The sequence below is a fragment of the Ambystoma mexicanum genome, chromosome 1q (assembly GCF_040938575.1).
Source record: "Ambystoma mexicanum isolate Mex_15411 chromosome 1q, UKY_AmexF1_1, whole genome shotgun sequence".
Taxonomy (NCBI): Eukaryota; Metazoa; Chordata; class Amphibia; order Caudata; family Ambystomatidae; genus Ambystoma; species Ambystoma mexicanum.
The window spans coordinates 1,201,818,000-1,201,890,088 of NC_090922.1; positions in this window are offsets into that span (position 1 = coordinate 1,201,818,000).

The window sequence follows — 72,089 nt, forward strand, 5'->3', positions numbered from 1 at the left end:
AGCCTCCATAACCTCCTGCTGCAGGTATCCCTCTCCACATGGGACACCCCAGCCCCCATCACCCATAAAGCCTCCCTGAAGCATCCCTCTCCACATGGGCCACCCCATCCCCCATCTCCCCAGCATGCAGGTAGCCCCCACCACATGGGACACCCCAGCCCCCATCACTCATGACACCACCCTGCAGGCAGCCCTCTCCACATGGGACACCCCAGCCCCCCTCACCCATGATGCCACCCTGCAGGCAACCCTCACCACATGGGACATCCCAGCCCCCCTCACCCATGATGTCACCATGCAGGCAGCCCCCTTCACATGGGACACCCCAGCACCCATCACCCCACCCTGCAGGCAGCCCCCACTACATGGGACACCCCAGGCCCCATCAGCCATGACACCACCCTGCAGGCAACCCCCACCACATGGGACACCTCAGCCACCATCACCCCACCCTGCAGGCAGCCCTCTCCCCATTGGACACCTCAGCCCCATCACCCCACCCTGCAGGCAGCCCTCTCCACATGGGACACACCAGGATCCCCTCACCCATGACGCCACCCTGCAGGCAGCCCCCTCCAGACCGTACATCACCTCCATGCTGGACCCTAACATAGTGACACCTGATCACTACATCGAAGTTGTGTCATGCACCTTGACTGCAGTGTTTTGACACTACCCTGAACATCCACGGCCAAATGTATCCTGCAAACACAAACAAATGCATACACCTGGGCAACATCCTTGAGTGTGGCAGCTGCTGAAACACAAATGCTGTCTGCAACCATATCCCAACATACACATCAGACAGGTTAATGGTAAAGTGAGGCCCTGCTGGCCATGTGAGAATGTCATGTCAACAATCCCATTGACAAATAGTCACACAGTGTCAGTAAAAAAGCAGCCTCAATGTGTGCCACATGAACAGACACCGCCCTGGCGTGTCACAGCCTGAGCCTCAATAAGCTGCCATTACCAGAGCAGATATCCTAATATACACATCAATGTTTTTCCCATGTGTGCAGGACATGACATGAAATCACATCAAATGTCATGGCATTCAAAATCCACCTATACACAAATGTCTGAAAGTGCAACTAGTCCAGGGAAGGGGAACAGGCTGAAGAACGAGACAACGTTCTTGGTAGGCCAGGTGACATTGAGATAGGGCCAGTGCATGGGAAGTGGGGAAGGAGAAAAGTACAGGGAGAAGGGGTCGTGGGCAGTGCAGTCCATGGGAAGGACATCATAACAAATACAACAACTAAGAAAATAATTAAACTGCTGCCAGCTGCAGGCAAGTGCAATGTAAAGTGCCCACACCAGGTGTGAAGTGCAGCTAGGGGGCTGTTGGTACACATGAAAACAGTCCAAGTGCGGGGGATGCCAGGGAGGTGTGCAAGTGGCGGGTATGGGCCCTTGGTCATAGGATAGCCAGGTGACCAGTGATGAATCAGACAGGAGTTCTGCAGGGTAGAGGAGGACATAAAGCACAAGCAAAGAGGAATGACTTAAGTTCAGGTTGTGGGCATGGCAATCAGACAGTGCGTCCGTGTAAAAACAAAGTAATGGCAATATTGCATGCCAATGCAAGATGCAGATCAACACCAGAGCCAATGATCACTGCACAAAGACATGCTGGTGAAGGGCAAAGCACGACATGTATGTTACAAAGCATTAAGCAAATCATGCACATATCGTGAACATGTACCACTCCCACTGTCACCCCACCCACTCCCTTCACAAACACATTGAGGGCCAATACACAGTGATGCTGCACATGTGAAAGCAAATGGCACTGAGCGTGCACACACAAACTCCCCCTTCACACTCATCCACTGGTCAGCCACTGTATATTCAGCATGCAAATGGATAGCAAACATGACACATGCATGCAAGTAAGTACACACATGACCAACGATGGTCACTACCAGGGACACCGAACAGACTAACAAAGCGGCACACTGAAAAAAAAAAGGCGAGAAACAATGGCTGAGTAATGAAAATAAATTATAATGTACAGCTGTATTGTGAACATACACACTAGAAATGAAATTGGAAAATAAGTACATGAATAAATGAAAAATCTGTAAAATGTCCATGTCCATAGAAAATATTTACAATAGCAGCAAAATGAAAAAGAAAAAAACCATTACCGCATGGTGTCCAAAAAAGTAGAAAATCCCAGTAAGATATGTACAAAAAAAACATGGAGTAATGTCCAAACTGCACTCACTCCAAATCATAATATGAACAAAAGCAAAACCACACATTCACAACTATGTACAAAAAATGGAATATAGTCCAAAAACTCCAAATCATAAAAAAAATAAAGGAAACCTATTTCTAAAGAACTATTTGCAAAGGCAGCGGGCTAATTCTTCTCACCATGCTCCCTCAATGTTTCGGCCAGGGCATCATCGAACACTGCGTCCAATTCCCGTAGTCGGGCCTCCGCTCTCTCCTTGAGGGCTTGCAGGGACTCCAACATGGTCCTCTCCATCCCCTTCCAACCCCCCTGCAAGTCTCCTCGAGAACCTCAGCCTGCCTCTGTGCCCGGAGCAGTGTAATCTCCAACCCTGGCTATGTTGAGTCATCCTCCTGGGCCCGCTGCCTCTCTGCCCCGATTTGCTGCCCCAACCACTCCGACACGGAAGACATTCTTTGCCAAAGGTCCACATTGGCATCCTGCCTGACGCCATGTATCTGCCTCTCTGAGATGGTATGCCCTGAGTCTTGTAGCCTCCTGCTATGAGCCTGCTGCTGCCAAATTGCCCGGCCCCTGCTCCTTAAGGACAGCCTCCGAGATGATGACAACACCCAGGGCCATTGTGCACGTGCCCTGCTACTTGGTGCCTGCTCTCCCTTCATTGCCACAGCTCCTGTAGTCGGCTGGAACAGCGTGGTGACCACCTGGGCTGATCCTATGTCGACTCCTGACTCTGGCAGAGATGTGATCTCCACCATACGGGCTACCGGTGGTTGGACAGGTACACAGGGGGCCCTGGTGGTATTTGTGCCGGAAGGCACCAGGGAGGACGACTGTTGCACAGAGGAGGAAGACGAGGAGGGGGTCACATAAGTGGGCAGCCCACGCACCCAACTCGAGACCAGGAACTGAGCTAGACAGTTGATGAGACGCAAGAACTCATTGTGATGATGTGCAAGCCCACGATTGGAAGCCTGCACATCATCACCAATGGTGCCTGTACGCCTCATGATACCAGCTAGCACTGGTTCCACCCTGTCTCGAATGGTGAGATCCGCAGTCATTGGTATTTCCGTTTGCGTGGAAACATCAACCACCTACGGATGGGTCCGGCCTGGGGCATGCCCACAGACGCATATTGGTGCAAATGTATCCGCCCCACACGCTTCTGGGTCCAGTCTCCAACTGAAAAAGTTTGGCAACTGTTTGTTCAACCAGGACACAAATAGGTTGGTGTCTAGGAGACCCCCAAAGGACTGAAATCAGTGCAAACACCTCTCTGTGAAGCATCCAGTTGATGGAGTTGTGCCAGTAGCGAGAGTTTCAGTCCACCACCATGCACACCCATGAGATACTCTGTTGCCACAGAAATCATCTGATCGAGACGATAATGCCAGGACGCATTCCTCAGTTCCAATAGCATTCGCGACTGTGTGTCCCCCCTAGGTGGTAGATGTATCGAACCGCGGATATGTTGTCCATTCTGAGCCCGATGCAACACTCCGCCTTGTCCTTGGTAAAGGCTTTTATCACAAAAGAGCCTGGATGCAGTTCTAAGCAATTGATGTGAAGGGCAAGCTCTTCCCCTGACCATCTACCACCTGTCTCCAGATGGCCGCATCTTGCTCCCCAGCCTGCTCTGCTGGCGTCAGACTCTATGAAGAGTTCTGATACGTCTCTGAAGATCACACGCTCGTTCCAGCTTCCATGTTCCAAAGCCACCACGCTATCTCAAGACTCCCTTCTTGATGCAGGGGCACTAACTGATGTTACCCCAGATCCTCTTGCAGGTGGTGAATTTTTAATCACTGCAAGGCTCTGTAATGAAGAGGGCCCGGGAAGATGGCTTGGATATAGGCTGCCAGGAGTCTGACAATCCTCGCTAGAGCTCGAAGAGACATCAAGGGCTTTGCTAACGCTCCCCTCAACTCCTTTATTGCTCTCATGTTCGGAGGCGGCAGCTCCACAGTCACTCTCGTTGTGTCTACTACAAACCCCAGAAATTCTAAGCGTTGCATGGGGACCAGAGCAAATTTCTATTGATTTATCAGAAAACCTAGAGATGATAGGAGCTGGGATGCCTCCTGCATCTGGTTGGAAAGCATTTGCTTGTCACTCGCTAGCATAAGAATATCGTCTAAGTAAACAATCAGGCGGATACCTCTTTCTCTCATGGCTGCCGCCACTGGGCTCATGACCTTTGTGAAAGCCCAGGGCTCTGAGGCCAGACCGAATGGAAGGCATTTGAATTGCCATATCTGTTCGTCCCATGGGAATCCGAGGTACTTGCAGTGATCCCTGGCAATTGGGATCTTCAGATGGGCATCTTTCAGATCCAACCTCACACGCCAGTCTCCTTTCCGGAGAAAGTCTCTGAGGAGGTTCACTCCTTACATCTTGAAGTGCCTGTAGACCAGTCACCCATTGAGTTCTTTTTGGTTAATAACTGGTCTCACTTTGTCCTTCCTGTGTACCAGGAACATGCTGTTTATGAAGGCCGTTGCTGCTTTTTTGCAGTCTTCTATTGTGCCCTTTCTCGCCAATTGGCTTAGCTCTTTTTCTAGAAGTTTGCACTCCTTGCGTGCTTGCATGAAATGCTTTGGTCTGATGCACTGCACTGCCACGTCACAAACTATAGCTGAAAATCAGCTACCATCTGTAGTAGCCATGAATGGCTTGAAAGCATTCACCAATTTTGTAGGTATAACAGTGTCCTGCCCCCCGCACCCCTAGTTCTGGTGTCACTGCCACTTTACCAGGTAGCTCTGGTCTGGGACACTCTAATGGCGTCCGAAGTCTCACCTCCTTCTCAATAGGTATGCGGAGCCTTTGGGTCATATACAACGCCACTCTATGCAACAGTAGCCAGTCATTTGATCTTGGGTGCACAATTGACTCAGGGTCAAACATGTCCATTAATTCCTCTTAGGGCTCCTCCAAATGCTTCTCTTTGCATGTCCTCTTCCCCCTCTTTGATTTCTGGGAGGAAATCGAGTCTGACACTACAGACTGTGTGAGGAGTCTTCATCCCCTATATTCTGCGCCTCCGTGGAAGGGTGTAGGAGGCTCGGCATGGTCGACTGCATCATAAAGGTGTCCCTCAGCTTCTCAAATGTGTCAACAGCTTCAGGAGGCTTTCTATTTCCTTCTTTGTTAGGACCCGGTGGAGCTGGGTCTGTTCTCTCCCCTTATTAGTTTCCCTGATGGTAGGCTGTTCAGAGGACGTGCTGGTGTCAACATCAGGGCCTTTTTCTCAAGGTCATCCCTAATCAAATACCAGCCTATCCTGGAGCAGGCACACCCGTTGGGACACTGTGTTAACTAGGGAGCATCCCAATACTTTTTAAAAACTAAGTGTTAAATCTGTCTCCTCCTCAGAGGACATTTGGTCCTGGCACCCAACACTCCCATCATGTGAGTTCAACTCACTACTGGCTAGTTACTGGGCAGCTGAATAGCGCGTTCTCTGGGAGGGGGCTGGATGTAGTACCCTTTGTAGGGTAGTACCCTCTGTTCGCAGTCTCAGCTGGCTGTTGAGTGTTCACTTCCTGGAGCTGAAGCAGTACTTGTAGTATGTACCAGGGCTGCGCAGTGCTATATTGTGTCGGTGGAGCCCTTCAATGCCCTCTTCTCCAAGCTGGAGCTTCTTTATCCGGCTACATACTTGACAACCCTACAGATTTAGGCAGTAGGCTACTGCTTTTGAAGCAGCCCTACTGCCTACAGATTACAGTGACTGATCCTACTGATTTTTACAGTGGCAAGTAATTTATGACACTCTAAAGCAGGGTGCAGGACAAAGCATGCAACACATTAATTAGTCTGTCTGTACAGTGGGCTGGTAGGTGATTACTTTGATTGGGCTCGGACCAATCCACTGACCTGACAGCTACGTGACTGTCCTGCAATCTGGCCGGGACAACCCTTAGATGAACCACCAGCAAAGGCAAGTGGCAGAGTGTAACACCTTCACACAACATCTGCCTATCAGACTAAGGTGGGTATCAGTCATCATGTCATTCAGTGTTCAACTTGCAATAAATATGTACTGCCTGGGCTGCTGCTACAGAGCATTGGCAAATGTTGCCCACCAGCTTTGTGTAATTACCTTCTGTGAAGTTAGGGAATTGAATTTGGTGTTAAGTTACCATTCAGAATGATACGTTTTTTAACATCTTTCCATATTGTGCTGTTTGATTAGTTATCTATTTTGCGACAGGAATTGAGAAAACTACCAAAGGAAAACAACGAGGTCTCTGTCCTGAAAAAGAAGCTATCAGACAAAAATACAGGAATTGGAGTAAGTCGCATAAAGCCACTCTTCTGCAGAACGATTCAGAAGCAATGATGTCCAAAATGTCGAACAAAAAGTCATCAGACTTTTGGAGAATTATTAACAACAAATTCGCTCCACAAGATTCCCTGCAAGCAAATCAAATCTCTGAAACCACATGGGTTTCCTTCTTCACTGACATGTTCATTGAAGAGGGTTGTGTGGAGGCTCACCATCCCTTGAAATTGGCTCACTGGGATCTAAAGTTTGAGCGACAGGACATACTGAGCTCAATCAAACAAGTTAATGCTTCCAGGGCTCCAGGTCCTGACGGACTCACAAACTTCACCATTAAGCGTAATGCAGAATTGTGGGCAGACTTCTGCACTACCCTGTTCGACAGAATACTGAGTAAATGTGCTTCCCCGACATCATGGAAAAGCGCGATTGTAGTACCGATCTTCAAGAACGGCAATAGGGCTGATCCGAAAAATTATAGACCTATTGCTCTTCTTGACGTTCTGGGTAAAATGTATGCGACTCAACTACAACAAATGCTTTTAAGGTGGGCCAGTGAATGTAATCATGTGGATCCAAGACAAGCCGGATTCGTAAAGGTTGTGGGATCTTCTCTTATTGAATCTCTTCAAGTTGGAAGCTATAAGAACAAACACAAAAATACATCTAGCATTGATAGACTTCTCGCACGCATTTGATAGTGTTGATCGTGGAATCCTCTGGAACAAACTAACTGCATGGAACTGTCCCCCGAGCCTCCTGGAAGCAACTAGAGAACTCCACACCAACACAAACATCAGAATTCGGCTGGACCAAAGGGGGACTCTTTCCAAGCCGATAGAGACATTTAAGGGTGTGAAACAGGGCTGCCCCCTGGCAGCGATCATCTTTAACCTGTTTTTATCTGATGTTGGTGAAGCCTTTAACAAAATATCTTCTTTTCCACCAAAGGTGAATGGTACCCACGTGAGTTGGCTACTGTATGCAGACGACTTGATACTCCTAGATATGACATCTATCGGTTTGCAACGCAAACTTGATGCCCTAGAAGTCTACGTACAAAAGAATGGCCTGCACATTAATAAACAAAAGTGCGAGATTCTGACCTTGCAAAATCTACGGACGATAAAGAACAACCAAAAGAAACAAGTCTGGATTCTGGAAAAAACAAAGCTGAACATCTGAAGAGACACAAGATACCTGGGCATGAGATTAAGCTCGAATCTAAATGACTCCCCGTGGGCAGAACTAGCTAAATCCAAATGCCGGCAACTGGCTTGTCAAGCATCCATAATAAACAGACAGTATGGGAAATTTTCCCTAAAACCGACCATAGCATTTTACCAACAAAAAGCTGTTCCAGCAATAATCTATGGGGCGGAAAATGCTCTTGGTTGTTCGTCTGATCTTTGGAATACCTTTGAAAATATTTTCTGGGTGAAAGTGTTAAATCTCCCAAGAGGAACGGCTACTGTCTGTATTCGGTATGAATTGGGACTAATCTCGATGCACGCAAGAGTGAGTTGGAACTTATTATGTCAGTTCAGAAAAACAAAATTGTCACCAATGGTACTGCAGTTTTCGATACTAAAAACAAGCACAACGTCAGACTGTTGTGCTCTCTCGATGTGGAATAGGTACTGTATGGAAGTGTTGGAATTGAACAACATTAAGTTATCAACGCTGATAGAAAATCCAGATTTAGCAAAAAAAAAACTATGGAGCTCAGACTGGTATCAAACATGCAAACAAATACGGAAATCAAGATCACTTGCGGAAGTACCGAGTGAGGCACAAGCATGGGGGATTCTACAAGACTACCTGGTTCAATTTCCGGACCAAAAATCGAGATCGCTATACATGCAGTTCAGACTGAACGTTTTAAACACTAAAGATCGTTTAAGTTTACGTACAGTAAACAACACTGATCAGATCTGCCGGTTCTGTGTATCTTGCAATGAGACGCTCAAACATTTAGTTCTTTTTTGTCCAAATCTACATACACTGAGATCCCGTATTCTTGGCCCTGTCATTTTGAAACAGCAGACCCTCTGTGCGAATGACTGGTGGTCTTTAATGTTCAATGGAGCCAATCGTAAACTCATGTTCTCATTGATAACATTTCTCGAGGAACTAAAAAAACGTCTGCTAGAACATAAACTTGAGTAGGAAAAAGTCATCCATAAACATGATGCGAAGGATTGCAGTCTGGTCCTACCATGGAGTCAGTGGACACATGACGCGGCACGGAATGACTCTCGATGACCTTGGTGGAAACTTGAGATGTGAAGGAGTGATAATTATGTGAATGAGTGTGGTTCAGTTTTTTAAAGGTTTAAATAAACCATAAAAACAGAAGTTATCTATTTTAGGTGGCAACAATGTATATTTAGTATTTTCCTGTGATGTCATTGTTATGGGAATTATTATTTTTGAAACTTCAAAAATCCTACATCTTTTGGTCACAGAATGTTGGCAAGTATGCGGCTATTCTGGGCTTTGTTGCACTGCCGTGTAATCACTAGACACGAGCAGAGTGAGTATGTTGCCGCTTTCCGTGCCGTGCTGTGTATAAAACTCAGTGTTCTCGGCCCGGGCCCTTAGCGCTGTTACAGCAGGGCAGTAGGCTGTAGGATCTTACAAGCTTGCGAAGAACAGAGTCTGCATGCTGGGACGTTCTCTGCTCTTATCACTCGGAGAAAGCTTCCATGCTGCAGAAAAAGGCGCTTTTCACTGTGTGTGTGTCTACATTGCAAGCGCCAGCGAGTGCAATGAAGCTGTAAAAGTCTTTGCTAGCCCCTGAGATGCTGGAACGACGAGATCGCCGCTCCAGCTTATTATATGGAAAGAAAATAACTCACGCCTCGTATTGCGCCATGCCTAATTATATAAATCCAATATGTTGAAACTGACAACAATGCATTACATACTTTGTGCAGACCTAACATTCCATTTAACTACATACATTTATGTTACATTGAAGTAAGCACTTAACATCGTAACGTTATTCGTCAATGAGTGGAGCTAACGCATATGCTACTTATCTCTTGTAAGAGCAGAAGAGGAAAGGTCCTGGGCAGGAAGTAGCTCATGGAGGCCAGAGACTAGATATGAGCATGGGAGTACCAGAGACACTGGGGTTCATGGGATGTGTAGTTTTCGATGTTTTTGTGTTTGAAGTTTAAAAAAATTAAAAAATTTAAATTAAAAGAAATATGAAGATTTAAATCTGCTGGAAGAGTAAAAATAAAGGATGTTGAAGCATAATGCTTGCCTCCGATGTTGACATAGAATTATTAGATGCTATGGACAAGCCTAAGTTCATGGCTACAGCAGCACCATCTGTTCCCATAATGTCTGCCAATATTGATGTTATTTTTTTATTTAAATTTTATTTTGTCATTTTAGAGCGTACCAAACCCGGAGGCATGAGGGCGCTGGTTACAGTAAGCACAACTTTGTAAATCATATAACAGTAGTACAGACATAGAGATCATGGCAGTTGAGAATTTAGGACCCATGATGATTCATTGTACAGTAATAGGGCTGGTAGTGTGTTATAAGTCCAATGAAAATAGCCACGTTTTGAGGCATTTAAGGAAGGTCCAGATGATGTTTACTATCTTAGTGGAAGAGGAAGGGCATTCCAGTGTTTTGCAGCCACTACCGGGAAGCTGCGACCCCCTGCTCTTTGCAATTTGAATCTCGGGGTTGAGAAGAGGTGCCAATGGGAAGCCCGGGTGGGTCTATTAGATTGTGATTTAGTAGATTTTCTTGACAGGTATCTAGGAGCAGTGTTTGACAGGCATTTGTGAGTTAGTCTGAGCCTTTTGAACAGGATACACTCACGAATGGGCAACCAGTGAACACTTCTTCTAGCCAGCTATATATAGTCTTCTTTTGGGATATTCAAGGCTGCTGTTAGTGCATTATGTTGGGTGATCTGTAGTTTTTTAATGTTACAGATGGTAGTTCATGCAAAGAAGGCATTACAATAGTCTAATCTAGGTACAATGAAGGCTCTTCCAATTGTAATGCAACTGTCCATGTAAGGAAGGGTATGCAGGTGTTGATGAGTTTAGTAGTGTAGGCCCCAGAGGATAGCAGTATCATTTACATGGCTAGTTAGCAAAAGGGATGAGTCCAGATGTACCCCTAGGGTTTTAACTTCTTAGGAGACTGGGATGGTGTTACTGTCCATCATCAAAGACTTGTATGCTTGGTCGAGTTTGTTTCAGAGTGTTTGTGAACCAAAAAGGATCAGCTCAGTCTTATTATCGTTTAGGCATAGTGAGTGTAGAGCCATCCAGGCCTGAATGGTTTGTTTGATTTTGCCTAGTGAGTTGGAGTCAATGTCGCAGGTGCTTGAGATGGGTAGTAGGATTTGGATATCGTTTGCATAGTTAGTATAGGAGATACCCATGGTATCGGGGAGGTCAAAGAGAGGCTTTGTGAAGATATTGTATAGCGTAGGAGAGACCAAGGCGCCTTGAGGAACTCTGCAGGTGACTGGAGCTGGAGGGGTTGATGCGGAAGAGAAGAAGACCGTGATTGTTCTATTAGATAGAAAGGACACAGTCCAGGCTGTTGCTTTAGATGAGAAATGGGCTGCTGAGGAAAGGTGTTGGCAGAGAATTTTGTGATCCACCAAATCAAAGGCAGCTGGGAGGTTGAGCAAAAGGAGGAGAGCAAGTTTGACGTTGTCTTTGAACTTTTCCATTTGAAATTTCTAGGAGTGCTGATTCCGTTCCATGACCTGGATGTAATCCGGATTGGCGCAATCCAAGAAAATATTGGGCCTCATGGGTTTGGCGGTAGCTGTGCCTGCAAACACGGCACGGCTGTCGCCAGAATCATTTTTTTTTCTGGCTCACCTCCTTCTCGGAAAAAAGAACTCCCCATCCCATCAAGTCCCATTGGACTCGATGGGAATGCGGGGACGGTAGCACCGGCACCACTCGTAATGGTGCCGGTGCTACCGTCAAAGTCTGCGGGCGGGTGCCGTTCCGCCCACCATGTCAGACCTGGCAGGAGGGCATCCAGCGCGCAAACTTGTACTCTGCCGGTCCGGTTACACTGGTGCTGGTAAGCCTACCTGCACTGTTGTTACCAGACCGGCAGGGTTGTAATGTCTTCAAGATACTTTTGGATCTGTAAATATGCTGCTCTGACAGTATTTTAAGTAAGAATAGGACAGTCGTAATGGGGCGGTAGTTGGTGGGGATGTTTGGGTCCAACGTGGGCTTCTTGAGGAGCAGAAGCAACCAGGTGTCTTTTAGGTTGGCAGGCATGCTACTGGTGGAGAACAAGGTGTTAAGGAGCAATGCAGTGAATGGGGCCATCTCTGCCGCACATTCTTTGATGACCAAGGCTGAGCAGATGTCCCCTCGACATTTGGATGGCTTCAGGCTTTTGATAATTTTAGATACTTGTGAGTCTGAGACCATGGTAAACTCGAACAGGTGAGTATGGTGGGTGGGCGGTGAAGGTATGTGTCTGGTGGCACTTCGGTAGGCCTTTTTTTTATTTGGCTAGGATTTTTATTTTCGTGATGACATTTTTTCCAATAAAGAGTTATGTATGTTGGAGCACCAAGTGAGGTATTTAAGGCAGCTGGCTGGAGGGGGAATTGGTGATTCGAGTTCCCATAGTATGGCAATGAGCTCTTGTGTGCCTGAGTTTGCTTTTTCTATTTGCTCGTTGATGTTAAAAATGTGATAGATGGAGTGCTTAAAAGCTGTAAATAAAGCCTTCTATAAATTGAAATCCAGTTGTCACAGCTTGCTAATGACAGTGTGCAGCCAGAGGGAAGAAACATAGCTAGGGCCCTGTGCCTGTGTTGAGGTGTAACCTGTGGATAGGCGGCTTGCCGCTGTCCTAGTTTTTCTGAATACCACTTGGATATGTCCTAATTCTTGCAAGGGCATGCCCCTAACTCTCTGTCTGTCTGCTCCTCTGCCTTTGACACAGTCAACCATGCCACCCTCATAAATTGTCTCTGTGATGCCTTAGGCATCACAGACTGGGCACTGGCCTGGCTGACATCCTTCCTCTCTGACCGACCTTCCCAAGTACAAATTGGTCCTTTTCTCTCCTCCACCCCAACCTTTACGTGCGGCATCCCTCAGGGCTCTACCCTATCGCTGTGGCTACCTTGCCCCTCTTGCCCTCCTGATCTCCACCTTCTCTCCTCATTCCAGTGTTATGCTGATGATGTTTTGGTAAATTGCAGGGGGTTGGCGGAAATGAGAACAACGTTTCTGGGTGACTGTATAACAAAAAGGCATTGCAAGGAGGTGGATAGATTTTGGACGCGCCTCATGGGTGGCGAAGCTTTCTCTAAGATTTATGCAATGATACAGTTTCTGAAGACAATGTATCAAACATAAATAGGATCTAACTACCATCACCAGTCATCAAACATTAACAGCAGTGAAATACAATCACCATATTTGAGCCTTTGTCGGTTCGACTTGCTTTTCTTTCAGATGGGGGGGTGGGATGGGGTCTCGGGACAGTTGGGATGAACCAATGTGAGACATATTGTGGAGTGTTTTATTTCCTAAAAGGATTTGATAAAAGTTTGTAATAAACTATGTAATCAATAAAAGAAATTAACATATCATCAAACCTATTAACAAGATTATAATGTAAGCGAAGAGCATGTTGCGTTCTGCTGCTAAGGTACACTACACTACAAGCCTCAAGTCTCTATGCAAACAGGGAATCCACTTGTACTTGCGTCTAGAGAGGAAATAGCCTCAAAGTAAACAGCGCCTTCTGAGGTTGACAGGATCTGCTTCCTTGGACCAGGCTGTGTCTCTCTCCTCTGCTCTCCTCTCCCCATCCCCTCTGGCTTCAAAGCGCAGGCATGTCTGCTGGCCTCTCATGTGTATGTGTCTTGTGCTGGGCCATATATTTATATATATATCTGTTACAGTAAAATGGCTGCCCTGCATGTGTGGACATTGTAATATCTGCCTGTTCAACAGTAAATTGATGACGTGTCACTTTTCTTTATCAGAGGCAGAATATTTGTAACATTAAAGAACCACGTTCTTGTGCAAGCTATGTCAGTAGGCTTTCTATATCACAGGTGAAATCTTCTTAACTTTTACCAAGCACGTCTCAGTGCAAACTATGTGACACTGGCTTGTCCGTTTAGAAGGTGACCACTGCAAATCTTCTGGTAAATGGTGACTTCCTGTGTTGGTTTTATCAGCCAACATTCAGCAGTGTGCAGCCAAAACTGCCAACTGAACTCTTGTGGTTGGCTGAGACTGGAAGTACACCATTTCCTTTTTCTTAGCTAAGCTGGCAAACATACAAACAGTTGCAGCTGAGGCACTGTCCATCACGTATTTGGTTATTTTAACAATGTACAGGTTGTATGGGATATTATCTTAAATGATTCTGAGTTTCTGATGCATGTCACAAGAGTGAGCGAAATTGTAGCTCCTTTGGGATGGTGAACTATTTACCGTCGCTCATAGGGACATGGTGGTGATACAAACACATTGCTTGTTCCTCCTGAAAGTCATAACTGAATTTCGCTTGAACACGAAAGTCTGGTAACCAACTTTTCCCCCCAATCAAGTATCTGAGGCAGAAAGGGTCCTTCATTGCCTGGACTAACGTAGTGCCCTGAAGTTTTAACTAGACAGAGCAAAAGAATTCAGGTTATTGAAGTGACTGTTTGTTACCTTTGGGGGATCGAGCAAAGGTGGTCAGGCCTTCAAGGCTTCAATTGCCAGGTGTGGGTGTCTTGTATCTCATAAAGTTATTTGTATTTCGCTGGCACTACTGCTTGCATACAAACTCTAGAGCAGATGCTCTGTTTGGTCAGGCTGCCTGCGACCGATTGCCATTTGGCAAGGGTATAGAATCCCTGGCTTTTTATATTTTTATTAGTTTAATAAAGTGATGAGCGTAATTCCTTCTCTGAAAGGGAAATCTGCTGATCAGAGTCCCTTTCATAAGCTCCATTTCAAAAACACACTGTGTGCCTGTGCCCTGCTGGCTTTGTATTCTGACCTGTGGCACCTGCTCTACCAGTGGCACAGAGCAGGTTCAGAGGACACACATGCCCATTTGACAGCTACAGTGACAGCCAAGTCTCTCCAGTGCAGGGGTTGCATTTGAAACATGCACCCTGTACCAAAACTCTGAAATTGTAGTTTTACTGTCTTGCTGGCAGATACATCTTTAGATATAAGTCATACCTGAATCATGGTATAGAGAATGGTATTTCTCATAATTGTTACAGCCATAGCAATTTCATATCACGCATTTGTCAGCCCCGTGAGCCCATCTCAGCTGTGAAAGGAGCATTTGTACTCTCCCCAGACCGGCTGGACCTTGCTATTGCTAGCAGGGCTGTAGCCTTGGGGATTGCTTTTCTTTGTTCCTTTGTGAGTGCAGGTAACACCCTCCACAGAGAGACAGCGCAGGGACTCCACAGGAGGCTGTCCTGGGCACAGGAATCAAAGGGCACACCCATTCACAATAGGAGTAGCCTCACACCAGGGTGAAGCATGTCTCATGTCTAAAGGCCTTTGAGTCTATTGAGCAGGGTAGGGGGGGTTTACTGTAGTCAGAGGGAGCTATTCACAGCTGGAGGAAGGTTCCACCATCTTGTTTCTCTCTTCCTTTGTCTCTCCTTTCTTTCCCAACCACTTCCTTTAGCACAAAGCACTTTGGGTGTGACAAGGTCCACTTGTTCTAACAGGCACTGGGCCTCTAAGCAGGATAGCATTAGTCTAATCACCTGTGACTTCTGTCTTCAAAAGAAGGCAACTTGCAATCCTTCTTTAATTCACTATTTTAAAAAAACCTGGGGAAATATTTATTGGAACTTTGTTAGGAGAGATGATATTTACAAAGTCCTCCACCACTGAGGGGAAGGCTGAGTGCCAAAGGCACAGGCAATCTCTGTCCCCTAACCATCCCTAGGGACTATTGGGGGTGAAATGCTGTTGAGACAAGATCAGTCTCTCTGCCAGTCACTACAGTGCCCAGGACCTCTCCATGTTGAGGGACACCTGCAGTTGTGGGCCAGTCTCCCCTGTGTGTGGGAGCATGAAAACAAGGACTGAAACGTATCCTTGAGTACCTCGTTCGGGACTCATAGCAACCGAGAGTCATGGCATCCTGGATCCCTGTTTTTGCCATTGAAGCGAGTCGAACCATGATTCAAGCTCATTAGCCTGCATCGGACTATCAGGACCGTCTGGAACTGCCTTTGGCACTCAACCGCTCTTTAAACCGCTGAACTGCGCATTCAAACCTGTTTGGCACTGCATAGTTCTAGCCCAAGGCACTGTTGCCCTGGTGTAATAATTAAGGATGCCCCGCTCTCACAGGAGGTAAGTTCTTTAGCCTTTATTGTCATTACCAAGTAAGCTAGTGCGTGAAACACTGGCGTCCCATCCAGCCAGTTTCATCCTTCTCATTCTCCTCCCAACGGCTCCCTCAGAACCCTCATATGACATACACCTCTCAACATTCCAACAGCTCATTGCAAGTACACATCACAACACTTCTCCCCCGTAAGAACCGAAAAATAGAGTGATGCTTAACAAAATCAACTGATAACTCCATTTAAAGAAAACTCCTCATAACACCTCATAACACTCTTCCCCCCGTTGGCAATAACACTAAAACCAAATGAAACACCTAAAACCAGTGTGGGAAAACATTACACAACCAACCACCTGCCAACAACGTGTGGCCACCACGCTATCAAGGTACACCAAACCCATTACAAGCACATAAGCAACACCCTAAAGAGTTACTCCGCACAAGGTAAGCCAACCGGACACAAATCAAAATCCATACCAATAAGAAACCTCCGTATAACCAACTGAAATACCCCGGAAAAAAGGCCCTATAACAAGTTTACAAAATATCTGCTCAACTCCATACTAGTTCCACAATCAACACAAGCCAACCAGGTACCAACCTACGAGAACGAAAAATAATAAAACGAACATCCACCGTCCTGAGCTGTCCCTCAGGACTGGACCTGCCACGTCCACTACTCAGTCAAATGACAATTTACCCAGTCAAATGACAACTTACCTAACCTTCCGAACCCTCAGTGCACTAACATCCTTATGCCGCGAGCTGCCCCCCGGAACCTCGAGCCTGCCACGCCCAAGCACAGACCAGCCCTGACCAGGGCAACAACATGCACAACCATCTGATAAGATACCTAGTCCAACCACCTAGGGACACAATAACATGGTGAACTAACAACTGATCTAACCATCAACTACAACACGTGACCCTAGACACCAATAGCAACCAACCTAACCACATGTGGTCTTAAACCACAGTCACCACATCACACGTGACCCCAAGTCACTGCCAGCAAAACTACCTGTGACCCCTAGTCACTGCCACCACAACTACACCAAACCTACTTGTGACTCCAGGTCACTGCCACAACACCACATCTGACCCCAAGTCACTGCCACCAAACCTACATGTGACCCCTAGTCACTGCCACCACAATTACACCAAACCTGAATGTGGCCCCAGGTCACTGCCACCTCAACTACACGTGACCCCTAGTCACTGCCTGCACAACTGCACGTGTCAAACATAACCCCTGAAAAACACACAGGACCCGGCCGGAACCCTATTGCGCCCCTGTGGAATAGAGCACTCATCACCTAATGCTGAGTGCCTACGCATTAAGGAGATAAAATACCCACGATATAGAACTGTGCACTCAAATGCGCTCACCAATACTCACGCACATACATACCCACACTAAAATTATATAAGGGCACACAAACATGCTTATTTGCAGGACTGAACAACACTGGCGAACCAGCACACAATCCCGGCATTTAAGGAAACCCTTTCCCTCACATATGCCACACAAGGCAAGATTAATACTCACTTTAAGAAAACGAGAAAACGAGGATATACCCACCCTTAAATCCGTCCCCTTGAGGCACTGTCCAAACCTTCTTGAAAACAAAGGTTAATGAGAGTCCACCACCACCCTCAAGTCCGCCCAAAATAGGCACTAAAATCAAGTTGTACATTTCCCATAAAATGTCTTGCAAGAAAGCTACCTGCAAAAAAATACAGTTACAACAATTTCGTTTTCCATAACCTGCAAAGGAAATTAATAGCATGCTATTATAAAAAACGTTGCAGGCACAACGAAACACTACACTGCTCTGACCACACCTCACGGGCCACAACATAAACATGAGTACCACTCATACCAAAGGCCCAAACCATGCACACCGAGGCCACAAAACATATACACATCAAACATACTGGCCTCATCCGCTTACACAAAAATCAGTCCTCTGACAGGACGAGATTGTTCATCCTGATATAAAAACTACAAAGTTCAGGATCAAACTCCTTAAGGGCGCCAAACAGAACAGCACAACGATGGCAGAACGCCCTATCCCAAATGATTTCTTCCAGACAGACTGCACATGAAGTTAGACGTGGCCTCTTAGCCTGGATCTGCGACCCCTGCTAGTTGATCTTCTGCTTTTTCCTCTTGAGAAGTTTGTAACCATCGGGTACACAAAAACGTACCCTACACTGACTTTCTGAAGATTGTGCAGTACTTACAAGTTCTCCTGTAATAGGACCCGACTCTAATAACTTTCCGTCGTCGTCCGGGCCTCCCATTCTTGACACATCTGCACAACAATCAGCAATGGAACCAAACGCAGATGTGCTGCATTCCACTTCCGTGTCACGATCCATTGCCTTGCGTCTTACACAGCACGGCACGCTGCGTTCACTTCCAGACACCTGTAGCTCCCCCCCAACGGCAGCCGGGGTCATCAGTGCATTCGTCGGCCCTGAGGGAGCAACATATGATCAGGGGGACTCCAAACGCAAGTTCCGCACACCGAAGCCACGGATCCAATCGAGCGCTGCAACAAACGGAGCAACCACCCACACTCCTTGAGGGCATGACCTGCTCCAGTTCCCCAAACAGAAAAGTCCACCTGCAGGTCACCACTGACACTGGCCCCACTGGCCCAGGCGCTGTCAGGCCCGCTATGGTGCCGCCCTATCCTCCAATTCCGACACCGGCCCCAGGCTAGATCAGGCCCTCTGTGGCGCAACACCGTTCCTAACATGAAACAAGGTCCTGGCAAGGTCGCCCCGCGGAACACTCATGATGCCGGCCCCAGGCACAATCAGGCCCGCTACGGCGCCACTCTGCCTTGCCACAGGGGACACTGCCCGCTCTCCTGACTTCCGATCTTGTCACAGGGCAGGGTCTTCGATCCAACCCCTTGCCCCCCTGCTCCTGACGCTGGCCCCGGACAGCAACCAGTCCGCTACAGCACCCATCCAACTGGCTTTTGCAATGCCAGCCCTCACTTCAGCCTAAGGGCTGCCGGAAGGGACGATCCCTGGAAGGCAATGTCTTCACGCTTTCTGACGCCCCTTCCACGGCGGTAATCCCATCCTCGTCACCAGTGTAATAATTAAGGATATCACGCTCTCACAGGAGGTAAGTTCTTTAGCCTTTATTGTCATTACCAAGTAAGCTAGTGCGTGAAACACCGCCGTCCCATCCAGCCAGTTTCATCCTTCTCATTCTCCTCCCAACGGCTCCTTATGAACCCTCATACAACATTCACCTCTCAACATTCCAACAGCTCATTGCAAGTACACATCACAACACCTGGCTCGGACTTGAAGCTCATCATTGCACCCACTGACTTCAAACTACCTTTTTGAACCACCAGCATCCTTGTTCATCGACAGTCAACCAGACCCTGGGGGATTCTTTGAACATCGATCTTCGAACGCTGCACCAGAGGCTCTCATTGCTGTCAAATTGACTGTCAAACCGACCCTGGTGGTCCTCACTATCTGCACTTCTATGAGTATTACTTTTGAATTGCATGAGCACCAGTTTGATCTCTGTTTGACATCCGCTTCCCATCTATAACAACACGACTGCTGTACCTGAACCGCTGAACTCCAAGTTCAAACCTATTCGCTGCAGCATCGCGCTAGCTGAGCGCGTCCTTGCCTCAGCTCGAAACACAATTGCATCAGTCACCTTCAAACCGCTGCTCAACCCACAAGCATATTCACTGTCAATTCTCATCACCAGTCGAACCGACCCGAGTGGATCATCGAGCCACAACCCTCGAACGCTGCATGAAGCTGCTCGAACTGGACTATGCATCCAGAATTAGTTGTCAACCCGACCCTGGTGCCCCTCTTACGATCTGCAACCCCTCAAACGCTTCATCAAACCGATCCAGTAAAAACAGTGGATCCAGTCACCAGCATCTCAGAAGTCAAACATGCTGTCAAACCGACTCTGAAGGTCTCACGATCCACCCTTCTTCAAGAATCACGTTCAAAACGCTGCAAGCCTGTTCCTACCCTGGTCCTCACTGCATCCTTTCCACAGCAATGCGACTGCTGAATTTTAACCTCATTAGACTGCACAAACAGCACCAAGAAGCCTGGTGCAATGCTGTTGAATCATCAAGAACCGCAGAAGGTATTGGTGACTGCTAACTGACCTGTTGGACCACCTTTGGCCCTAGACACTGGTTAGGTCACCTTTAATCCCTTTTTGCACAAGAACATATCCTTTTGCAGATATGGTGGATTTTGCTTGCCTTGCAACCCGAGACCCAGAGTGCTCCATCTTTCTATCTGTACATATTCTATGTTCATTTCTCAGGAGTAGGTCTTGTGCAGTGTTTTTCCATGTAGTTATTTTTGCAGATGGTGGCCCTCACTACAACACCGGCGGTAACCAATGGCGCTATTAGCACCATGGTTGCTGCCGGTATTTTAACGAGTCCGCCATGGTGCAATGGGGAATTACCACCCCATTCCAAGGTTGGCGGGGCGGTAATTCCCCATGCACCATTGGCCCTTCCCCATTCCCATTTTTGCCCCATAGGGCTCAATGGGAATGGGGAAGGCGTTAATTACGGTACCGCAAATTGCGGTACCGTAATTACCTTCGAGGTCCCTTTGCGGGTCCCTACTTTAACGGCTGGTCCAGACCAGCCGTTAAGGTCAGGAGCCACAAAGGGACCTCGTAATTAGGCGCTAAGGGGTTAACGGCGCTGCAGCCTTTTACGGCACCGTTAACCCCTTAGCGCCAGGGTCGTAATGAAGCCCGGTGTGTTTAATTGTAGTATGTATATATTAGTGTTTAATTGAAATATATATATATATATATACATTACAAAAAAACTTTGTTGTTATGGTTAAGTTGCCCTACGAAAAACCTGTGCACTTCACTAAAAAGAAATGTTCGCCCTCCCCATTGTGGTTCAGATTAAAAACGAAAAATAAATTTCCAAATACTGAATGGGGGAAAACTTTGCGCACGGCTACAGATCAAACCGCTGGACGGATTTGCACCAAATTTGAGGCAGTGGCAGGGGCTTGAAAAATCCCTGAAATTCGAAAAATCCCTGAAATTCGCCAGTTATGGCAGACTGAGCCCCCTTACTTGCCATCAGCACTATTTGGGAAAAAAAACGTTTTGGGCCCCAACCTACAACTTTGCCCCCCCTGGACCAAACATCACCGAACTTTTCAAAAAAATTCAGAGTGGGGGAGCGAAGTTATAAGCCGCCCAAAAAGTGCTCTTCCTATGGAAACAGCAACTTAACCATAACTACACAGCCACTACCATGACTGTGTAATATATATATATATATATATATACACTTTGTCCTCTGTGCCCATTGCATGCTGTGTCGTGCAAATAAATATCCAAGTTATTTTTCTTGGTCATTTTATTGATTTTTGCGGCATCCCACGACCTAGAGTGCGGTTTGCCTGCCCAGCAATGGGTTTTGTGTTTCTCTAGATATATATATATATATATATATATATATAAAAAAACACACATACATCCATAGGGTTGTAGCACTACAAAAAACCCTGCTGGAAATGTGTAGGGACACCCAAGCATCATTGACTAGTATGTAACAATATACATTAGTACCCGCCATGCGCGTCTGAACAGGAATACTGTGTGGTGATTGGCTCATTTGTGAGCCATACCATACGGTATTCCCATCCACGCCGTGCGTGCCGGCTACTCTGTTCCCGGCGAGTGGCGTGGCAGCCCCTCAGCCAATGAGGAGGCTCGGAGCGGGGCCATCCCCGCTCCAAGCCTCCACACGGCTGGAAGCTTCCATCGTCCCCCGCCGGAGACCGCGGTATGTTTTTTTTTTTTTCTTCCTCCCATCCCCTCCCTCCTTTCCGCCCTCCCGACCCCAATTACCTTCTTTTTTCTTCTGGTCTCGGAAGCGAACACTTCTGTTCCCAGCGCATCCGCTCCCGATGGCCGCCATGGAAAGGGAAAACGAACTACGTTTTCCCTTTCCATGGCAGCGGCCATTTATTTTGCCGTTTGTTTTTCTGTTCCGAAACGTGTTTCGGAACAGAAAAAAAAGCAATTAGTACCCCGGTCTAACGGGCCGGTGTACTAATGGCAATAAGCCACTCGGTGGCGGGCCAATACCGCCCCGAGGTAATGCCCCCGGGGCGAGTTATAGGCCCGAGCGAAGTGAGGGCGGTATTGGCCCGCCACCTCGTGGCTTATTGCCACAGTACAAATGACTTAGGAGGGAAAATATACAAATGACCTCATGTACCCAGGAAAGTAAATAATTGGGTTGCTACTGGATCAAATTCACAGCCCTCTTGGGAGTATAGCCTTCACTCGACCCATGTTAGCACAAAAGGCTAAGAAGGAATATCTTTTAACTGTGCCAGTTTTACCTTTATGATTGTTATCACTCTTGGTTTGTAGCAGTTTGAGGGCCAGGCTTTAGCGACTACTCACCCTTTACTTCTGCCTGGTAGAAGTCATTTTGTCACACTGTTCTAAAAGAAAAACTTTTTTGGCTAAGGCCATCCTCCCAATAATACTCTGTGCTTGGTAATTTCCCATAAGTATTGAAGAAGGTAGACTGCATGCACGAGAAAGAAAAAAGTTACTTGGCGTAGTGACTAGTGTACTCCTAGCCCTCTGTCCCCTCTAAACTTAGTCTTGAATCAGGTTGTTCAAAATTAATGAATCTTTCATAAGGCACTTAATACCTGGGACTAGTCTCTAAGTGCACTAGGATTCGAACTTGTGTTGTTCTTCTTTGTTTTGCTTCCAAGACAATCACGTTGCCCATGAGCTATCCTACATAGGCAGATGGAAAAGGACTATGGCATGAAGGGGTGGGGTTTGACGAGGCAGTCTGAGGCCACACATGCAGCAAGTTTTGCGCAAAAATAAAAGAAGGGCTTTATTTTTGATATTACAAAAAACGCTCCACATAGTAGAGACTGGCCCATAAGTATGGAAGCAAGGGGACTATGGACTACTGTAGTTACTATGATGAGTAATGCTTGTTTCTAGCTTAGCTTTCTTAGTTATATAGTGATTTTTAGTTCAGCTACATTCCCAGTTCTCACATCTCTTGACAAATTAGGAAAATCTGTGCACTAGAGGTTGAAGGGATTTGGCCAGGATGGTGAAATGAGAAGGCTGGGAATAGAATCCAGTTCTCAGTTTCCTAGTGTAGCGCCTAGATGTAGCATCATTTTCTCAGGGTTCCACCGGTAGGAGGTGGAAAAGCACAACATTAGGCTGAACTATGCATCCTAAAATAGATCACATTTTAGAATACGCTGCACAAATCACCAATATTTAGCGTTTACTCCATTTAGTGTCTTTGATTTGTTTTTGTGTGTTGGGCTATCAAGTTAATTTTAAGACTGATATCTGGTGCTTTAAATCGAGGGGAAAAAGTGCAGATAGTCACCAAGCTACGAAGCTGGCACAGTTCCCTTTTAGGCACGCCCTGTTGTTTGCAGGTAATGCCCAGTGAGATTAAATGATGATATTGGCATTTATAATGTGCCAAGGAGCACACACTTTGGTAAAGCAGTGTATCTGAGATCCTTTCACACAAACGTCCAGCATGTTGTTATGCATTTTGTTGAGAAAGTTTGAATATCTATATTAAATGAGACATTATTTTTTGCATATCAAACTTGTAGATATCATAGCTTTAAACTAAGCTTTAGAAAGGGTGTTTTATTATCCCTTGCTTTCATTGCCTAATGAGAAATCCGGTAGGTAAGTAGAGCAGTATGTCTACGGCTTAATTTGTGGATGACTAAAGACCTACAAGCAAGACGTAGAATTATAACACCACAAGAGGATGTATGTCGGCTTTGTGAGATCATTGATCAGCCGGAAACTATTTGCCATCTAATGACAGAATGCAAGATGCTTAGATATAAGCGTGAACTACATTTGAAACGGGTATTACAAGGGTTTAAGAGTCTAAACCCTGATATACTGTGGTGGATGATCTATTGCGGACAAACAACAGCTATAAGAATTGCAGCAATTGCCTTTTTGAACAACCTAAAGCTGCATGATGAGCTAACACAATCATGAATTTTTCAAGGTAGCACTTCAATTGTGCCTGAAATGTATTTTAGTGATGTGCTAGTAACAACTCTTTATGTAATTTTATCTTTTGACATGGCACATTTTTAGGTTGTTTTTTTTTCATCTTCTTCGTTTTGTTTTGCTTATCTGTTAACCAATGGCCGAAATTGGATTTTAAGGAATAATCAAATGTTGATTGTTATGGTTATTATGTTATGAGTTGTGTTCAGAAGTTTTATGATTTGTGTTAAGAAGTTGTATTATGATTCTGTATTTTTTGACATCAAATATTGTAAAACTGATTAAGTTCAGTTATATCAATAAAAAAAAAGAATTAAACTTTTAAAAATTAGAATAGGCACTGCTAATAACAAAGAAACATCTTAAAAAGTAATTGCCCAAGCTTTCCAAATCAATCCCTACTCGGCTGGTCCATGAAAGGACACCAATGGAACAGGTAAAGCTCACTTAGCGAAATGGTGTTCCGAGCATGGTGTGCGGGAAGCACAGTAGATGCATATTTGTCATGCCTTTTGTTCAGCAGGGTGGGCCCTGAAGGAAACATTATGGACACTGTGGGCAGGGGGCGCCTCTTTTACCCAGCAAAGGCTGCAGAAACGTAGCATACTTGTCAACCCTACAGATTTAGGCAGTAGGCTACTGCTTTTTAAGCAGCCCTCCGCCTACAGATTTCAGTGACAGATCCTACTGCTTTTTACCGTGGCAAGTAATTTATATGACTATAAGGCAAGCTCCAGGACAAAGCATGCAATACATTAATTAGTCTGTCTGTACAGTGGACTGGTGGGTGATTACTTTGATTGGGCTCAGACCAACCCACTGACCTAACAGCTACGTGACTGTCCTGCACTCTGGCCGGGGCAACCTTTAGGTGAACCACCAGCGAAGGCAAGTGGCAGAGTGTAACACCTTCACACAACATCTGCCTATCAGACTAAGGGGGGTATCAGTCACCATGTCATTCAGTGTTCAACTTGCAAACATGTACTGCCTGGGCTGCTGCTACAGGGCAGTGGCAAACGTTGCCCACCAGCTCTGTGTAATTACCTTCTGTGAAGTTAGGTAATTGAATTTGGTGTTAAGTTACCATTCAGAATTATACATTTTTAACATTTGAACATCTTTCCATATTGTGCTGTTTGATGGGTTGTGTATTTTAGAATACTTCAATGGTGGCAACAATGTATGTTATGTATTTTCCCGTGATGTCATTGTTATGGGAATGATTCATTTTTTTAACTTCAAAAATCCTACATCTTTTTGATCACAGAATGTTGGCAAGTTGTTGGATAAAGTGAAATGAAAAGCTTACCATTACTCTCTTTGAGGAGTTGAGAAGTCCAGTTACTCAAATCTTCAAAAACAAGAGGTGCGGGTACTGAGGGCCGGGTAGGACCGGCGGATTTAGCCTGCTTGTTTCCTGTCCTATGATTGGTTGCAATATGGCCATTAATTCAGTCATTTTATAGCAAGGGGGGGGGCGAGGGGGGAATTTGGTGTAGGACACACGTGATTGCCTTAAGGCAAACGGCTGCTTGATCCTGTTTTGTCTAGGACGTAGTTCGTATCTCTATCCCAGATCGCCCGAGTATCATTGTTAACGTCGAGGGATTACACATTATCTCGTCATCGCCCCTCCCCCTTAGACGGTGCCATCTCAGTCGATCTGCTTATCCAGGTCATAATCGGATTTCTCTCTTGTAGTACTTTGTAATGTGGGGACGAAGAACCGGACTTGTGTCTCCAGAATGGAAGGGATAATCTTGGCATGTATGCCAAAACCTCTATGAAACAAAAGATCTATTTTTATAAAACGACACATTTAATGCGACCTCTTTCTCAGTAGGTAAGCATCCACCATTGTTTTTAACGTTGCCTTCTTGAGAGCCTATCGCATTAACAGGGACCGTTCGATAAATTAAATTAGCGTTTATATCAGCATATATACGAGCATTGCCCCTCCCACTAGGGAGACATTTCGTCAGTCGTGTATTTAATTTTGCATTCTGGGACTTGTAGTCCTAGATGACCCCCATTTTAAAACATGAATTATAAATCCCACAAGGCAAACATAAAAACAGGACTAGACTACTGTCTCCTAAAGTGAACGGATAATGTTGGCATGTATGTTATGAGCATATCTTTGCCGTAGGAATGAAGTTCGTTATCACTAATCGCTCGGTAGACGGATTTACGTACAGCTGCTTACTGCTCTTAATAACTGCATTCGTGATTTACCAGCGATCACCGCAATGTAGTGAGATTTAACATATTTGACTTGTGATTCTAAACGGATCTTTAACACAGCAATTCCCACAGTATGTCGAAATAGTGGCGTAGCGTCTGCGTACCGGCTTACATTTCGCCTTCCACATTTTGTGGGTGGACATATTTGCGGATATTTTCAAATGTATATTGTTTTCAATCCTAGATGTCAGGAGTGTGACAAAATTGTGATTTAATGACATAACAACACCGCAATTAATTTAGTTCAAATTTCTGGGGGTTAGTCTGTTTTTTTAAGTACTACCAATTTCAGAAGATGAAGGGACTGGGGCAAGGGAGTGGCGAGGCACAATTCTGCCTACCAAACTTCACAAAATGTACACTCCAGTCTCTTGGCTTGACTGTAAATAATTGGGCTATTAGCAGGGGTGGACTAGCCTATAAGAAATTCTCGAGATTTCCTAGTAGGTCTCTGCAGACTGGGCCTCTTTTGTGTAGTATTTCCAAATGTTCCCATAGGAAAAGGGTTGGGCTTTCTGAAAATGTGTAATATAGGGCCACTTTGAAAATTATTTTCCGGGCCTCTTTTGGCTCCCAGTACACCCCTGGCTAGTAGCCCACATTTCCTTCGGATCAGCACAGGGTTTTCTGCTCCTGCTACTTTAGTGCACATGGACCATTAAACTAGCACAGGTTTTCTAGCTCTCTACTCCAGTAATTTAAAATAAGGAGCCTTTTATAGTTTCATTGCTGACTCTCCATTTTTTTTATTTCTAGTCTCTGTAAATGGTCTCTGAAGCAATATGCTTTTCATTGTAGTTGTATTTCTAGGTTGAATTGCATAGCCACTCAGGATTGTTTCGTGCAATAAACTATAGCAACTAGTGGTGAGTGAAAAATTCGCCCGCGAAACAAAAAGTGCCTAATCCGCACTAGAATCCACTTCCGCTCGTTCCACAAAATCAGCATTACGTTTCCACCCCCACTGAAATTTTGCCAGGTTTTGTGTAGTTTTGCACTGAGCATGGTGTTTCGTTCCCATGTTAGTTTCATGTAGCGCGACGTGAAACCTTGCACAGGTGTTTTTTTTCTCGATCCGTGTTAGTTTCAGTTAGCGACACAAGAACCTTTGTGCAGGTTTTTCCAAACTGTGCTAGTTTCGCACAGTACCACGAGAATCTGTGCATGGTTTCTTGATTCATATACACGCAGCGACACGAGAAACTTTGTGAGGGTCTTTATTCGATCTGTGCTCGGTTCGTGATGCAAAAACCTTTGTGTGGGTCTTTTTTTAAATCTGGCACGAGAAACCTTGTGTGGTTCTTTTTTGGTCCGTGGTAGTTTCGCGCAGCGACATGAGAAACTTTGCACAGGCTTGTTTTAAATCCGTACTAGTTTCGTGTTTTCAAACCATGCTAGGTTTACGCAGTGGCTTGAGAAACTTTGTGGCGCTCTTTCCGATTTGTAATAGGTTTGTTCAGCAGCATGAGAGACCTCACTGTTTTCGATTTGTGCTAGGTTTGAGCAGCGGCATGAGAAACTTAGCGTGGCTCGTTTCGGTTCTGTGAGATTGTGTCATGATGCCCGCTCCCGGGGAGCCGGTTCAAACCCTGCGTCCCCGAAAGCGGACATCCAGTCCCCAAGGAAGGACCCAGCAACCCCATATAGGGGCCCTTTGGACAGTGTCCGGGCGCCAGGCTCATTATGGGAGTGCTTGGGTGCACTTACCTGATGCAGTCCATGCTGCAGGTTCCCGGCCTCCTTGAGGCCTGAAAGGAACTACTTTACCTGTGGGACTAATTTACCATCCGGGCGTGGTCGGGGAAGGATACATACCTGATTGGAGGAAGGATACATACCTGGAACTTCTTCCAAGGCTATTTAAACCCCACCCGAACAGCCACACGTGCTTCGCGTTGTTCTGCATCTAGCAGCTGGACGCTCACCGTGTCTGCTCCTGCATCCTGACTTCTGCCACGCCTGCCAGCATCCTGGATCACCTGCAAAGGAAGAGAAGAAGAGAACAGAAGAAGGAAAAGTCCTTACCTGCTAAATCCGCATCCCGGAGACATCTCGCCGACAATCCTGAAAAGGAAGACTTTTACTTACAAGCGCATCGCGTCGATCGCTGCAGCGCCGCATTCCCCTCACCTTTACAGGGCGCCTCCATGTTCAGCAGCGATCATCTGGATTCGCAGTCACGCCCCAGCGCCTAGGGAGAAAAAGACAAGAACAAAAGGTGAGAGAGAGAAGGGAATAAGGAAAGCTAAATCTCCATGTTAAGACTTACTTGTTGATTCATTCCCTCTTCATTTCGGGTCCGCGCCGCATCCTGGCATTTCCAGACCCCGGCCCCTAAGGGGAAAAAGAGACATCAGCGTTAATGAGCGAATGAAAAGACATTACCAAAAAACGCTCATTAAAGACTTACCTGATTTCTACAAGGATTTCACCTCTCATCTCGGGTCGGTGCCTGTTCCCCGGCATTCTGTACCCTGGCCCCAATGGGGAAAAAGACACTAGCATTAGTACATTAATGCATGGACACAAGGGGAACCTCTTATCAAAAAACTTACCTGGAAGCCAAGCAAGTTTGGTTCTCACCAATCCGAAAATCCAGTGAAGTAACTGGATACCAACGCGCCCCTGCATCAGAAGCAGGATGGAGAGCTCGTCCTCCCAGACCCTAAGAAGGATACTTCTGCGAGCCAGACAAGCCAGATTTGGGGGCCCGGTCCAGTCCGTCTTCCGAACCCTGCGCATCACCTTAGAAGAGGTCACAGCAGCGCGAACCAGGCCAGCGCCTCCGTGGGAGTCAGGTGAGCGTTACAGATTGCAAGAAAACTTCATCAGTGCACTTTTGCGATACGCAAGGGTGGTGAAACGGCGGATTACCACGTAACAGATCTAAATCTTACAGATTTCACTTCCACGGCTGGCGGAACAGAATTTAGCAATTTTGCCCAGCCTAACAGCCCACCTCATGATATACCCATAAAGAAGTAATAATAATAGTCATATTGTTATCCTGTTTTCGTATAATGATTTATGCCAGATTCCTCTCCCAAGTGCTGTAATAATGTCCGTTCATCATTTAACGTTACTCATTTATTTTGTTTTGGCTATAAGGTAAACTAGAAGCTGTAACTATTGCATTGGAGTAAAGCCAGGGAGAGATGGCATATGAGGAGGGACACAATGCTTTTAGGTGTTGTTTGGTTATTTACCCACCCATTAATTGCCCATGGCCATGATAATCCCTGTGGCCATTCTCACCCGCTTTCTGCCACTCCTCACCCCAAACACACCCTCCCGGGATCTCTTTGAGCTATATTTGATCAAGACTTAACAACAAACTTTGCATAAAAGTGGCTGCCAGTGTTTTTTCAAAGAAGCCTTCTGCGAGTTCATGGTTTATTTGGAGCTATATGCATGCTACTTGTGTAATAAAAAAAAGTCTCAACCAGGTCTGCTTTCAGCCACTTCATTTACTTGCATAATTTTCCATCTGCTATCATTAAGGTTAACGTTAAAGGTATTTGTACCGCACATCGTCACCACTGGAGTGGTGCCCAGGTGCTCTGGCGGATCTGAAAAGGGGAGTGTGAAGAAAGGGTGGAGTGGGGGGGGTTAGTAGGGTGTAGTGGGAAAAGGAAATTGAGAGTTGTGATGTCCTGCACTGTTTGCTGAGTTTAAGTGCGGTTTTCGGGGCTGTGGGAATTCCCATGTGCTATTGTTGCAGGTTGTGTGTTGTTAGTCTGTTGTTGCAATGTGGTGAAGAGCATGCAGGCTGCTGTGCCAAGAGGTGGTTGTGTGAGTTTCTGTATGAGAAATGTATGCAGAAAATTGAGAATTTGGTTAGTGGGTTTTCCTTTTCTTTGCGTTTCTGTGGTCAACATCTATGATTATCCTGTGTGTTTGTAATTATAGTTAGTCTGCCTAGTTGGCAGGCTTGATGAGAAGTGGCAGTTTTCCTGTGTTGCTCTAGTGGTATATATACCTGGCTTATGCCGGCATATTCCCCCACCCTAGGGTTGGGGATGTGTAGGGTAGAGGATTCTGGTCCCTCCCTGCATATCCTTTGTAGGAATCTTACCTACCTAGGTTTACTCTGTGGATTTAGCGCTATGTGCACATGGGTGGTCGGGGTGTTCCCACCCGTGTTCTGGTTAGGGAAGATTAAATTAGGGGTAATGGTTTCCTCCCTGGGGTTCTTGTTTCCCGTTGTGTAGTTTTCTGAATTCCAGATGGTCCTTTGTGTTGTGTATGTTTTTGGGTAGGTGATTCCAGTTTATTGCTGTCAGGTGATAGAAGGATGATCCTCCAAATGTTCTTTTCTTGTATGGTTTTGATTCTAAGCGAATGTCGTTACTTGATCTGAGAGGTCTTGTCGATGGTAGACTGTTATATTCTCCTTTAGGAACTCTGCTCCTTGGCTGTGGATTGCTTTGTGTGTTATGCACATGGTTTTGAACTTCACTGTTTTATTGGTAGCCAGTGTAGCAGTTTCAGTGCTTGGGTGTTGTGTTGTCTTCGTGGTAGTCTGGCCGCAGCATTTTAAATGCCCTGACATTTTTTTAATAGTCGTTCTGGTATTTCTAGGTATGGGCTGTTGGTGTAGTCTACTCTGGACATGATGGTGAGTGTGTTGTGGGTGAAAGAGAGGAAAGGTAGGATCCCTTTTACTGCGTGTAGGAGGAAGAAACATTTCTTGATTATAGCGTTTACTTGTGGCTCAAGTGTCAGTTTGTTGTCCATTAAGACTCCCAGGTTCTTTACTATCGTCGAAGGAGTCTGTGCTGTTCCCAGTTCAGACAGCCATTGGATGTAGTGATCATTTTCCCTGCTTTTGGATATGATCATTATTTTTGTTTCGTCCGGGTTGAGTTTGAGGCTCTTGTGTTCATCCAGCTGTAGAGTTCTTGTAGACAGCCTTCCAGTGTTGTGTTTCCTTTCTGTGTATCTTGTATTTTGTAGATGATCTGTGTGTCGTGAGTGTAGTTGCAGCAAGTGATGCCGCGTTTCTAAATGAGCTTGATTAGTGCCATCAGGTATATGTTGAAGAGCAGGGAGAAGGAGGATCCTTTTGGTACTGCACAGGTGTATTCCGTTGTAGTGGATTTGAAAGATTTGATCAATATGGTTTCTGTTCTGTTTTTTAAGAAGGATTTAATCCATAGTAGCGCTAGGTCATTGATTTCTAATCTCCTGATGAGGATGGCATGGTTGACTGTGTCAAATGCTGCAGAAAGAGCCAGAAGTATTAGAACTGCCGTTTTGTCTGTGTCTGCATTAGCCTTTAGATCATCCCATATTGAAAGCAGCACCGTTTCCATTCCTCTCATCAGTCACAAGCCTACTTGTGCATGGTCCAGCAGTTGGTGTTTGTCTATGAATTCTTGTGTTATTCTATAGACATATGTTTTGAGTATTTTCACTGGGTAGGGTTGTTGGAGATGGGTCTGTAGTTGGAGAGTTCCTCCACGTTTCCACCTGTGTCCTTGAGGAGTGGTTTGATGTATGCCAATTTGAATGATCGCAGTATTTTCCCGGTTGAAAGTGATTGGTTGGAAAGGTTTCTGTAGTATTCCATTGCTGTTCCATGTGTGAGGATTGACTTGTGTATGTCTGGGGGGCATGGATCCGTGGGGGAGCAAGTGTTCTTCCTATTGCTTACCAGCTTGACAAATGTCTCTGCTGATATTTGGGAGAAGCTTCAGAGTTTGTTCTGGATATCCTCAGGTGGCTGGGTGGGTTGCATGTTGTGGTTGCTTGGTCTGCTTTATATGATCTGTTGGATGGTGCTGATTTTGTTTTTGAAGTGGTCTGCAAGGTCATTTCATAGGTTCATTGAAGGTAGTAGTATGTTTCTGTATCCAGGGGGGTTTCTCATTTTGTTTATGATTTTAACAATTCTTTTTGGGTGTTGGTTGCTTTGGTTATTCTGTTATTGTAGTATTTTTTGGGCCTTATGGATTTCCTTTTTGTATGAGAGGAATTGTCATTGGAGTTGTAATTACTTCAACCCGATAATTTTTTTCCCTCCATTCTAGTATAGCTTTCTGTTATTCCTTTTCATGGTGATGAGTGGTGGGGTAAATCATTTTTTTTTAAATTGTTTTATTGGTTAATCAAAACAAATATCAACCTTTAACAATCAAATCATACATTATTACATCTCCTACTAATAAGTCCATCAATTTCCTGGATCTTCCACTGTTCCTGAAGTGAGTGTATTTTGCTTATCGCCTTCCCTTATTGCTGCAAAAAATGTTTCCACCAGTCAACTGTCATTAGTCGTTCCCACCACTCTTCTTCTATGCTATCGTCAAACGAGATCGCTATGTTTCCCAGCTAAATGTCGAGTTGACTCTATTATATCTGGGTTTTTTCAAAAACGACAGCTTGCGTCCTGCTCATTTATTAACTTTCTCAGGAGCTGAACTTCCCTTCAAGAGAGTAAATTGAGACTGCACCGCATCAGTAGATCACGATAAAACGGGGAGGGACATTTTTTCAAATACGGGGCTAGGCTATTTAGTGCTTTTTTTCCCAAATAAAGTTATGGCAGTGTCTGCTTTCCACCTTTAATGTGTCTGTTTCAGACCAGTCATTTTCCCTTAACCGTTTCTTTGCCTTGTCCGGATTGTTTTTAAGGGTTTCGATTTTGATGTTATTGTAAAGAAGTAGGTCAGAACATTTATGCTTCCAGGCTCTTAAAAATGTGTCGCCCTGGCCATTTAGTGACGTTTCCAAAATTTAAAACGGAATTGCAGGACAATCCAATAGGCATTTGCGATATAAGGAGATGGTTTTCCAGAAGACTATCGAGGACAACGATTGGAGTCTTGTTTCATGTTTGATTGTTGCTATTTTCAAACAGTTAGGAAGTCTAAGGATCTTCCTCCAAAAATAGGTCTACAGCTTTCCCCAGCATTCCCAAGTTATATTTAGGAGAGTCTCGGCTCCGTGGGTGAAAATGGGTTACCTTTTGTTTAAAAAAGGTAATGATTGGAATCATGGAGTAGGTTCCGAACCTTTGATGTAGAGCTTTACACTTATTGGTTAGTTTCTTTAATCTTTCCTTCAGAAAATTATATTGGGTTTGCTCATTAATGTTTTTATTTATCTTTACCCCCAAGTAGATTGTGTATTCCACTACTTTTAAGGCCTGATTTTCAAGTGACCATGTAAAGGGGACCTTTTTCCTGATACCTGTAGCTGTTTGCATTATCAGTATCATCGATTTATCAACATTTATTTTCATTTTGTTTACATCCAGATATTTTTTGAATTCCATAATTCTTCTCTAGAGTCCTATTGCTATTTCATCGATGAAAACAACCTCATCCCCATATAGGACCCACAATAGATCTGAACCTTCGAGTTTGGGCGGAAAGGCTCTAATATTTTTTGGGGATGTTTGCATGTCTGCCATATATAGTATGAATAAGAAGGGGGCTAGAGCACACCCCTGCTTAATTCCTTTGAAGGTCCCGATCTTCTCCATCATATCGCCTCCGTTCGAGACAATTATTTGAATTGTTGTTTCTCTGTAGAGCTCTTGAATAGCTTCCAACAAATCATCTGGGCATTGCCACTGTTTTAATTTCGCCCACAATCGTTCTATGCAGACAGTGTCAAAGGCCTGTTCATGGTCTATAAAACCTAAATACAGGTTCCTTTTTGATTCCGGGGCTCTTAGTTTTAACAAGTTTAGCAAGAAGAGATTCAGGGAAGCGCCGACCCCTGTCATGAAAGCTGTCTGGCGGCTGTCCAGGAATCCGGCCTTTATCGCCCACAGATCTCTTAATAATATCGATGAAAAGATTTTGGCAATGGAGTCCAAAAGGGCTATTGGCCTGTAGTTCCTGGGGTTACAGCGATCCCCCTTTTTAAAAATTGGAACTATCAGAGCTGCCTTCATGACAATTGGATTGTTCTAGTTTGAATAATCTACTGAAATAGGGCTAAAATGAAATCTGCGCAGGCCTCTCCATTTTCTGTTAGCATCCCATTTGAGATGCCATCCAGTTCCGCAGCCCTTGTAAGTCTAGATGTTATGTCTTCCCTATCACTCTCAATAAGCCAGGGGGCCAGTTTAGAATTTATGTTTTTGTTTTGTTTTGATTGTTGGACCGATTCCATTCCGAACAGGGCTGAAAAATGGTTAATCCAGGCTTCCTTAGACACTTGATTCGTAGTTACGGCTGACTGAAGGTCTTCTCCCTTGTTTATAATTTCCCACAGGGATCGAGTATTCTCGGTCGTAATTGCTGCTAACATTTGTTCCTCAACCCCCCTGTGCTCTCCAGATCTTGGATGATTTTAACAAGTTTTTGTATCGCTATTTATTCCACCTTAACAGTTCTGATTTGACCGGCAGATTACTTTGGCGAATTTTCCTTTGTTCAGCACAATATTCTCTCCTCCTCTTTACCACTTCCCTGTTGTAAGCGTGTTTTCTTACAATTGTGCTGCTTTTATTACTGTCCCTCTTCACTTCAAATTCTTTTAACAACCATCTGTACTCTGTTGCATTTTTGTTATTTCTGATGTTATTATCCAATTTCATGAGTAGTTTTGGAATATGAGAAGCTTTAAGTCTGATCCAGTCTCTTCCCCATTATACTTCCATTGGGCATCTGTTAGGATTAATCTCCTTCATAGAGTTCCATAAGAGTTCTGTTACTAAAAGGGCATGGTCGCTGGATATATGTTTCGTTACAGTCATTGTGATTTAATCCACCCTTGTGTATTTCTGGAGACAAAACAATAGTCTAGGCATGCGCTCTTAAGGCCGCAAACCCAGGTGACTGCTCCTGGTATGTAGCCCGAGTCTGGCCATTTAACATTATCATGTCACGGATATTAATTTCTGTGGTCCATCTATTTTCCAATGTACCTATATCCGAACTTAATTTTGGCTTTCCCTTTCCATCCAACAGCTTTAAGTTTAAACTCCACATATTATGATTAATTGATTCTGTTCATCATACATGGATATGTCCAAGGGTTCCGTGATGGATGCCATGTAATTATCTATCTCGCAGTCTTTCTCACTCCTATATGTATTGATTAGGAGCATTCTCGTTTTCTTTTTTCCTTTATTTTTCACAAGTTTTAATACTTGAACATATGGATTTGGGGTTTGATGGTCTACTAGCTGTAATTAAAGTTAAGAGACTGGCTCTGGTTCTTCCCAGTGGTCCTTTTAAGGCTGGATTAGTACAGACTTGATAACCCTCACATAGGGGGCTAAATCTAATCCAAGATTCCTGGATACATATGATCTCATATTCTGACAGGAATTCAGATTCCCCTGAGTACAGATGTCCAAAACCCCTGGTGTTCCACGGGGCCAAAAGGAATTTCGCCCTTGGCCTTCCTGTTGCCTCTATTGCTTCTTTTTGTCCATTCTAATTTTTGGGCTTCCTGTTCTCTTTGCACCAGTGGCCTGTTGGACTTTTCTTGATCCAGTTTGCTTCGACTGTGCATTTTAATTGTCCACTGTGTACCACATTTTTGCTAACTGTTCGTTTTTGATTTTCAGTCCTGTGGTCACCGTTCGTGGGTCTTTCGGTCTTCTCTTCCTTTTCGCCAGGGTTCTCCTTGACGGCTCTCTCTGTCTTCTCTTCCTTTCGATCAATTTTCACCGATGAGGCCTTTGAGGGTTTCCCCTGAATATAGTTAGTTTGATTTCTAACTGTTTGCTTTGTTTTTTCGGGTGACCGATCTTTTCTGGGTCTGGATTTTTCCACAGGTCTTTCTCTTTTTCCCCTTTCTTCTACTATGCTTAACTTCAGGCCCAAGTCCCACAGTTTATTCTTTGTTCTCAACGATATCTCTCGCTCTCTGTGATTTGAAATGCATGATAACCAGATCCATCCTCCTTTCATCTATGAATTCCACAATTGCTATATCATCAGGTCGGAGCTTCTCTCCATGGAGAAGCTGATTTAGCAATGTGGATGTATTTTTTCAAGTTTGAGTATAGAGAATTTTGTTAGATTCTTCTTTGGCCTTAATAGATCCCTCTGAGCCAGAGTTTCGGTAATTATTTGCTTTGCTTTATCTTTTTCCCTGGATGATGGTACCAATGTTTTTTCCTTTTCATTTCGATTTCTTCGGGGTTTGCTCTCATCCCCGGTATTCAAGTGCTTCTTTCTGTGGGATTGGCCTATCTTATCATTCCAATTTGATGGATAGTTTTCCCTGACCGATGTTCTTCGACCCTCCCTTTCCCTGGGATGGTCTATCCTCCTTCGGTCTTTCCTTGTTGGTGTCTTTTCTTTTATATACTTCAAAAGTTCTTTCCTTCTTTTCTCATTCTTATGTGTGGCGTACTTCCCATCTTGTTTTTTTTCAATTTTCTCCTCCAAATTTGAGTATTTATCTATAATTTGCCAGTCTGTCAAACTGATATTCTCCCATGCTTCTTCCTCTTGATTGTTTTTGATGGCATCAATGAGGTCACTCAGACACTCGGAGGAATCTAGATCCACAATTGACATCACTTGGGACAACTCATCCGTTGTTTGGACCTTCTCCCCCTTTGACGTTTTGATAGGGGCCTGGCTTAATGTCATTTCTCTTCTTTGTCTTTTTGTTGATGGTCCTGAATCTTCTTTCGGAGGGGTTTGCATATTTCTTAAAAAAGCATGAGATCCGGTTGCTTTTCGTTTCATGGCTTGTTTTTTTGTTTTTTTTAATAGGTTTTGTGTAGACCAATGTGGAGGGCTATTTTCTATGTCCACTAACTCAGGCTTGCATTGACAATTCCCTTCCTGAAACATTGAATATGTTGGGATTGAGTCCTTATCACCTACTTTATTCTCGAGAACAGGTTTAGGTTGCTTGGACTTTATTTGTCCCTTTCCCAACAACATTGCCCCCCCCCTTACATTTTGTAATAGGCTTTGGGTCCAAACTCCTAGCTGGTTGTTCACCCAGGACATTGGGTATTGGAGGCCTGCCTTGTGGGTCTTCCAGTCTTCTATCTATGGTAGCTCTTATTTCTCAGGATTTTCGAATCCACTTATGGTCTTCCAAGATTGCTTCCATTAACAGATGTTTATCATTTGTTTTTTGACGCACCAGATCACATCATCGGTTTTGCCACCAGCAAGAAATGTCTGATTCTTTCTCGAGCCTTACGTCCAATCTTTTTGCGAATCCTGCAAGTTCAATCACCTGCTCCTTAATATTCAAATTCAATTCTCAGGCCGAGTTTACCACTTCATTAATAGTTTCATAGAGTTTCAGAAACGGGGTCAAAGTTGTATTTAGAGCCGCCATGACCACATTTTGTATATTAGTGAGGTCTTCCTGTCTTCCATTTTTACAGATCTCACTAATTTTCTTTAGATCATAATCATTGAGCATCCTCCCTTGTGTGGCTTGGTCCGGTCTGGGGGGGTGTTGTTGACTTGATAGATCTAATGTCTCTAGACTTTGTCGACGCTTATCTCTTTCTTCCTGATATTGACCCATCAGAGTTGGAGGGGACTCCAGGTCTTCCCCTTCCAGTGCAGCAATTTTTTCCATAACAAAGGATAGGCTCCTTTTTTTTCACTCATTATTTTTCCTGTGAGGTTTGCGATATCTTGTATAAGATTACTCTGTGTAGGTGTTTCAGAGTTAGAAGATCCCCTCTTTGGCACTAGATGAATCAAACTTTCTTGATTGTGATGTGGGATCGTCACTTTGAGAGCCTGAGGTAATGGCCCCGCTCTTTGATTTTCTTTTTTCCTCAATATTGATTGTTGTTTAGAGGACTTCTTATTGGACACCTTATTTAGATCTATGGATGGGGGTGTCTTCGTTAAGTTAAACGATTCCTCCCATATGTCTTCATGCCAATCAGAGTCATTTTTATGACCAGAGGAGACTTCTTTGCTTTCCTCCTGGGTGCATTCAGCAGATGGGGTCCCTTTGGGCTGTTGAACATTTTGGTGCTGGCTTATTTACGGTTCTTCTTGATCAGGGGAACGGGGGCCCCCTTGAGCTTGCCATATCTCGGGTCCGACTTCAGCAGCCTTCATACTAGCTTCTCCCTCCGTTTTTGTTTTTTCATTAAAGTTTATCTCGTGTTGATTTTCCTTTTGCACTTTTGAGATGGGAGATAAGTCATTGATGTTGCTTCGGAGGGGTGTAGCCATGAGATTAGTTCTGTTGGCCTGATTCATTCCTGTTATTGGTGACAATGTTCCTTCCATTTGGGCCCCCTCCATGTCCGAATGGCCAGACAGTACCGGGAATTGAGTTGTTAAATCTACAATGAGGGTTTCCCATAAGTCCGATAGATCTGCAGTGCTATGCTCTCGTGGGATCATCGGTACATTATTTGTTGTCATATTGCATTGTTACTCCCCAACCTGTGGGTCTTTTATCACTGTCATTGCTTATCAGGTTTTCCCCCTCACAATTTTGACCCTCTTGATCCCGGGTGACCTCCTTTTCGTCTGTTAAGGGTTTAGTCATTGTTTGAGGCACTTCTACCCCTAGCAGTTTTTCGCCTTCTATAATTCCCGGGTTACCCAGTGTTAGCTTTTTGCTTCTCCCCCCCAAGGGCTAAGCTAGTAAAGGGGAGGCGGGATTGTATTAAGGAGTGGAGGGTCTTGGATCTGTGTTGGGCGGGTGAAGGTAATGGTGGCTGGGGGACAGGGTATGAGACCAAGCGCTGCCTTACTTGTTGGCGTGTCTTTCTCTTTGAGTCAGCATCCTGGACCATTGAGTCGCTAGTCGCATGCATATTTTCTCGGGTAGTGCAGCTCCTCTGGTTGCATAGGTGAATGCAACACCACAATTCAAAAATAGTGTGAACAAATCACTTCATGTGAAGGGGGTTTGCTAGTTTCTGCCGTCTCCAGCTGTAAACAGCAGGAAATATAAATCATCCAGCGCTCTTGACTCCTCGGCGGGCTTAACGCTGCAAGGGCGGCCAAGCAGTGTTTTTGTGCTGGACCCCCTGGGGGCGTGGTTCGATGGTGTCACGTGACATGCAGCTCGCCTACCGAGTCGAATCAGCTGGTGTCCGCGCTCGCTTCGAACTGCTGTAGCTCCAGCCAACAGTCTCACGCGAGTTGGAGTGGGACAAAGCAGACAAAGCTATGTTCACTATAGACAAAAATCAGGCTTCAGTATGGCTTCAATATATAAGAGATTACAGCAGAAAACAGCGATCATCCAGCGCCCTTAACTCCTCGGCGGGCTTAACCATTCTGAAAATCATTTTGCTGTTGCTCTTTTGCAAATGAAGTGAAAGATTTTCCTTGGAGATCTCGTCGATTGTTCCGGCGATCCATTTAGAAAGTAGTTTTGTTTTTCTGTCAAGGTCAGCTTTTCCAGGGTCGTTGTTGGTGGTTTGTTAATATCTAGTTGTTCTGCTAAGTTGCTGGCTATGATGGCCCTCCAGTTCCTTTTCATGGTAGTCAGAAGTCTGTTGGGTTATTTGTCTGTCGTCGTTGGCAGTGTGATTACAAAGGAGATGATGAGGTGGTCGCTTCAGAGGATCTGTAGTTGTGGCGTTGTGGTGATGAGGTTTTTGTTGGCGAAGATTGAATCTAGCGAATGTCCCGCCGTGTGGCTTGCTCCTTTGACTAGCTGATGTAGTTTCATTGTTTTCAGTTGTTTGGCTAGTGATTTTTGTGAGTTAGCTGTTTCTTCATCAAACCGGATGTGAAAGTCTCCCAGGATTATCAGGTGTTCCTGTTCAATGGCTAGGTTGGTGATGGCTTCAGTGAAAGTGTCAATGAAGGTTGCAATGTATGTTGGAGGTCTGTATACCAGAATACATTTCAGCTTTGTTTTGGGGTTTGTTGTTAGGGTTAGGGACTCGCAGTTTTTGATGTTTAGTAGGTCATCCATTTTGATTTTCAGATGCTCCTTGTACGCTACCACCAGTCCTCCTCCTCTTTTGTTTTTCCTGTTTGCTTGTGACCACTTGAAGTTGTCAGGGATGCAGTTATGCAGTGTGATTTTGTAGTTGTTTAGCCATGTTTCGGTTATGAATAAGATGTTGATACCCCTGTCGGACAGGAGGTCTTTCTATCTATCTATCTATCTATCTATCTATCTATCTATCTATCTATCTATCTATCTATCTATCTATCTATCTATCTGAATTCTTCTATTGTACCACTAACCCAAAGGCCTCAGGGCCCACAGAAAAGAGGGGAAAAAAAGAGGCACATAAACAACAACAGGGAAATGGAGAAGCGGATAGACATAGTGGACCAGGATAAGACAACCTGCAGAGCCATATTAGTGGATGTTACAAAAGGCAGAGTAGGGAAAGATTGTTAAAGCAGTCTAGAGAATTAGCCATGGCCTGATCGAAGATCTCTGGCATATTTGGACATTGATATAGCGTTGGTAAGGTTGCAATGGATCTTTTTAACGTGGTTGGGTTTGTTTTTTAATCCTTGTTTTGTCTTGTGAATGTTCTGTTGGAGTTCTTCTGTGTTGTTGTCCCAAATTGGCTGGTGGTCTGTGTAGTCTACTTCCTCGCTGAATCGATCTGTTAGATTGATTGTTGGGTTGAAGGATTCTTCTCTGGTGTCACAGGGGCCACCGCAGACCCTGCGCTGCGGGGGGCCCTGCTAATTCATGTCCTGGGAGGGGCCCAACTTCCCATATTTGTTAAATTTTCTTTTTTTATATTTCTTTTTGAATTCACTCTGCATTCATAAAGAAATTATTTCTGTAACAGAAATAATGTCCTTATGAAGGCAGAGTGACTACAAAAATAAACTTTCTTTTTGAAGTCCAAGGGCTCCCTCCACCCCATGACATGGAAGACCCCATACTGGAGGCCTCCATGTCGTGGGGTGAGCCATATGACTTCAAAAATAAATAGTTATATTTGAAGTCACTCTGCCTTTATAAAGAAATTATTTCCGTTATGGTTTGTCTTTAACGGAAATCATTTCTTTATGAAGTCAGAGTGACTTCAAAAAGAAACAATTTCTATTTGAAGTAATAGGGTTCCCCTCAACCCCATGACATATCCGATGCTAACTCTAGCATGAGGGAATTGTTTATCATCCTCAAGGAATTAGAATCCCCTATCCCTATTTCCTACATCTGCAACAAAGACAAAGCATGGTGCTCGGACATACAACAGGCGCTTGCCAACAAAGTAACTACCCTTCAAAAGAAAATAGCAAAAAAAAAGCCACACTCAACCAAATACCCCATTCCAATAATAACACTATCGACCTCTCCTTGAAGGATCATGACCCTATAGCCTGTTTCAAGTTCACCAAAACGACCACTCTTGTGGTAGAGAAAGTTATCCTTTCACTCAAGCCATCTAACTGTCAGAGTGACCTATGGCCAGCCCGGCTCATAAAAGATGCTGCTAGAGATCTTTCCCCATTTGTCTCTTAACTTATGAATGCCTCATTTACATCTGGTACTGTACCTACCAATCTGAAACAATCATGGGTGCTGCCCTTGTTCAAAAAGCAAACCCAGATCCACTCATACCCACTAACTACCGCCCGATCATGACAGTTCCATTCTTGCTAAAAATCCTGATTGCCTATAATAAAATTCAAAAATTCCTAGATTTACTCAAGCTCCTAGGAGCGTGACAATCCGGATTTCGACCTCAACACAGAACTGAGACTGCCCTCATCGACTTGAAGGCACAAATTGATGAGCTACGAGACGAAGGGATACCAGCCCTCCTTCTGCTGCTCGATCCCTCAGCTGCTTTCGACCTTGTAGACCATAAGGTCCTTTGCTGCCACTTAGACTCGGCCGCCCACTTTTCCAAAGAAGCCATAACTTGGATAGAGTCTTTCCTAAGCGATAGGACCATGAGGGTGTTCTCACCGTCAGCAGACCCGATCCCCATCACCTGCGGTGTGCCGCAGGGCTCCAGTGTCTCCCCTACCTTATACAACATATTTACTAAGCCCCGTTTTGATGATCTGGACCTTCTGAATATCACCTACACTAACTATGCGGATGATACGCAGATTCTCCTCCCACTTTTTGCGGATTACAACAAGGATTTGGCCTTGGTAAATAGGGTGTATCTCATCATCCAGGCATGGATGGCAACTCATGGTCTATGCCTGAATGATGATAAAACTGAACTCATCATCCTAAGCACCGACCCCAACCTCAAAAAATTAAACCAAGACTACTCCTTGTTCGTAATTGACAGCAACCTCATCAAGGTAGCCAATGAGGTAAAGACTCTTGGCGTCTACCTTGACTCCACCCTCTGCTTCTCCAATTAGGTGAAGGCCATGGCCTCTGCCACAGCCTACACCTGTAAGACCATCAGAACAGGCAAACCATTTCTTTCAGATGACAATTGCATCTTCTTGGCCAGAGCCCTTATTCTATCCAGGCTTGGTTATTGTAATGCCCTGTACATCGGTGCCGATAAAGGTACCATCCATAGGATTCAAATCGTACAAAACAATGCCTTACGAGCAGCACTTGGCGTGTCCAAAAGAGTTCACATATCATTGATAAGGCGCCAAAACAACTGGCTCTCTAAACAAAACAAAATGTATCTAAAAGTGGACTCCCTTACTCATAAAGCATTAAACAATGCAGCCCCCAGCTATCTCACCAACAGATTCCAGAGAAGAATCTCCAATAGACCCTCGAGATCAATCAATACTAACACTCCCTACCACTCCACATAAGAGTAGAACAGCCCTACCTTAAATTCAGATCTAATTATATAGACTGGCTAAACTCTGTGGATACCTAGATCTACACAAATGTATACCCGCTGTACCTGCTTATATATACATATGCACCCTCATTTCCACCATGTTTTGCTCTTCTGTTACCTATCTACCTGACCCATTGCGGACATGTATATAATCCTTTTCACTGTGTGACCCACAATTTTCTTTGACCTAATATCAACTTGTATGAATAGAGTCCAATTGGTATTATACTCTGTATCCATGTAGCTATGTAACCAATCTGTATTATATTCTGTAACCATGTAACTATGTAACATGTAACCTAAGCTTTGCATATACTTTATTGTTGCGCCCTGATGCCCTTGGGTCTGGCTCACATTATAAATGAATAAACAAACAAACGTGTGTGTGTGTATGTATATGGTGAAAGGGTAAACACACATGTATGGGTGGCTGGGTGTGCGTGTGTGCATGTACGGTGAAAGGGTGCACACTTAAATGTATGGGTGGCTGCCTGTGTGAGTATATGGTGAAAGGGTGCGATTGCCTAGGTGTGCCTGCATGGTGAAAGTGTGCACACTTATGTGTATAGGTGGCTGCCTGTGTGAGTGTATGGTGAAAGGGTGCACACTTAAATGTATGGATGGATGACTGGGTGTGCCTGTATGGTGAAAGAGTTCACACTTAAATGTATGGATGGCTGGGTGTGTGTGTGTGTGTGTGTATATGGTGAATGGTATGTGTGCTTGTGTTCAGGGACGCAACAATACCTACATTTCGTGGGGGGGCGAATCCTTCAAATGTTGAGAGAGGCGCTAACTTCTTGAGTGGTGGGGGAGGGGCAAACTTATTTGTGTAGGGGCATCTAACTTCTTTACACATTTTAATTATACTATTCTAGTGCAGCTTCAATGTTACAAGCAATTAACTCTCTCCTTTAAGTCTGAAAGCACCCACTTATGGACTGCTGTGAGAATGAGCGGTCTCTTGTTCCCTCTCTAGCCTTCCAATCACTCCCCTGGCATGCAAGTACTAAACCCGCATCATGATTTAAATAGGCTAAAGAATTTGGCATTTCAATGCAGGTACTAACAGTGAAATGCTTTACAATGGTAATTGCTGGGCCCTTGTTAACAGCGAAATCCAAGTGCTGTTTAACATCTGTGTCCTGTTCTGTCCGGCAACTGCTCTGAAGGTCAGCCAGGTTGAGTCAACATAGCCCAAAATTTCAGGGGGAGAGTGCTGAAGCCCAGTCAACTCAATGGTGCTACGCTACTACTTGGGTTTAATGCCTTGATTACTTATTGGTAATCGTCATTACTCCTAGCCCTATTCTTCCTCGTCCCTGTAATTGTGTATGAGGCAGTACTTGTGCATGAGGCACTCTTCCTCATATACAAGTACTGGGATGAGGTAGAGGTACATGGAGGTAATGCCTGATTTAGCTACCTATAATCTATCTTCATTACTCCTAGTCCCACTCTTCCTCATCCCAGTACTTACCTATGCGGCAAAGAGCCTCATACGTAAGCTGTAGGTCAAGGAAGAGGGAAGTGAAGGTAATTCTGGGCAAAGGAGCTGGTTTTGGAGGTTTGGGTAGGGTGGCAGGAGGGAGAGGGGATGTGTGGGGGTGGGATTGTGCGATAAATCATAATGTCTGTCCATGTCCAGGCTAAGCAGGCATGATATTTGGTATTAGTGGCTAGAGAGACATTTTGGTGCAGCCAGTCCAGTGATTCCTCAGTTTGGTATGACTTTTTTTTAACTGCGCATTTCTGATCAAGCAGTCCTGCTAAGTGTAATTACCTGGCTAGACTGGCATTTGGGTGCTGCCAGTCTAGCCGTTTCTTACTGCCGCATTGTATAATTATTTGGGCCTCTGTGATAAAATTATATTATATGATATGATATAAATCATTCATAAGAGATCTGTACACAAGTGTTTCTAGACGTGAAAAGACAAGGGAGGGAAGATAGAGAGAGGACAAGACAAACAATCTTACTAGGCCTTGTGTCATTCAGATCATGCAACTGCGAGAACGAGAAATGCAAGGGTAGAGGGAGGGGGGAAGTGCAAGGAAGAGGGGAGGAGAAAACAGGGCAGTAATGCTCTGAGTAAGTGCAGCCGGGCAGCGCAGCCCTGAGTAGTGCAAGGAGAACAAGGGGCTGTAGGCTTACAGTTACTGCCCCTAAGTGTGTAGTAGGCCTGGAGGCAGTGCAAGGGTGATTGATCAAGAAAGAGCCTGGACTCAGTGAGACTCTGAGGGTAGCCAAGCAACCAGTCAGTACAGCAGACAGGTAGGTCAGGTAGGTCAAAAAGCGTTCGAACGTAGTTGGATTTGTAAGCAGGAATATGAGTTTCTTTCACCAGTAAAACCTAGTATTCCAAGGTTGTATATATTACCAAAGAGTCACAAATCTTTGACTAACCCAATAGGGTGCCCAATAGTTTTAGGGACGGGGTCAGTGTTAGAACCTCTTTCAAAATATGCTGACCGTTTTTTAAAACCTTTCGTCCTGGAAATGTACTCATATCTACAGGACACTACAGAGGTAATAAATCTGATTGAACATTATCCATTTGATGACAAAAAACTACTTTTGGCAAGTTTAGATATAGTGTCATTGTACACGTGTTTCCACAAGACATCACACTTGCAGTAATTGAGGAAGTACTTTTAACTAAGAGAATAAGTGGAACTACTCCGAATAGTTTCATTTTATGGTATGCTGAGCTAGCACGGATGGAAAATTATTTCAGCTTCAACAACAAATGGTTTCATCAAATACACAGAACTATGATGGGGTCATCTGTGGCCCCATCAGCAGCAAATCTGTATGTTGAGTCTTTTGAAGTTGGGGTGATATATAAAGAATCAAATCCATTCCTCCCTAATCTCCATCTGTGGAGGCGGTTCACCGATGATATCTTGGTGATATGGGATGGATATGAAGCCAGCTTCAAGGAATTTGTGCAATGGATCAGTAAACAAAATGCATTTTGTGAAGTTCACTGCTGTTAAAAGTACTTCTGAGATTAATTTCATGGAAATCACAATTTGGAATGACCCTGAAGAATGGGTACTAAAAGTGCGACCATATCACAAGAGTACAAATAGGAATTTTTTTGTTACAATTTGGTAGTTGTCATCCGAAACACACAAGGGAGAATCTTCCGGTGGGACAGTTCCTCCGTTTAAAACGCAACAGTTCAGACAAACATACTTTTGAAGAAGAAGCCGAACGGTTGGGCCAGAAACTCATTGCAAGGGGTTACCTTCGATCGTCAATAAAGAAAGTCCATAAAAAGTCCAGAAATAACAATAGTGAAGCCCTTTTGGAATATAGATCTAAACCCAAAATTCAGGATAAGATTGTGTCTGTTAGCACTTTCAATTCTCTATCGAATAAAGTGAATGCCATTGTGAAGAGAAACTGGCACATTTTAGAGGGTGGAGAGTGCCCTTTAGCTCGTGCACTATGTACTTTGAAATGAGGAGCAAACATAAAAGATCTTGTCACGCAAAATTATGTGTTTGTTAGAAGAGAGCAGTTAACCCTAACAGAATCATGGGGTTCATCAAAACCAATAGGACACTCTCCTTGTGGCATGTGTACCTGTTGTGCTTCCATGAAAAGGTCGAAAGAGATTGATTTGGGAGTTAAGAGCCCATGGAAACAGTTGCAATTTACCAACTCCAACTCAAAAATGGTGGTTTATGCAATATGGTGCCCGGGCCATATGTTGTATATTGGCATAACTGAGAGGAAGGTTAAGATCAGAATTTTGGAACATAAGAGCTATATAAGAAATTAATTACTTGCTGCCCCCTTGGTTGGCCATTTTTTAACAATGGAACACACTCCGGAGTCATTAGTTTGGACTATTTTGGCACAAGTTCCGTTATTAGGGGTATTGCCATTAGCAAGAATACATTATACAACAAAGAACAGAGGCTAATTTATCTGTGCAATAGTGTTGAAGATGTCTGAACTAAATGATCGATTGGTCTACAATTTGAAGTAAAGTGCTTCAAATCCCAATAGAAACAATGCATGCTGTAAAGTGGTTGTTACACTTTGCAGAGTTGTATAATGATGATTCCTGTGAGATGCTACAGAGGCAGATGTTGACGTTTAGCCACACTCGGAATAGGTTTTACAACATTGAGTGGTAAAAGAGAAAGAAAACGTTGGTGCAGCTAGACCTGATTAAGTCACAAGTAAAAGCAAAAAGCAAGTGAAGAGTTAAAAAGTTAAAGATCTACAAAAACAGGAAAGAAAAAGTGGAGGGTCCGTGGTAATTACTGGCGAAGTAATGTGGTTCCATTTATCTTGACGAGTAAGTCTCTTTTAAAAAAAAAACAAAAAAAGATTCTTGTCAGTTTCTGTCAAGGATATAATGTTGTGTTGCAGTATATATATATACTCTCTGCAACATGGATAGCATATTCTGAGCAGAAAGGCAAACAACACTTTATGTACTAGTGTTTTGTGTACGTTAGTAAGCTAGATTCTTCATCTTCCAGCGTAGTCGACAAGATAAAGAAAGGACTAGCCGTTGTATTGTGGAGGCTTGAAGTCGGCGATGCAAGTTTATAACTTCTTTTGAGATTGGACAACCAGTTTATCAACCAAAATAAAGGTGAGTCATGGAGCCTCATTTTTCATGACATACAGTACGCTCAGTTATAAAGGGATGTGAAATTTTGGATCAGTAAACCCAGTTGATTTTTTTACACAGTAATGAGCGTAGTATACATCGGCAGTAAACAGATGCGTTGTTTTGTACTTACAGAGCCATTCGGGTTGCTTATTGACTGATTTAGTAACCGCTACATGTGCGGAAGCAACACGTTTTTTGAAGAAGGAACAAATACCACTGGAAGTTGATGGATGTCTCGCAGTAGGCACCGGATTCGCTCCGGATGGACCACACCTCTAAGTGAAAGATTCCAACAGTTTTGTGAGTAGATTACCTGCCTATGTGTTGCCAGCGGGTCATGTACAATTAATATGCACTACTCAAAAGAATGTCGATACTGAGTTAGTGCACTAGTTGAGCATAGTGTTGACAAGTTTTTGGTTACATTTAACATTGTGTAACCCAAGATTGAAATAGAATCATTGAGTGGTTTTGATTACAAAAACGTGGCAACTAGGTGAATCTTGAGGTCACAAGGCACACGCTAATATATGTGATGTTCCAGTTGTGGTGGAATATAGTTTAGTGATTTTAATCATGGTCAACATAGTCTTTTGAATGTTTTCTTTTTTCTAAACAGAATGGGTTGTTGTTTTTAAAGTGAATTTAATATATAGACCTTAGGTAGTGAAGGTCAACATTTTGTTGGTTTAGCCTTCTTTGGAAGATCAATCATCTTTGTACTGATTGGATACTGTCCCTCCACATCTCATTAGATCCGGTTCCTAATTACAAGGAATTCCACTCTCTGCATTATATTCGAGATACCCATAGTAATGAGGTAAGCCTTGCCAGAATTATTAATTCATTTTGGCAAAGAAGTTCCATGATTTAAGGTAATGCGATCCAACCTACACTAAGTGTTGTGCTATCTCCTTAGGTCGCTGTCTTATTAGGCAATTTAACCTCATGAGGAGCAGTCAGAAGTGCGTACCCATTGGAAGATGGACTATTGCCAAGCCCATGTTATGACACATTGTAATTAACTTGTCTCCCCTGAAGAATTTCCCTTAATCAAGTTTGTGATACAAAATTGGGAATGAAACATGTTGGGAATGTTGTTACTGTTATATTAATCATGACAGGTGTATTCAGATACTGTTAGTTAGTGCCGTACATGCTGATAATACATTTTGACTTGGATTAAATATGGCATGTAACTAGACACAGGTACTCTCAGATTAGGACCCAGTGCTAGTATAAAATATGTGTCATTTCTTTAATTTTTTTATTTTTTAAATTCACTTTGTATCTACCTTTTTAGTCGTTTGTTAGGTCTTTTTATGCAGTGTGCTTATATGTAACTGATGAGCATTTGTTTGTAGTTTGTAAAGTCAGTAGTGGTGTTAGTGTATTTTTAGAGCATAAAAAAATATTTTGGTGTTGTGGGTTTCACCCGTTTTTTTCATATATGTGTTGCAGAGTACTTGGAGTGTATGAATTTTGTGTAATAGAGTGAGAATTATTGATTTTTATCAAATAAAACTTTTAGAGAGTTTATATTTATAAAACTGACTCTTGATTTAGAAAAAAATATAGAAATTTAAAGAATTGAAGTGGTGTCAAATTGGGTACGCAGCGCTGACTTTTCCTTTACGATAGGGTTGGTCCTCGTACAAGAGGACTTTGACCTTTGAAGTTGTAGCAAAAGAGGTGACAGGATTTTTTTGATAAAATGTTTGTTGTTGAAGGGGCATAGTCCTGTCCTCTTGTTAAAATCAATCCCCAGGTACTTTTTTAGTTCAACAGATCATGTAGGCCAGCAGGGGGGGAAGAGAGGGAAAGCAGAGGAGAAGAGGAAAGGTTTGAGCTGCTTCCAGAACTTCAGGTGGTACGCTCAAGTTTGAGAGGGACAGGGAGGCCATTCCAGAGGGAGATACCTGCAGAGGAGAAAGATCTACTCCCCCCTCACTCTCTGCCTGGCTAAGCGTCTAACCCTTAGAGAGTTGGAGGTAGCTGGGTGAAGGGCTCGCGAAGGAAGGTATTTTGGAGCAGAGCGTTGGACGTAGTGTGGGCCCAACCCCAGAAAGCCTTGTGGACAATGCAAAGGGTCTTTAACGTGATCCTTCCAGCCACCCGGGGCCACTGGAGAGATTTCAGGGCTAGAGAAATACGATCCCTGAGCTTGAGGCCAAGGATAAGTCTTGCAGTCCTGTTCTAGAGTAGTTGCAGAGGGCGGAGAGTATAGGAAGGCAGTCAAGCCTAGAGAGAAACAGGGCTCTGGAGATAGTGAGCTTCTGGGGAAAAGTGAGAAAGGGAAGAGTCTCTTTGAGGAGGAGCAGCTGGTAGTGGCACTTCTTGGCGACGTCCGAGATGTGAGGAGAGAAAGAGTGAGTGGAGTCGAAGATTACACCCAGGTTTTTTACCTCGCAGGAAGGCGAAGGAAGAGGGCCCAAGGTGTGTGGCCAGAGTGAGAGAGGGAAAGCAGGGTCCCAATGAGAAGGATCTCCATCTTAATGGTATTAAGGCAGAGATCGTTGGAGCCGCACCAATCCTGAATCGCGCATAAACAGTCAGGAATGAGTGAGAGAGGAGCCTGAAGGAAAGCTGAGTTTCATCTGCATAACACTGAAAGTTGGAGGAGAAGGTAGAGATCAGGTGGGCCAAAGGGGCCATGTAGAGGTTGAAAAACCAGGCTAAGAGGATAGAGCCCTGGGAAACACCACAGGTAGAGAGAGAGGTGGCGGGGAGAAAGGGACCAAGTTAGTCCTGGGAGGGGCAGTCCAAGAGGAAGGAGGTCCGCCATGCCAGGGCCTGATCCGTGATGCCCAGGTTCTCACGTAGTCGATTGATAAGGATGCCGTGTTTGACTGTGTCGAAAGTAGAAAAAAGATCATGGAGGATTAGGACAGAAGGAATGCTGGAATCAAGGTTAGAGAGCAGATCATCACGGGTATTCAGGAGAGCAGTTTCCGTGCCTCTGGCAGCTCTGAAGCCAGACTGATGGTCATGGAGACAACCAACAGATTCAGTGTGGAGAGTAAGCTGGGGGATGGCCAGCTTTTCCAAGAGTTTGCCCAGGAAAGGGATGATGAAGTTTGGGCGATAGTTTGCCGGGCAGGTAGGATCGGCAGACGACTTCTTGAGGAGTGGTTGCACAAGGGAGTGCTTAAGAGGAGAGGGGAACGTTCCAGTGGCGAATGAGTGATTACAGAAATCGGCCAAGGCTGGAGCACGGGTGTCAATATGGTTCTTGATGGTTCTGGAGGAGCAGGGGAGCACCTGTTTGGACAACACTTTCATAGATTGGACTTGTCTAGAAACCTCATGAGGTGTTGTCAGAGAAGAGAGAAAAAGGAGAAAGGAGGAGGAGAGGTAGAGATGGTCAAAGGGGGGCTGAGAGAGGAAGAGGGAGAGGAAGAGGAGATAGAGGACAGGATGTCCTGAGTTTTAGCTGAGAAGTGAGAGGCCAGAGCCAGACAGAGGGCCTGGGAGGGAGCAGGAGAGGTAGAGGCTGCAACAGGATTGACCAGTTCCTTGCAGATTTTAAAGTGTTTGGCCGTGTTGTTAGAGGCTGCAGAGACCTAGGCTTGAATATGTTCTCTCTTCTTGATGAGTGTTTTTGCTTCGGCTGGCATTTTGGTGCAACCAGTCTAGGTATGTCTAAATGTGGCCTGGCATGCTTTACTATAATGTTATTACGTGTCTACACTGGTCTACATTGTGCAGCCAGTGGGACATGTTTTCCATGTGGCATGGCATTTTTAATAGCAAAGCATTAATGTTCCTGTGCATTGTTTACAGCAGTCTTCTAATATGGCAATACATTTCTTTCCATATTATTTTTGTTCTGGGGCTTTAAATTAACACTTTGCAGGACTCACATTACAAGCTTCATTTGTTGGAGCACTTAAGCCGCATGACGGCCTGAAGGGCTGCAGCAAATGAAGCTTGTGATGTGAACACTGCAAAGCGAATATTTAAAGCAAAGGAATACACTTGGCCTTTAATGGCCGTTCATTGTTAGAAGACGGGCAGCCAGCAGGGTGCTGAAACACTTAATGCGCAGTGAAAAGCTATACATCCTTCTTTGACACTGGTAGAGGAACCAGTGTTAAAAGACGATGAGATGATAATGAGTTGGCATTTAGTGTTGACAAGTAGGGAGAAGTGCCCATTGCAATTTCTGCATTCTATGCCTTCTGACCGCGTCGGATTTATTCCTTGCCTCTTTCCGAGATTAAAGTAGCAGTCACCTCCACCATTTTATATGGCAAAAGCACCAAGAAACATTTTTCTAGCACATATAAGTGTTTAATTGAGGAAGTCTTTTAACTTATCCTAAGGAAGACTGAGATTTCCTTGGACAACAGGTAGATTAACCCCAGACTATTTTTGCTGTACAATTATGTTAAATTGCGGCAGTGCGGGAGACAAACTCTTTTTGTTGGAGACTCCCAGGAGTTGCTGGAGGCTTGGTTGGCAGGTCTGCTGTCAGCAGCTGGTAAAGCCTAGCAACATCAGGCGTCCTATTTTCAAATCAACTTCTGTATTCTCTTTATGCAGAAGCCAAGTTTACGGACTGTAAAAAGCTTTTTCAAACTTTTTTGTTCTGGGCACAAATTAATCTCAGTGTTTCTCACTATATTGGCTGTTCATACATTGTTTTCCGTTCCAGCAGCAACAGTTTGTCACCGGTTGACGTTGCTTTATTGCCTTACGGTTGTTTGCTCTATACACACTGATATTAATACTACATATGGTGATCCAATCTTGTATTACATGTGAATGTATATCATATTACAGTGATATTGTAACCATATTTTTCTGAGTGCACTGGAAAAATGTAATGGGATGCCACTTCCTGTTTTCTCAAGTGGTTAAAGGTCGTGTGCCACCACTTCCTGTGAGGTCACTTGGGGGTGGGTCAAATGGCATCACTTCCTGTGAGGTCATCAGAGGTCCTGGGTCATGTGATGTCACGCCCGCTTCCCCTAGCATTTTGGTGAAATTACGTCCCTGCCCAACACTCGTTCCACATAGTCGCGATTATGGAGGTCTCTGTGCTGTTCACAGATGGCACTGTCCATCCTTCTTGGGTCACGCTAGGTTGTCTGTGTTGGGGTTTTCTTCCCCTTCATTATCCTAGTTCCAGCTCACTCTGTACTTCCTCCGTACAACAGCGGGTTCCTTTCATTGGGCACAGGGCATCCTTGCTTCGTTCTGCTGTCCCTGTAATGCAGGGTTAAACATCCTGGGCTTCTCCTTCCTGACGCTGACTCTCGGATAAGAGTCTTTCTCTTTTTAAGCTGCTTAGTTGGGTCCTCTCCAGCGGAGGATCATAATCCTCTTTCACTGTCCATAAAGTATTCTTCATCACTCCATTATTCTTACTCTTCACAGTATTGTCAATTTTCAGTGGTGGAGTGTTCAGCGTTACTCCTCTATTCTTCTTTTTCACAGTATGATTGATTTTTATTTGAGTGTTAGAAATTGTGTCACAGTAGCAAACAGTGGTTTGTCAAAGTTGGATTTCCTATGGCCCTGATGATATGAGGGGATCATATCATAGAGGGTTAGGGAGATTCTTCGTGGAACAGGTGTCCTTGTCCCCAAGAGGGGTGTCTCTCCATGTGTGGCTGTGATGCTGGAAATGTATCGGAGGGACAGGGCCTCCGTATCCTTGTCCTTTACTGTTTTATCGTGTGTTCTGTCATGTTTTCCGCACAGGAGTTCATGTGGGACCCTGACGGTGCAGCTCTTTCCTTTGGTTTGGTGTACAGACCCATGGGATACCCTTATGGCACACATGGGTGGGGGTACAACCCTGTGCCCCTAGTGTGTGTTTTTGGGCACCTGTGTGTGGCCCACAGAGCAGGGTATGGGCTGCTGGCAGCTCGGTGCTGAATTGACTGGTGCCCTGAGCGCCCTCCATTTTGGGATGCCCAGGCCGTGTCATTGGAATCGGTAGGTTCCTGATGGAGACAAGATGTCCCCCGTGGCCTCTTGCCTTCCATCGCCTGTTACCTTGATCTTCCCGAAGTCCCGGTGAGCCCTGACTCTGTCCCTTCCCCCTGACTGGATGTTGGGTGGAAGTTCCATATGTGGTAGTTTGGGGAAGTGCCGACCAGACTGGCTGGAGCCTTCCCAAGGACTGTATGTTGTGGGTACGCCCTGTCGGTGGGACCTGGGTGAATGGAGTGTGTGACCAATATGCACTTCTTGTTGTGGGTGTCTGGTTTTTAGTGTTTGACACAATGACTGAGACAGCCCTGCCCGAAACTGGTATGAATGCAGTGTGGAGTGTTCAATGGCTGGGTACTTGTCCCAATACACATAACTTGTTGTGAGGGTCTGGAGAGTAGTGAATGGCCTGAATGCACTATGCACCTGATTGGCTGCCTGTCTGCATGAATGCCCTTCTGACCGATTGGTTGCCTGGGTGTGACCCAGCAGAATGAATGGGAGATCAACTAGTATATCTGGGGGCCTCTCACTGCTAGAATTCGTGTTCAGAAGCTGAAGTCCACTACAAAGAGTAACTGGAGTAAACCTGAAGCTTAACCTTGAAGCCCTTCCGGAAGAGAAGAATTGCTGTTGCCCTTCTTCATCGATCTGAAAGCTGCTGTGTCTCCAAGGACTGACCCAGAGAGGACCTGGTAAAGCGCCCTCTTCCCGAGCTACGAGGGACCATCGTGCACCAGCTGATCTTTGCCAAAGCACCCTGGTAGACAGACCTACGACAGGCTGCCAACCGGAGACGGGGACTGCTGCGGAATCCCAAAGAGAAGTGCCCGGACTGTTGTCCGCCACTGTCGACGACTGCCGTCGCCGACCGGAGCCGACGTGCTCCCGATTGCCTAAGAACATTTGATCCAAGGACGCTCTCGTCCGCACCGCCGCCCGCCTTATCCCGGCAGAGAAGGCCAGGCTGTCGAAGCACCGAGGAGCATCCGCCGGTGGGTTTCCCACCACCCAAAGACCACAGAGACGCCGATGACTCGACGCCCTTGCTGGGCCATAGTTCTTCAAACTCTTTGCGGTCCAGAACCTTCGACATCGAGGTGCCCCACACGCCTCTTCCTTGCAGGACGTTTACGCTTCCCCGTCGACGAGCACCGCTAGGAACGAAGCTGCCACTTCACCGCTGTAGTTCACCCTGTTCTTCGTCGGACGTTCGATGACCCGTGAATCCTGCCTTAAAGGGAGGGCACTCAAGAAGGGCCGTCGATTCCTCGACGAGGAACGCTACAACGCCAGGTACCTTGGGGTTGCTGAACTATTGGAAAGATTCTTGTGAACAATATATGGACTGGGCTTGTGATACATCTTTATTTTACATGTTGCCCAGGTGCGGGGATCTCCACACAGAACTATGTCTAGTGGTAGGGGCCAGTATTCTGCCAATTGTTCTAATCAACTGCTTTCCTTTTATATCTATTGTTGGTTTCTTTTACAAACTGATTTGTGTGACATTTAACCATTCAGTTGATGCACTCTAAAGAGATCTGATAGTAATTGTGGTACCACATAGAACTGTATATTTGCCATTATAGATAACCGAGTACAAAGTGAGTTATTGTGATATTGTAGATAACCTTGAATATTAAAATTATATAAAGACTGTGTTTTAACTAATACAGTGTGCGGACATTCCTTTGTGGGTGCTTGAGGACTACACTGTACTTAAGAACCAGCCTGAATCACCTCCTGAGAAGCTAGGCCTTGATTACTCGACCACGCACCAATAGTAGAGAATCTTGGCTGGGGTCCTCTGTGCCTCTCCTCTGCCATATAGAGAGCAGAGGTACAGACACCCCCCTCCGGTCTTTACAGTGGGCCGCCTGCTGACACCTTTAGGGGGAATATTGTGCAGTGGGCGCCCCTCCCTAGCCTCACAAGGAATGGCTCCCCGGAAAATTGACTGAATCCCATGATTCATCACACCAGCTGACCAGAGAGCCATAATAATGGGGAAAGAAGGAAATAAATGTCCCTATCTGATACTTTGAATTATTAGAAAATAAATGCTATACAATTATAAAAGAGATTGGAATATGTTAATTACTTATTTATGTATTCATCATTATTATTATTGTTAATTTATTTATTTCATGGACTAAAATATTTAAAATATATAGTAATTTATGAAGCTAACTGTCTCTATGCTATAACTGCCCCCAAAATGATAAATCGAGAACTGCCATGGACCAGGAAAGGACCTGCTGCCCCTTGCTGGGAGAAGGGTGTACGGCACTCCCAATGAAGGAAAACCTAGGAGAACGGCACAGGCGTACACCAATGCTTGGTGAACTGGGAGCACTGAGCGAGACACCCTGTACGAGAAGGAAAGAAAATGAATACTGCTGCACGCTGCCTTGAATGAGGGGCAGAGCCCAACAGAGCAATGGCACTGCAGCCTGCTATGAACACGGAGAGGGGAGCCCCGCCACAGGGAGGAGAAGGAAGGACACTTACTGGGCCCTGAAAATGCCCCCCAAACGATCCCTAGATATATCTTTTTAATTACTTTTAATTTATTTTATTTATTTATTTGTATGCTGAACAGTCCTGCAACATAGACCAGCCACCCAGACATCCACCTCCATGCTCTGCCAAGCTCACAGTGCCCCTGCCAAACTGCTGCGCAGCTATTCACTGGAAACCACTGTACGGCCGTGGAGCCCACACCAACATCCAAAAGAACAAACACACATGCCTGAACACCCAACCCTATTAACGAAACAGGTAGGTATGCACAAAAACCCCAGTGGGCCGAAACTACAATCCCTGAAGGGCCACTGAAGGATCGGAAACAATTTGCTACAGTCTTACCAAATAATGCTTGTTTCTGAACCTTCCACAGCCCTTCTTATAGTGACGGAGGCACTCTAGCCCCAGGAAACAGCTCACTGCCTCCTAGTGCAGCACCCAAATCCCCCCCGGGGTAATGTGTCTGAATGCCCGCAGGTACACTCTATCCGCAGTGGTTTGTCCCCTGGAATTAGAAGCCCGTTCATGAGAACATATATCACACCTGTTGACCAAATTGACACAGCCCTGTCTGGTTCTATATGATAACCTGTTGTGAAGAGGGCGAATGTGTGAGATAGACACCATTAATATTTGCATTGTCACGCTACATGGGTTTATTCCCCGGAAGGGGGGCCCAGGGGAGCATGTGGCATGCGTTGCTCCACGGGGAGATTTTTGGGCACTACACCTGGGCAGTGTGCTGGACCAGAGATAGAGTGGCCCCACACGTTATTTATATGGGTGCGGGGAAGGTTCAGGAACATTTGGCAGTTAACGCTGTTCCGCATTGCCTGGACCTTCGCCGGCCTGCTGCTCAGGTAGCCTGGGCAGCCTAGGGGGCACATGGTATCGGGGTGAGGGGCAGTGTGGTGGCCTGCCTCCGGTCACTGGGGCGGGCCACAGATGGTGTCGGGGCACCCGGCACGGCACCAGCACGCTGCATGCACACAGCGGTGAAGGACAGGGATCACCCTGTCCTGTCTGGATCACCGGACTCAGCGGTCCCAGCTGGGGGGCACCCAGCTCAGATCAGTCTCGGCATGGGGGCACCCAGGGCAAGGCATACAACATCGGCCACGATCACGTGGCAAGGCGCACAGTAAATAATGGGACACAGACACGAGTTGCTGCTTCCTGGGGCTCTGCTGCACTGCCTTGTGCGTGCCGGCAGAGCCCCTTTTATTAGAGAGGCGTCATGACGATGTCATGATGCTCTCTCGCATGCGAACAACTAGACACACATATAACATCCCTCCTTTATTATAAACAACAAAAATGCACACCCCACTGCAAACGGTGACCCTAGACTGGGTCTTACTTGGTGCATTCTAGTCCGCGCACCTTTTCTATTCCTACATCATCACTGCAACCACAGGGTGCATTCCAGTCTGAGCACCACCTAATAACTAATCAAAGCCTTGAACTTTAAACACTACAACCACACAGGTGTGCTCCAGTCCGCACACCACAGGGCCCGTCAGCGGGCTGATCCAACTTAGAAATTCTGGGATCGAATTGGCCAGTGGCGCTGCTGCAGGACAAAAAGAATATACTTTCTTCATCTACCTCCTCTTCTGCAGCATACTACATTCTCCTTTGGTCTTCCGCCACTTGGACCGCAGCCACTCTGGGGGTCTTTCTCCCCTTTGACTCACTCCACATCGATGTCCCCGCCATGCTGGCTGGTGTCGGGGCGAGGCACACCCGTGCGAAGTGATCCCCCTTCCAGCACCTCCCACAGATGTGTCCTTTCGCCAGGCAGTCCTGCGGGTGTGGAAGATCCCACCCACACTGATGGCATATTGTGGCACTGGGGTCTCTCCTTGGCCAGTCTCCCCTCCTCACCGGCTTTCCTACTTGCCACTTGCTGACAGCTGCCAACTCCTCCAGCTTGACCCGCTGCATGGGGGCCTCCAGCTTGAGGTGTTGTCTGGATGAATCCATGACTGAGGCCCATAACTCTGCCAATTTCTGGGCACGGCCAAGGTCTAGTATCCGGTCGAGAGTCAGCGCTGGGTCGCTCAGGACTTGCTTCCGCAGCTTGGAAGAGCTGCAGCCATAGATGATCTGGGCCCTGACCGCGTCCTCCTCGAAATTTCCCAAGGCACAGGACATTGCAATGCCGCACAGCTTCCCGTGAAATGCATCGAGGCTCTCCCCTTCCTCCTGCCTCGCACACCTCATCCTGAACCGTTCATAGTCCCTGTTGACCATGGGTCTGAAGTATTCATTCAGGGCTGCGATGGCTGCATCATAGGTCTGATCTGCGTGCCGTAATGTCTTGAACAGCCTCTGGATGGCCAGACCGGCCGAGTACAGGAAGGTTGGGCATTTGGCCTTGTCTTTCATTTCAACCGCCTCAAAGTATAACTCCAGGTTCTCTACCCAGGTAATCCACTGGGGTCCCAGACTGGCAGGCACACCCAACACGTCGAAGGGTGGTAGTGGTGCAAGCTGTCCTCGACATGCCCCCTCGTCGTCCGACATGTTGAGCGCTGGGCGGGATGCCGGATTTGTCCACTACTGGTGAGTCTTGGGGTGTTGTTCACAGTCCCCGGGCCTCAGGTTGCTTGATCTCCCCCTTGTGGAAGCCCTTTTTGAAGGTGCACAAGCACTCCTTGAGGAGCCGCTGCCTTCCTTGGGGTTGACACTGGTTTAGCTGGACCGGGGTCTTGATGGTCTCACCGAACTTGGGCTAAAGTGGGCGCCCGATTACTTCTTGGGGGCCCCACCCAACAGGAAAGGTGAGGCTGGCAGAAGCACCAGAAAGATCCCAGATGTGCTTTCCTACACTCTTGAAGACAACTACGTTCCTTCTTTCCTGCAGCCTGGTGCTGGTAGGCCACGTGTCCCCCTCTTTATCTTGCAGGTTCAGATGGCTGCTTCTGTTCACCGCCGCAGCCCGGAATTTCCGGCCGCACCCCTTCCTTTTTTCGTGGAAGGGAGTGCTTCTGTGGAAAGCCGCACCCCTTTTGTGGGCGTGTCACGATCCCGATGAGATTGTGCTCAAAATTGTCTTTCACTGTGCGGCCCTGGTCTTGCAACCGTCCACCCCTTTCAGGGCTGACCCTTTCCCCTCGGGGACCTTGCCAATGGTTGGCCCCGCCCCTTTCTTTGCCTAGTATGGGCAAGCTTCTGTGGAGGTCACGCCCCCTTTTCCGGGCTTATCACCAGCCTGAGCCAATGTGAAGCAGACGCAACTTCACCCGGCGGCCCGGGCCTTGATGGGGCCGTCCGCCCATTCCAGGGCAGCCTCCCGCTGTTCCCCTGTCTGCGGAAACCGAACGGAAGGTTGGCCCCGCCCCTTTCCTTTGTTCAGGGGCGGCGCATTACCTCCACGCAACAGGGCCGAAGCCACAGCTCCTTCCCATGGCCTCCGCTGCCGCCGATAGCGCTTCCTCTCACTGGCGGCCACACCGCCACGTGGCCACCGCCACTGGGTCTCCTTTCAGCGGCCGCACCTCCACGCGGCCGACAATCACATGGCTTTGTCTTCTCACCACCTTGTCGAAAGAGGCCCCGGAGGCCCGCTCACAACAAAGTGAGCAGGGACCCCCAGACCGCTTCGTCGCCAGTGTGGTGGCCCGCCTCCGGTCACCGGGGCGGGCCACAGATGGTGTCGGGGCACCCGACACGGACCCAGGATTCTGCGTACACGTAGCGGGTGAAGGGCAGGGATCACCCTGTCCTGTCCGGGTCACCGGACTCAGCGGTCGCAGCTGGGGGGCACCCAGCTCAGATCAGCCTCGGCATGGGGGCACTAGAGATAATAGTTTCCTTTGCGGGTTCAGCATGGACACGGAATAGGCACAGGCTATAGGGTAGTAAGTGGCCCCAATTACAAATGGCAATGGCAATGGCTTTGCCTTGGGGTACAGGCCCTGGGTGTTCCGCTAGGTTTTGAGGTGCTCCTTTGTTTGAGCCTCTAATGGGAGATGAGGGGATCCGATAGGAGTGGTGTGGGCAGTTTGGGACACAGTTGGGTGGTGGAGGGGGGTTCGGGCGGTTCCTGCAGGGAGTATCGTTGGATTTGTAGCCCTGTTGTTAGCAGAAGTGATAATGCATCGGTGCAGGGCCGGTAACGCCCTTAGGCACCATATCAGTAGGCTGGGCAGTAGCTCAGGACGCAGCTGTTCAGTTCAAAGGCACACAGTATGCGGACAGAGGCACCCTCCACACCTCCCATTGGTTAGAAGTGGGCACGCCAGCCAGGTTGGTTCCAGGTGGCATAGGTGGGAAGCAGGCAGGGGGATTAAGGAGGGGGTGGGAGAGGGTGTTAGGTTGGGTGTGGGGCAGGGTGGGTGCCTCCCAAGAGTGACCACAGGTGGAATAGATGTTTCCCACTTGGGGTGGCAGAGGGCTCAATACGGCCCCAAGTTTGCCAATGGGGGTAAGGGGAGTTGGCCGAATGCCATCATCCCAGTGGGTAGCAGCATGGGGGATGTGTTAGGGTGGTTTCCCCATACAACAGGAGCTGAAGGGGAATAGTACGTCCCTGGGCTAGATATCACGGTGTAGGGAGATGGCTGGAACTCTGTCACCTGCAGAGAGTGGGGAGAGATTTTGGGTGGCTCCCCGCCCAGCAGCAGTGCAGCAGTGATGGAATTTGAAATGAGTGGGGAGAGATTTGGACGGCTTCCCCCCATTGGCGGTGAAGCAGCGATGCGGTGTGTGCTCCAGGCTATGACGGTTTGGACGAAGAGCTGAGCAGGATTTGAAGTGAAGGTGCATTGGTGTTTGGGGAGGGTAAGGGTAAGGCTGGTGGTGTGAAGGATGTTGGAGGTGGATTTGGTGGGTAAAGGATGCGATTAAATAAATATAATAAACATGAAAAGAATAAAAGGAAAGTAAATAATAAATATGAAGGAAAAGTGGATATCCCAGGTTGGAACAGGATTGGGTGGGTAATATTAATAAAAAAGAAAGGGCATTGGAGAACTTGAGGGCCAGGAAGGTGGATTGAAAAGTATGATGAGGATGAAGAGAGTGACAGTTGGGATGAACCGGGGGCAGGGGAGGAGGATATGATATGATAAGTCATTTATAGCACGCCTCTACACAAGTATTTCTAGGTGGGGGAAGACGAGGGATGGAACACAAAGGGAGGACAAAAACACGATCTTACTAAGCCTTGTGTCATTTACATCGTGCAAGTGCAAGACGCAAAGTGCAAGTGTAGGGAGAGGGGAATTGCCAGTGAATCTCTGAGGGTGGTCAGTGAGCTCAATATACAGGTTGGTCAACAGGGGAGAGCGAGATAGAAAGCAGAAGAGAAGAGGAAGGTCCTGAGCCGCTTCCGGAACTCCAGGTGGTCTGGCTCAAGTTTGAGAGGGCTTGGAGGCCATTCTAGAGGGAGAAACTTGCAGAAGAGACAAATCTACCCCCCACTCTCTGTCTGGCAAAGCGTCTGACCATCAGAGATTTGGAGGTGGCTGAGCGAAGGGCATCGAGAAGGAAGCCTCGAGATGGAGGGAAGGTAAAGATAGCTTTGGGTTGTATTTTAAAGGGAAGACAGGGATTTGGTGGTAAGGTAAAGGGGGGTTGATTAAGTGAGAGAACAGTGCAGTAGTTAAGTTGATATAAGTGTGGCCTACTCTAGTGTTAGGGGGCATGAGTTATCAGGCCCAGGCTCAGCATAGAGCAAGGAGTGTGGATTTTTTGGTTGTATGACCCCTCTGGGCCTTGTGGTTTAGGATCTCATCGGTACTACAGGACAGGCCTGTGCCTTTTTATGGCCCAGTTGTTGGTTGCCCCACCCTGGACAGGGCTGAAGGGGGACAGGAGGCAGAAGGCAGCCAGCAATCTTTGGGGGAGGGGTTTCAGCAGGAGGGGTAGCAGTGACTGGGTTGGAGGGGTTCCTACAAGAAGGAATAGTGGTGATAGGAACATATCGGGTTGAGAAGTTGTTGGGTTTTCATGAACAGCAACACAGTAATCATTTTGCCGTACCTCTGTTAGTTTGTTAGCTTAAGTGGACATTTGGTTGTGTGGCAGTTGAGTTTGGTGACAGTTAAAAGGGGTGAATACAGGTCAACACAGAATTTTAGACTAAGGGGGAACTCGGATGATCAGGGATGCATAGAATGTTATTTTAAGTGGAAAAGTTTGGAGTAGGAGAGTTCAATGGGAGGGGACGAACATTTCAGGGGTGTGGAATTATACATTCTCGGGTCTGGAGATATTGAAGCGATAGCCGGGGACACGGTTGGTTAAATGATGGTTGTCTGAAGCCGAAGGATTATTGCGGTAAGGAGGGTGGTTAGTGCTGTTTGGATAGACAGGCTAGCCCGGGGCTACAAGGTAGGTGAAGAGGTAAGGAAGACGGGTGGTGCCTCGGGGAGAGGACATGGATAAAGTTTGGAAAGATGTTGGGGGAGGAATATTTGAAGTGAGGGAATGGGGGAGAGTGGGTGGACCTACATGTTAAAATTGTGTTTAGTCAGTAAGGCCGAGGGGCCAGGTTAGTTTAGTTTGTAAACCGTGGCCTGTCCTATCAAAGCAACCTTTTCCACTAATGGCGAGTCTGGGTATTTTGTGCAGTTCTGCCCAAAAGCATGTGGCTGTTGTAAAAGAGGTTGACGAGGATAAAGTGGAGGTTCTTAATTGGATGTATATATTGGCATAGTATGGCAGCTGTCACGTGGCTGAGGGTATTGTGTGATCTTCAGTATTGGAGGGCACTGTCCTTATTCATCGACTGTGCTGGAAAGGGTTCCTACCCTCGGTTTGGGTATTTCACTTCCTCCTCACATGGATTAGGGTAAAGCCGGGAATTGACAGGTCACACCACACTGTTTTGACTGACAGAGATGACAATGGAGGGAATTCTAATGAGTGGCTGGGGTGTGTTGGAGTGTGACTGGGATTGGTTTGTGCGGCACCAAGGGGCAACCATGTGGGATGAGGGATGTTAGTGGGCATGGATTAGGATAAGCAGAAGTCGAGGCTGTTTGGCAATAGATCTGAGTGGAGTCGAGTTGGGGGGGGGGGGGTTGTTGATCCAGGGGAAACCAAAGCTTGTTTAATATTTTGAACAATGTCGGGAATTCAAGGACACAGGGATCTATGAATGTTTGCTGACTTCTTGTTTACTGTTGCTTAGCAATTATAGTTGTGTACGCATGCGCGAGCAGAATCGAGGCTCGCGCATGCGCTGATTGCATTAAAGGCGGTGCGCCGGCAGTTTGCGCCGGCGACCGGAGCAGACACACGTCTCCGGCGTCTTCTCTATGGGTGCCTGCCTGCATGCGTGAGTGTGTGTGCGTGTGAGGCCCCAACACGCCCTGAGGCCCATAACACTGGTGACGAGGGCGGACACGGAGCCGTCCTCCGCTCCGAAGACATCGGAGTGAAGGAACGTTACTGCGTGTGCATCGATCGGATGCATACGGACCCGCACGCACGGCCGGCGGCCATTTTCTTATTCTACTCTACACGCAGATTGCAGTGGTTGCGGCCCGAGAGGGTGCTCGTGCGCCATTTGCCTCCTGCACTGCTCCAGAGCAATTTTTGGAACCACCACAGCCCAGACACCACAGGGTTGTGGTAAGAACAAGAAGGAGAGTGTGAAAGCACTCTGAAGTTGACCAGATACCTCGACGCCTACCAGACAAGGATCACTTTGAGTACACAATGGGGGAAGAAGGAGAGGAAGAAGAAAATGCTGTCGCCCCAATACCTCGCAGAATGCACAGTACTCTAGCCCCCATGCCTGAATTTGATACCACAGGCCCCCCATCTAAGCTAGGACCGAAGTGGATCACATGGGTCAAAAAGCTGGAAATGTTTTTTAGAGCCTCGGGGGAAACGGAAGATGAGGCGAAGATTGCCATCATGGTCTATTCTGCAGGGACTGAGGTTCAAAGCATATATGACACTCTCAACATTCCAGCAGCGAATTATGATGCGTTCAAGCAAGCTTTCCGTGACCACTTCCTTCCTATGGCTAACGTTGACTTTGACAGGTTTGTCATGGGCGCTGAGAAACAATTGGAAGAGGAATCATTAGACCAGTTTTGCGCTCGTCTGAGACACCTAGCGAGCTCCTGTAGATGGGTTAACGAGGAAGAAATGGTTCGCAACCAACTGCTGCAAGGTTGCTGTTCAGGGACACCGAGGAGACAAGTGCTAAGAGAACCTGGACTGACTCTGCAGCAAATTCTGGACATGGGGAGAGCGTACGAACTGGCAAAGGCAAGAGGGGCGAAAATGGACGCTGCTACACGCTCCAGGAAGGAGGAAGAGGCATATGCAATAGGACGTTCGGCCATGGGGAAGGCAAGATGGACACCAAGGAGAAGCGAAGGGCCCACAACGCAAGGGAATGTCTCATCGTGTTCATACTGTGGGTACGATCTGCCACATGCGGGAGAGTGCCCAGCAAAGTCAAGGACCTGTGGTCAATGCGGCACACCGGGACACTATGCGAGGATGTGCAGGGCAACGACGCCAGTAACAGTTTTGAGAGGACCAGAGAGAAGTGGTAGGAGTGTCGCTGGGAGAGTAAGGGGTGTGTCCTCTGTCGAACAAGGAATGCAAGATCTCAATATCGCGGAAGAGGAGGAGGAAGATGATGAAATATTTTTCATCTCAAGCATTGCGCAAGGCCCTGGGGACCGTCGACAACCCAGATGCACCGTTAACATTAGCGAGATGCCAACTCCGGTCCTCATAGATACTGGGGTGTCTGTCTGCGTACTCGCAACCAAACATTACAATGCTCTTCCTGGTCCACCAAGGCTGACGAATTCCACAGCGCGAATTTACGCATTCGGAGGGGATACACCTCTCCCCATCCAAGGAGTATTCGTGGCCCCAGTCTCTCATGGTCAAAACAAAATAAAGGCAAGGTTTTTGTCACCAGCGTAAGCCCACACTCCCTCCTAAGCTGTGCCGTGTCAGAAGCGCTAAACATTGTACACTTCACTCTTGCCGTGTACTTCACCGATCTGGACCGCCTACTACAGCGCTTTGAGAAGATCTTCACTGGTATTGGAAAACTCAAGGCTGAGCCCATACGTCTGCACATAGATGAGTCTGTGAGGCCGACAGCGCTTAAACATCGCTGTATCCCTTTTCATCTAAGGGAACAAGTTGTGAAAGAGCTACAGTCACTGGTGGACAAGGACATTATCGAAAGGGTAGATGGACCCACCCCCTGGGTCTCCCCAATTGTGGTGGCCCAGAAGCCGAAATAACCAGGGGCAGTACGCATCTGCGTAGATATGAGGCTGCCTAATGTGGCGATCAAACGCAAACGCCATCTCACACCGACCCTAGATGACATCGTCGGAGAGCTCCAGGGAGCTAGGGTTTTCTCGAAGCTAGATGTAACGCTCACCTGATTCCCACGGAGGCGCGGGTCTTGGCAGGAGGGTGTCTGTGACTCGAAAAGTGATGTGCAGGACTCGATTGGCTTCTGGGGTCGAACCTCTTCGCACTGTGTGTCGAACTCGAAGAGTGAGGTTTCTGCAGGTGAAAGAATATGGGGGTTAATGGCCTGGGTTGTTGAATGTCCCCCTCTCTCTCTCTCTCTCTCTCTCTTCCCAGCTTTTCTGTAGAGCCCCCCCAGGTCAACGTGCTCACCTTAGATAGGTGAATGCTGGGCTCTCCATCTGCGTCTGGTGCAGGGTGCCGTTGCCAGTTCCTTCACTGGTGAAACATTGGCCTCTTGAATTCAGAGGATGGTTACCGTCGTTATCTGCACGAGCGGTGAGTTTCTGGACACCTTTTGTCTTTATAGTCTTTAAATTCGTGGCTCGTTAATATAGAAGACTCTGTATAATGCTTTTCCCTTAAGTATTGCAGGACTCTTGGGATGGAAGATGGAGTGAAGCGCCTGGAAATTCGTAAGTATGGCAAGCGCTCTAACTGTCTCTTTCCTTGCAGCTTAGTTCGTGTTAAAGAGACGCCGGAGTATTCGCAGGCGTTTTATTGCGACGAGCGCGATGGGCGTGAGTAAATACCTGCTTAATGTCTTTTTCTTTTGTCTTTCAGATGTTGGTTTGCAGCGCCGGAGTCAGCGGAATGTTAGTAAGTTTTAACTAAACTTTGTCTTCACAGGCGGCGATGCAGAATGAAGAAATCCGGAATTCACGGCGTGCCGGTAAGTATAACAATGCTTTTGTCTTTGCAGGCGAAGGTGCAGCGTGAAGACACGGCCGCTGCTGATGGATCAGGTGAGAAAGCACTGTGTGTAAAGTTTGTCTTGCTAACCTGTTGTTTCTTGTCTTTTGCAGGTGCTGATGTTGACTGGATACAGGAATGGTAAGTATAATTCTTGCAGGTTCAGGATCGAAAGAGGAAAGGCTGGAACAGACTTGGTGAGCGTTCTGCTGCAGATGCAGAATAACGCGAAGCACGTTTCATCTATCGGGTGTGGTTTAAATAGCCTTGGAGTGATGAGGCGTCTTCTTCCACGGCCCCGCCTAGGTATGAAAGAGTTCCAGTTTCCAGAAGAGTTCCAGGGCTGTATCCAGGGAGTGGAGCTGCCCCACCCAGGTAAGAAAGTATTTCCTGTTCACAGAGGGCTTCTAAGTGGCTGGTAAGTAAGCAGCATGGTCTGCCGCAGGTAAGTCCACCCAAGCACCTTCACACCAATTATGAGCCCGGCGCTTCCAGTGCCGGGACCGATGGTTTTGATAAGCCTGGTGCCACCGGTGCCAGGACAGGGTCCAAAAGGTCCCAGTAGGGACCGGCTGGTGCCTAGGATTAGGGTTAGGGGCCTGCTTCCAAGGACATTGGGCTGGTCCTGGCTCCTTGGAAACAGTGATCATGACAGCACCCCCCCTCAAGGCCCCTCCTAAACGTGTCTTCTCTGGGGGTTTTGGCTTGTTGGGGTGATTCAGATGGAATTTCTTGATCAGACGAGGTGCGTGGACATATTCTGAGGGTTCCCAAGACCTCTCCTGGGGGCCGTATCCTTTCCAATCAACCAGATAATATAACTTAGATTTGGAGATTTTGGAGTCTAGGATGTTCTTTACTTCGAATTCAAGTTCTCCATCTACTAAAACCGGTTCTGGAAGTTCAGTCAATCGGGTTTCTGGTTGTACTGGTTTTAATAAGGAGACATGGAATACTGGATGTATTTTCATATGCGTAGGTAATTCCAATTTGACAGCCACCAGATTAATTATGGCAGATATGAGATAGGGTCCAAGGTATCTCGGGATGAAGGTGCGGGGTCCTTTTAGAGGCAGGTGCTTAGTGGATAACCAGACCTGATCTCCTACAGCGTAGTGAGGGGCCTCTTTACGGTGTCGATCTGCTCCTTTTTTGAATTGAGCTTTAGCTCTTTGCAGATGGGCAGTGGCTTCCTTAAAAGCACGGGTGATCTCCGAGTGCAAGTGATCCACAGCAGGTGCTTCAAATTCTTGGGGAGGATCCAGGTTGGAGGTTCTAGGATGGTGTCCGTATAATAGGAAAAAAGGAGTCTTCCCGGTTCCAGAATGAGTCGAATTGTTGTAAGCGTATTCAGCGATCCAAAGAATATCCTTCCAGGGGTTTTCAGTTTGTTGGAGCATGCAACGTAGATATTGTTCTAGTGTCTGATTTGTCCTTTCGGTTTGTCCGTCAGTTTGGGGATGGTGACTGGTCGAAAGTCTTACATCAATTTGGGCTAGACGACAGCAACTGCGCCAGAAGTGGGAGATGAATTGACTTCCCCTATCGGAGACTAAAACCGAGGGAAAACCGTGTAAGCGAACGATGTTTTCCAAGAATTCTCGGGCCAATACTGAGGCTGAAGGTAGACCCTTCAGGGGAATGAAGTGAGCCATCTTGGAGAATAGATCCACGACTACTAAGATGGTAGTATACCCCGAGCATGGAGGTAAGTCCGTGATAAAATCCATGGACAAGGTATGCCATGGACAGGGAGAGATGTCTAGTGGCTGTAATAGGCCGGCTGGTTTCTGCTTCTGACTTTTATTCTGGGCACACACACCGCAGGAGATTACAAAGTCTCTAATATCCTTTTTCCATGATGGCCACCAGAAATGTCTTTTAATCTTTTCCATGGTTTTGGTAATGCCAGGGTGACCCTCCATTAGAGAGTCGTGATAACAGGAGATTACTTGTTTTTGTATTTTCTCACAGGGCAAGTGCAATCGTCCTCGGAAATATGGTAGGTCTTGATCCACTGAGAATTATTTTCCCTTTAATTGCCAGTCCTGCAAATCGGCCGGAGTTAGGAGTGATTTAACCGTGGTCTTGATGTCTTCAAAAGATTGAGTGCTGACCAAACCCAAAATCCTTTGTTCTGGGATTATGGGTATTGGTTCTGGAGTGGTCAAATGTTCATCTACTCCCATCCGGGAGAGGGCATCTGCTTTTCCGTTCTTACTGCCTGGTCGATAAGTAATTATAAAGTCAAATTCAGCCAGAAACAGAGCCCAGCGAAGCTGTCTGGAAGACTGAGCTTTGGCCGTCTTTAGATATTGTAAATTGCGGTGATCAGTCATTACGGTGACTGTGTGTCTGGCTCCTAAAAGATAATGCCGCCATGCTTTAAAGGCCGATCTGATAGCTAAAAGTTCCTTGTCTGTAATTGAATAGTTGATCTCGGGAGCCAAAAACCTGCGGGACCAAAAGGCTACAGGGTGTAACTGGTGTGTGACCGGATCTCTTTGTGATAAAACTGCCCCCATAGCAAGACTAGAAGCATCCGTTTCCATGATGTAGGGGAGTTCTGGGCGAGGATGTCTTAGAACAGGTGCAGAAATGAATTTAGCTTTTAAGTCCTGAAAAGCTTGTTCTGCTTCAGAAGACCACTCAAAACGTTTGTTCTTCTTTAACAGAGCGGTGATGGGCTGGACTATCCGAGAAAATTCAGGAATAAATCTGCGGTAAAAGTTAGCGAAGCCTAACATGCTTTGAACTCCTTTTACAGAGGTTGGTGATGGCCACTTGATGATTGCATCGACTTTCTTTGAATTCATATGGACTCCGTTAGGTGACAATATGAATCCCAGGAACTCGACTTCAGTTACGTTGAAAACGCATTTTTCAAGCTTAGCAAAAAGATTATGTTGACGCAATCTCTCGAGAACCTTTTTAACGTGTCTCTGGTGTTCCTCTTTGGATGATGAATAGACAAGGATGTCATCAATGTAGACAACAACACACACGTCTATGAGTTCTCTAAGGACATCGTTCATAAAATATTGGAAAGCGGCAGGGGCGTTACAAAGTCCAAAGGGCATCACTTGATATTCGAATAGCCCGTACTTGGTGCGGAAGGCCGTTTTCCATTCATCGCCCTCTTTTATCCGTACCAAGTGGTAGGCTCCTCTGAGATCCAATTTTGTATATATACATGCGTCTTTGACTTGGTCCAGGAGTTCAGGGATCAAAGGTAACGGGTATCTGTTTTTAACGGTGATTTGATTCAGGGCGCGATAATCTATGCAAGTACTAAGGTCTCCTTCCTTTTTCGGAACGAAGAACAAAGCCGATGAAGCTGGAGATTTTGAAGGACGGATAAACCCGTTAGCTAGGTATTGGTCCAAATATTGTCTGAGGTGAAGATTCTCAGGCTCGGTGAGGGCATAAATCCTGCTGCAAGGAGGAGTTGTTCCGGGTATCAAATCTATTTGACAGTCGTAAGACCTATGAGGAGGCAGGGTGTTAGCTTGATCCTTCCGGAAGACGTCTTGGAATTCCTGGTATTTGGGAGGTAATTTGGGAACCTCCTCCGAAGAGATTGCCGCCAGTGAAACATCAGGCCTAGGATAACAAGTGGTAAAACATTCTGGAAACTGAACCGTCTTTGCTCGCCAATCGATCTGAGGATTGTGCTTCTCTAACCAAGGGATTCCCAGAATGATCTGGAACTGAGGAGCCTTGATCACATCAAACACGATTTTCTCCCGGTGTCCATCTTGACTCACTAGCGTCACTTCTTGGGTGGCATGCGTTACTGGTCCGGAGGCTATCTCCGTGCCATCCACAGTAGTAATGACGTCTTTTACAGCCTTAGGGACAAGGGGTAGATTCATCCTTAATACCATTTCACGGTCCACATAATTACCGATTGCTCCACTGTCGATGTAAGCTTCAATTGCATGCAAACGATCCGGACGTTCAGGACTAATGAGGACCATGGGTACCACGAAATGCGAGGTCACGGGACAAATCTTAACGCTCGGCAAGAGGATCTCTACTCTTGTCGGGCTAGGTCGTTTCCCTGCTCAGAATTTGTGGTACAGGTATCCGCGGCTCCTACAGCCTTCTTAGCTGGTTTCACTGGACAGTCCTGAAGAAAGTGTCCTGAGTTTCCGCAATAGAGGCATAATTGCAGCTGCCTTCTTCTTTCCCGCTCTTTCTGGGTTAAAGGTCCTTTCAGGCCCCCTATTTGCATGGGTTCCACCGTGTCAACTCCCTAGTAGAGGTTTGTGGTTTAGAAAACACTCGGGTATCAAATTTGGAACGATCTGCCTTCCTGTTCTGTAGTCTGTGGTCCAATTGGACAACTAAGTCAATATAGTCTGAGCATTCTTGTGGAGGATTCACAACTTGAGCTAACACATCCTTGAGCTCTCCACGCAGGCCTCTGTAGAAAAGCGTTATTCTCTTATCCTCGGGCCATTGAGTTTCCACTATAAGTCTGTTGAATGAGGCTATCTAAGTCAAGAGGTCTTGATTACCCTGTCGTAATGAAAGAAGTTCATTGTCCAAGGCCTGCCCTTGTGCATGTCTTGCGAACAGTTTCTCCATGCTGGACTGGAAGGCCTGGAAATCATGTAAAACCGGATCATCCTGGGTGACTAAAGGGATCGACCAATCTGCGGCGCTGCCACTGAGATAAGAAAGCACAAAAGCCACCTTGGTCTGGTCTGTTGGGAAAGCAGCTGGTCAACATAAGAAATGTAAGCGGCACTGGTTGATGAACACCGCAAATTTCTTTGGATCACCAGAAAAGCGTTCGGGCGGAGCCAAGGGCACATTACCGGGCAGATTGATTTGCACAGGATTTAAAGATGATGCAGAAGGATATCTTCCTCCGGGAGCGGGCAAAGGTGTCTGTCCTGCCTGCGTTTGTAGCAACTGCCTAGCGAGGTCCTCAGTTCGCTCCTTGGAAATTATCAGTTCTCTTCTTAGAGAGTTTGTTTCCTGACGAGCTGCATGGACTTCTGCTCTTAATTCTCCGAGCAACTGGGCTAGTTGATCAGTGTCTGAGGTTTCCATTGCGCCTGGGTAGGAGTTTTGTGGTGGGCTTCGCGTTCTGTAACGCTCACCTGATTCCCACGGAGGCGCGGGTCTTGGCAGGAGGGTGTCTGTGACTCGAAAAGTGATGTGCAGGACTCGTTTGGCTTCTGGGGTCGAACCTCTTCGCACTGTGTGTCGAACTCAAAGAGTGAGGTTTCTGCAGGTGAAAGAATATGGGGGTTAATGGCCTGGGTTGTTGAATGTCCCCCTCTCTCTCTCTCTCTCGTCCCAGCTTTTCTGTAGAGCCCCCCCAGGTCAACGTGCTCACCTTAGATAGGTGAATGCTGGGCTCTCCATCTGCGTCTGGTGCAGGGTGCCGTTGCCAGTTCCTTCACTGGTGAAACATTGGCCTCTTGAATTCAGAGGATGGTTACCGTCGTTATCTGCACGAGCGGTGAGTTTCTGGACACCTTTTGTCTTTATAGTCTTTAAATGCGTGGCTCGTTAATATAGAAGACTCTGTATAATGCTTTTCCCTTAAGTATTGCAGGACTCTTGGGATGGAAGATGGAGTGAAGCCAGTAGCGCCACGAGAATATTTTTATAGGGGTGGCCTGGTGAGGCCACAGGAAATCTTGGGGTGGCACACAAATCTCTCCTTATCTCTCCTCCCTTCTCTCTTTCTACTCCCCCTCCCGTTCCCTTCGATCCACTGAACATTTCCTTCTCACTGTACCTCCATCCCCCTGTGCCTCCTCCCGTTTCCGCTCCTTCCAACTCCTAGCGCCTCTGCACTGGAACTCCCTTCCTCTTGCAAACCGCTCCACCTCGACCTTCTCCTCATTCCGCACTTCCCTTAAATCTCTCCTCCTCCATTCTCCTCC